Below are 72,089 nucleotides of genomic sequence, written 5' to 3'. Positions count from 1 at the left end.
TTCCGGAGCCTGAGCGGATCCTTAGGATTGTCACCAGGATGTTCAGATAGGATACAATGATGGGAATCAGACAGGAGGCGACAGTGACAGCATCCAAGATGGCAATTATTTTCAAATAGACTGTAGTGTCTGTACAGATCATTTTTATCAATGGCAGTACATCACAGTAAAAGTGGTCAATAGTATTATCTCCACAGAAACTCATCCTGAATGTGTTGGTAGTGTGAGCTATGGCATTCAAAAAACCTCCTATATAGGACCCCACAACCAGCCCAATGCAGAGAGAAGTAGACATTTTAGCTGAATAAACCAGTGGGCTACAAACAGCCACATAGCGGTCATAGGACATTACAGCCAGCAGATAGCACTCAGCATAGGCTGCCACACAGGAGAAGAAAAACTGAGCTGCACAGCCAGGGAGGGAAACACGCTTATCTTCTGAAAGACAGGTGACCAGTATTCTAGGGGAATAGACAGAGGTATACCAGAAATCCATAAAGGACAAATTTCCAATGAAAAAATACATAGGTGTATGCAGCCTGTTATCATTCCAGATTAAAAACACCAGAGTCATATTCCCAGCCATGGTTGACAAGTAGAGCAATAGAAATAGTACAAATAGAACCATCTGCCAACGAGGATCTGTGGAGAAGCCCAGCAAGATGAATTCTGTCAGGCTGGTGTAATTTCTCAGCTCCATGCCTATAGTGGAGAAAGCCTGATCAACACAAAGAGGGGAAAGGGTCACTGAGTGATATTTTCATTTTAAAAAGTCAGTACATTTGGGAAGAGTAGCTCAAGTAGTAGGGTACCAGCTTGGTTACACACGAGGCCCTGAGTTCAAATCATAGTTTTGTCAAAGAAACAACAAAGCAAAAAAAATAATAGCGTAATTAAGTAAACAAGTTACTAGGGCATGGAATTTCTTAATATTTGTACATGTAAGATTTCATTTGTGGTGTTGAAAACAACTTAAGAAGAAGAATGTTATTTTGCATTAAATTTTCTCATTTATTACTCATTATTTTCAGTTATTACAAAGGCTAATTCCTTATCAAATTAAACAGAAAAACATGCTTCAAGGGATTATTATTGTATTACATTCTGATCATATTGTCTAATTAAGGAAAGATACACACAAAAATACTCAAGCTAATGTTTTGTATACAACCCGCACCTTCCCCAATCTAGATTCTATAAATTAATGACTTCTCTTTTAAGCATGCGATATGTGTAGAAATACCAAATTTTTTTATTCAGTAAATTCTTTTTTTATTGTCAAACTGATGTACAGAGAGGTTACAGTTTCATACTTTAGGCATTGGATACATTTCTTGTACTGTTTGTTACCTCCTCCCTCATTCCCCCCTCACTCCTGCTTCTTTCCCTCTCCCCCCATGAGTTGTTCAGTTCATTTACACCAAACAGTTTTGCAAGTATTGCTTTTGTAGTCGTTTGTCTTTTTATCCTGTGTCTCTCGATTTTGGTATTCCCTTTCACTTTCCTAGTTCTAATACTAGTATACAAAGTTTCCAATGTACTCAGATAAGATACAGTGATAGTGGAGGTACAACCACAGGAAGGGGATACAAGAGGACCATCAACAATAGAAGCTACGGTTTTACATGGCATGTTGAAAGTAATTACAACAGTGATATAACAGTCGTGTCCATAACATGGAGTTCATTTCACTTAGAGTCATCTTATGTGTCCATAAGGGCATAGCTATTGGGCTCTTGTGATTCTCTGCTGTGACTTGCCTAAACCTGTGCTAATTATTCCCTATGAGGGAGACCATAGAGTCCACGTTTCTTTGGGTCTGGCTCACTTCACTTAGTATAATTTTTTTCAAGCCCACAAAGGCCTCATATCTAACTTTTTACCTTGTTTGCTCTACCTATGCTAACAGTATTGTCGCCATTGAAAGGTGAACAATTTTCCTAGCATTAAAAAAAAGCCATTTGAGTTGTTTACCAAAAAAAAAAATATGCAGAACTAAAAAAATTACATTCCTCCAAAACAAAACCACAAACAACCAATAGACCCCTCAAAAAGTGGGCTAAAGACTTAAAAAGAGACTTCTCTGATGAGGAAATGAGAATGGCCAGGAGACATATGAAAAAGTGCTCTACATCACTGGCCATAAAAGAAATGCAAATCAAAACAACATTGAGATTCCATCTCACCCCAGTAAGAATATCCTATATCAAGAAAAGTAGCAATAACAAATGTTGGAGGGGATGTGGCCAAAAGGGAACCCTACTTCATTGTTGGTGGGAATGTAAACTGGTTCAGCCACTCTGGAAAGCTGTATGGAGATTCCTCAGAATGCTAAACATAGAGCTCCCCTATGACCCAGCAGCCCCACTTTTGGGCATCTACCCAAAAGACCACAAACAAGAACACACTAAAGCCACCAGCACAACAATGTTCATGGCAGCACAATTTCTCATAGCTAAAATATGGAACTAACCCAGATGCCCCTCAGTAGACGAATGGATCAGGAAAATGTGGTACATATACACAATGGAATTTTATGCCTCTATCAGAAAGAATGACATTGCCCTATTTATAAGGAAATGGAAGAACTTAGAAATACCAATTTGTTTTATTCTTACTATGCTAATATTTGTACGAATTGAAGACAAATTCCATTATTTCTACATGACAGTCAGTACTCTAAGAGTAACAATATTCTCATTGCATTGGAAAAGTTGAATCACCGATTTTGAGCAGAAGGTCAAAGAACAGAGCTAATAAACAGCCTGGCTCTGAGCTGACCCAAATTCTGCTAAGTGAACATATATTCTCTCAATTTAAGCCATTTAAATTAAATTTAAGCCATCGAACTGAATAATTATTTCTCTCATTAAAAAAAATAGATTAAATAATGAGAGAATTGTCCAATTGCCTGAATACATTTTTACCAATTAAAGAATTTTAAATATATTATTTTATGTTTTCTCTTTTCTAATTTCTTCTAAGTTAGTGGGTTAAATATATGAGGTCCCAGCAGCCACACTTTTGGGCATCTACCCAAAAGACTACAAACAAGAACACACTGAAGCCACCAGCACAACAATGCTCATTGAAGCACAATTTGTCATAGTTAAAATAAGAAATCAACCCAGATGCCCATCAGTAGATGAATGGATCAGGAAAATGTGGTACATATACACAATGGAATTTTATGCCTCTATCAGAAAGAATGACATTGCCCCATACGTAAGGAAATGGAAGAACTTGGAAAAAATTATACTAAGTGAAGTGAGCCAGAACCAAAGAAACAAGGACTCTATGGTTTCCCTCATAGGGAATAATTAGCACAGGTTAGGCTAGTCACAGCAGAGGATCACAAGAGCCCAATAGGTATGCCCTTATGAAAACATAAGATGATGCTAAGTGAAATGAACTCTATGTTATGGAAACGAGTGTTATATCACTGCTGTAATTATTTTAACATGCCATGTGAAACCATAGCTTCTTTTGTTGATGATCCTCTTGTATGCCCTGCCTGTGGTTGCCCCCGCGCTATCACTGTATCTCATCTGAGTACCCTGGATACTGTATATACTGGTATTAGAACTAGGGAAATGAAAGGTAATATCAAAATTGAGAGACACAGGATAAAAAGACAAATGAATACAAAAGCAATACTTGCAAAACCATTTTGTGTGAACCAACTGAACAACTCATGGGGGGAGATGGAAATGGGGAGGGGGGGAATGAGGGAGGAGGCAACAAATAGTACAAGAAATGTACCCACTGCCTTATGTATGAAACTGTAACCCCTCTGTACATCACTTTGACAATAAATAAGTAATTATTAGTAAAAAATATGATGCCCATGAATAAAGAATTGTGTGTGTGTGTGTGTGTGTGTGTGTGTGTGTGTGTGTGTGTGTGTGTGCACGCATGCATACAACAGGGATGGAGCAGTCTTTTGGATTTTTTTTTTTTTTTTTTTTTTTTTGGCCAGTGCTGGGCCTTGGACTCAGGGCCTGAGCACTGTCCCTGGCTTCTTCCCGCTCAAGGCTAGCACTCCGCCACCTGAGCCACAGCGCCGCTTCTGGCCGTTTTCTGTATATGTGGTGCTGGGGAATCGAACCTAGGGCCTCGTGTATCCGAGGCAGGCACTCTTGCCACTAGGCTATATCCCCAGCCCCTGGATTTATTTTTTTAAGCAGGATAAATTTGATCTATGCCTTCAACACTTTGTATGTATATATGTATATATATATTTAATTAACTTACTTATTTGAGGATCTGGTTAACTATGACTTTAATCTTGTCTAATTTGAGGCACACATGGCTGATTAAAGCATTTCTTGATACTATACATACTGAGCATGAAAATTATCTCAATATTCATTTAAGATACTGAGATATGATAAGGTCTTCAAAATTCATATCCTGAAATGCAAAAACATTCAAGAAATGTTAAAAGAAGACATTTGAGTCAATGTACTACTATACTACAAAAATGTATAAATTTCCTATAATAAACTTTTTTATTAATCTTTTTTCTTTATTGTCAAAGTGTGGAACAGAGGAATTAAAGATCATATGTTAGGCAGTGAGTACATTTCTTGTTCAACTTGTTACCTCCTCCCTCATTTCCCCCCTCACCCTTTCCTTTTCCTTCTCCCCACAAGAGTTGTGCAGTTGATTTACACCAAATGGTTTTGTAAGTATTGCTTTTGGAATGGTTTGTTTTTTAGTCCTTTGTCTCTCAATTTTGATATTCCCTTTCCCTTCCCCAGTTCTAATACCCGTATAAACAGTATCCAGGTTATTCGAATGAGATATAGTGGTAGCGGTGGTATAATAAATACCTTTGAATAGATCGGGATGATATTCTCGCTGGCTAGTAAAGAAGAGTAGGGATTTCAACAAGGTAGGGTTATTACTAATTTCAAGGTTTTACTCATGTAACTCGGCTATAAACCCAAGAGCTCTACCCCTTGGTATAGTGTCCTGGTTTGATGGCCAGTGAAAATTAGTCATCAGCTCTCAGATAGAGCTTATTATATTTGGAGAAGGGATGACATAACAGAGAAGAAATAATATAATGGAGTATATAATAATAAAAACAACTTGGAGTCCTTAATATTCTTCGGTCAATCATTACTATATAATATACTGCTTACTAAAAAAAATATGTTCTTAGTCTTTCATCTGTGGCTTTCATTATCTTTATAAGTCTCTCTTTTATTTCACTTTGTCGATTCAGGATGATCAGTTTCATTAGGTTAGTCACAAAACTGATCCCCCCCTCCCCAAATTCTACTTATCTCAGAAATTGAATAAGTTCATATCATAGATTTCTGTCAAGCCTTTCTCTAGTACTACCTTTTATTCTGAGTTTACTCAAGCTTGGATAAAATTATCAAGGCAGTAATTTCAGATTTCTAATCATTAATCATTCTAATCATTTCTAATCATTCTATATAGAATGCTATGTTAGAACTATGCTCTCAATAGTAAGAATTTTATTATACCATATTAGTGAAGAATTCTGATCTGGAGTTCAAGCTTCTAGTCTAGCTGGAGAAATAAGTTTCTGCATTTTTAGATAGAATCTTATCTGACCTTTGTCTAGGTTCTCCTTGGACATCTGAATACAGAGCATTTGACGTTTATTTTTATCCAACACAGTGGGTTAGGTATCTTCTCCAAGCTCTTAATATCAAAGAGTCATTTTTCCAGAAATATGAAAAAATCTCAAATTTATTTAAAGCCACAGTATTCTGTACATTGCTGTCAGAAAAATAGATGTACATGCTCCAAATATTGCAAGTCAGAAAGGAATCTATTGCACCCCACCCTGACATGACATGTAAGAATAACAATAGGAAAAGTCTTCTCAATTTACTAAGTTAAGACAAAAGAATGAAATCAACCTGATATTCAGCCAAGAATGAAAGACAAAGGCAGGCTTGGGCAGGTGATGAGAGCCAATGAAAAGCATATGTGTTTGTATCTTCCATGTACCAAATGATTTTTACGAGTCTTCAAAAGCCCATGGGTCAGACATTTCCCATTCCTGGTATTAATGAAGATCAGGCATATCACTGGATGGAACAGAAGGGAATGTTTCTCTCTCTCTCTCTCTCTCTCTCTCTGTGTAACATGTGTATGTCTATATGAGTATCTGTGAGCACATGTCCTTGGGCTTGTGTATGCAAGAATATTCCATTTAACTCAAGGGGGGGAGAGGGGGAGGGAGAGGGGAAAATGAGGGAGGAGTTAACAAATTGTACAAGAAATGGACCCACTGCTTTACATATGAAACTGTAACCTCTCTGTACATCACTTTGACAGTAAATAAGTAATTATTCAGAAAAAAAAAGAATATTCCATTTAGAGCCAGGTCACACATTTACCCCCATGCAATTGCAGAGGAAGCCACAGGGAGACCAGTCTGCTGGGCTGATCAGGGATCTTACCTTTAGTCAGAAAGGCCAGCTCCTCGAAGTGACATCCTTTCCTTTGCTTGCTGACATAAGGCAAACCTTCATTGAATTCACTATATATCTCTCCTCAACAGCCCCTGGATATTTGTCCCATACACTAGGGAAGAAAGAGGTACCACATTTCCCAAAGGCATTAGAGACTTGGGAATTTGAAAATAGTGCATTAATTAGGATATGATGAAATTGTTGCTATTTATTGAAAGTTGACACAGTGGATTTAAGTTACAATATAATCATTCAGAATTTCAAATAAATAACTTAATGAGGCTTCTCAAGTTCTCAGAAAAACAAAAAAATTCAAATCTCAAATGAGTAGGTAAATAATAAATACCACTTAAGAACACAATGAAATAGAGGTAGAAACAACAGTACAATGAACTAATGCAAGAAAGAATTGGTTCTTTGAAAACATAAACAATATTAAAAATCATTAGTAAAGCTAAAGAAATATATGGAAGACACAAATTAATAAAATCAGAGTTGACTAGGGGACTAACATAATAGATACCACTGCTATTCAGAAAATTACTAGAAATATTAAAAAAAACTATACACCAACTTTTTTTTATTTTTATTGTCAAACTGATATACAGAGAGGTTATAGTTTCATACGTTAGGCATTGGATACATTTCTTGCACTGTTTGTTAGCTCCTCCCTCATTCCCCCCTCCTCCCCTCCCCCTTTCTATACTCCAACATTTTCAAATGATTTTCCTACAGTTAGGTAGATGACTATGTTTTTCTACCAGCCTTTTAATGTAATGTGACACATTTTTTGAATTGTATATTTGAATATTATTTACCTTTCAGGAATAAATTTCTCATGAAGTTAATGAATAATCCAGCTGTTTCCAATGGTATTTTTAAAATACTTTGTTGAATATTTTTATATCTATGTTCATCTTTATTATATTTCTTAAAAAATATTTATTTTTATTGTAAAGGTGATATACAGAAGGGTTAAGTTATATAGGGCAGGTAATGAGTACATTTCTTTTTGGACAGTGTCACCTCTTCTCTCATCTTCTCCCAGGTTTTTCCCTCCCCCACAAGTTGTAGAATTCATTTTTAATATATGTCTATTGAGTATCATTGCTGCATTTGTTCACCCTGTGTCCCATCATTTCTGTGCTCCCTATACCCTTCCAAAGCAGATAAACTTGCATATAAGACAAAAGGTACAGGGGCTGGGGATACGGCCTAGTGGCAAGAGTGCTTGCCTCTTATACATGAAGCCCTGGGTTCGATTCCCCAGCACCACATATATAGAACTATAGAATGATTTCCCTGATGAACATAGATGCAAAAATTCTCAACAAAATTCAGGCCAATTGACTTCAACAGGCCATCAAAAAAATCATTTACCACGATCAAACTGGATTCATCCCATGGATGCAAAGTTGGTTCAATATACACAAGTCAATTAATGTAATCCACCACATCAACCGAAGCAAGGTAAAGAACCACATGGTTATATCTCTGGATGCGGAATAGGCATTCGATATAATTCAGCACCCATTTATTCTAAAAGCCCTGGAAAAACTGGGATTCCAAGGAACACTCCTGAATATAAAAAAGGCAGTCTAAGACAAACCAATAGCAAGCATAATTGTAAATGGTGAAAAACTAAAGCCATTCCCTTTAAAATCAGGATCAAGACAGGGATGTCCACTCTCTCCCCTGCTCTTCAACATAGTACTAGAATTCCTAGCCAGAGCAATTAGGCAAGAAGAAAGTATAAAGAGGATTCAAATAGGAAAAGATGAAGTTAAACTTTCTCTCTTCGCAGAAGACATGATCCTATACCTAAAGAACCCCATAGACTCTACTCCCAAGCTACTAGAGCTGATCCAAAACTTTGGAAAAGTTGCAGGATATAAAACAAACCCTCAAAAATCAATGGCATTTCTATATGCTAATGACCTGAACGCCGAGGCTGAAATCAGGAAAGCAACTCCTTTTGCAATAGCCTCAAAAAACATAAAATAACTAGGAATAACATTAACCAAAGAAGTGAAAGACCTCTACGATGAGAACTTTAAAAACATGAAAAATGAAATTCAGGCAGAACTAAGGAAATGGAAAAACCTCCCATGCTCCTGGATTGGGAGGATTAAAATAATCAAACTGGCAATATTGCCAAAGGCTATCTACAAATTCAATGCAATACCGATTAATATCCCAACACCATTTTTTAATGAAATAGATGAAACAATCCAGAAATTCATGTGGAACAATAAAGACCCAGAATAGCCAAAACAATCCTAAGCAGAAAGAACAGTGCTGGAGGAATTACAACCCAAATTCAAGCTGTATTATAAAGCTATAGTAATAAAAACATCTTGGTATTGACACCGGAACAGGCCTGAAGACCAATGGAACAGAATTGAAGATCCAAAAATAAACCCACAGAACTATGCCTACTTAAACTTTGATAAAGGAGCTAAAAAAATAGGATGGAAGAAAGATAGCCTCTTTAACAAATGGTGCTGGCAAAACTGGTTCAACACATGCAACAAACTAAAACTAGATCCTTACATATCACCCTGCTCCAAAATCAATTCCAAATGGATCAAACACCTTGAAATTAAAACAGATACCCTGAAAACACTAAAGGAAGGACTAGGAGAAACACTTGGGCTCCTTGGCACAGGACAGAACTTCCTTAACAAAGACGCAGAAATGCGAGAAATCAAAGAAAGGTTGGACAAATGGGACTGCATCAAACTGTAGAGCTTCTGCAGGGCAAAGGACATATCTCGCAAGAAAAACTGAAAGCCCACAGATTGGGAAAAGATCTTTACCGGCCATACAATGGACAAAGGCTTTATATCTAAAATATATACAGAACTAAAAGAATTACATTCCTCCACAACAAAACCACAAAGAACCAATAGCCCTCTCAACAAGTGGGCTAAAGACTTAAAAAGAGACTTCTCTGATAAAGAAATGAGAATGGCCAAGAGACATGAAAAAGTGCTCTACATTACTGGCCATAAAATAAATGCAAATCAAAACAACACTGAGATTCCATCTCACCCCAGTAAGAATGTCCTTTATCAAGAAGACTAACAATAACAAATGTTGGAGGGGATGTGGCCAAAAGGGAACCCTACTTCATTGTTGGTGGGAATGTAAACTGGTTCAGCCACTCTGGCAAGCGGTATGGAGATTCCTCAGAAGGCTAAACATAGAACTCCCCTATGACCCAGCAGCTCCACTTTTGGGTATCTACCCAAAAGACCACAAATAAGAACACACTAAAATCACCAGCACAACACTGTTCATCGCAGCACAATTTCTCATAGCTATAGAACCAACCTAGATGCCCCTCAGTAGACGAATGGATCAGGAAAATGTGGTACATATACACAATGGAATTTTATGCCTCTCTCAGAAAGAATGACATTGCCCCTTTTGTAAGGAAATGGAAGGACTTGGAAAAAATTGTACTTAGTGAAGTGAGCCAGACTCAAAGAAACATAGACTCTATGGTCTCCCTCATAGGGAATAATTAGCACAGGTGGTACATATACACAATGGAATTTTATGCCTCTCTCAGAAAGAATGACATTGCCCCTTTTGTAAGGAAATGGAAGGACTTGGAAAAAATTGTACTTAGTGAAGTGAGCCAGACTCAAAGAAACATGGACTCTATGGTCTCCCTCATAGGGAATAATTAGCACAGGTTTAGGCTAGTCACAGCAGAGGATCACAACAGCCCAATAGCCCTTATCAACACATAAGATTATGCTGAGTGAAATGAACTCCATGTTATGGATACGAGTGTTATATCACTGTTGTAATTACTTTCAACATGCGATGTGAAAGTGTAGCTTCTATTATTGATGATCCTCTTGTATCCCCTTCCTGTGGTTGTACCTGCAGTATCTCTGTATCTTACTTGAATACACTGGAAATCGTGTATACTGATATTAGAACTAGGAAATAGAAAGGAAATACCAAAATCAAGAGACACAGGGTAAAAAAGATAAATGACTACAAAACAATATCTGTAAAAGTGTTTGGTGTAAATGAACTGCACAACTCATGGGGGGGGGAAGGGAAAGGGCTTGGGGGGGCAAGGGAATGAGGGAGGAGGTAACAAACAGTAGAAGAAATGTATCCAATGCTTAAAGTATGAAATTGTAACCTCTCTGCTGTACATCAGTTTGACAATAAAAATTTAATTAAAAAAAAAAAAGAAAGATGGTCAGAAGAAGCACTGTGGCTCAAGTGGCTGAGTGCTAGCCTTGAGCAAAGAGAAGCCAGGGACAGTGCTCAGGCCCTGAGTCCAAGGCCCAGGACTGGCAAAAAAAAAGACAAAAGGTAGAGAAATAAAAAAGTGACAAAGGAGGAAAAAAAGAATAAAACCATAAAGCAAAAAAAAAAAAAAAAAAAGACTTCTTACTCATTTCCATTTCTTGTGTTTCATTTCCGTAAACATCATTTTGTATGACCAGATGCACATAGCTATTGAGCCTTTGTGATCCTTTCCTAAGAATACTCTCTTTTGCTCTCACTGTGTGAATGTTTAGGCAAAACCAAAGAAACATAGGTTGCATGTTTTCCCTCATTTGTTGTAATTAGAATGTTCCCATCAAGCTGCAAGTAAATACAATGGATGGTAAAAGAAAAAAAAAATTACACTTGCACCTGTGATAAATTAAGAATAAATTAGGATGTGTAATTTTTTTTCAAATTTTTATTATCAAACTGATGTACAGAGAGGTTACTGTTTCATACGTTAGGCATTGGATTCATTTCTTGTACTGTTTGTAACCTTGTCCCTCATACCCCCTCCCCCCTCCCACTTACCCTTTCCCCCCCTGAGGTGTTCAGTTCACTTACACCAAACAGTTTTGCAAGTATTGCTTTTGTAGTTGTTTGTCTTTTTTTTACACTGTGTCTCTCAATTTTAGTATTCCCTTTAAATTTCCTAGTTCCAATACCAGTATACACGGTTTCCAATATACTCAGATAAGCTTACAGAGATAGTGTAGGTACAAACACACGAAGGTGATACAAGAACATCATCAATTATAGAAGCTACAGATACACATGGGACGTTGAAAGTAGTCACAACTGTGATATAACAATTGTCTCCATAACATGGAGTTCATTTCACTTAGCATCATCTTAGGTGTTCATAAGGGTATAGCTATTGGGCTTTGTGATGCTCTGCTATGACTTGCCTAAACCTGTACTAATTATTCCCAATAAGGGAGACCACAGAGTCCATGTTTCTTTGGGTCTGGCTCACTTCACTTAGTATAATTTTTTCCAAGTCCTTCCATTTCCTTACAAATGGGGCAATGCCATTCTTTCTGATAGAGGCATAAAATTCCATTGTGTATATGTACCACATTTTCCTGATCCATTCGTCTGCTGAGGGGCATCTGGGTTGGTTCCAGATTCTCGCTATGACAAATTGCGCTGCAATGAACATTGTTGTGCTGGTGGCATTACTGTGATTTTGTTTGTGGTCTTTTGGATAGATACCCAAAAGTGGGGCTGCTGGGTCATAGGGGAGTTCTATATTTAGCCTTCTGAGGAATCTCCATACTGCTTGCCAGAGTGGCTGAACCAGATTACATTTCTACCAACAATGAAGTAGGGTTCCCTTTTGGCCACACCCCTTCCAACAATTGCTACTGTTAGTTTTCTTGATATATGACATTCTTAATGGGGTGAGATGGAATCTCAATGTTGTTTTGATTTGCATTTCTTTTATGGCCAGTGATGTAGAGCATTTTTTCATATGTCTCCTGGCCAGTCTCATTTCCTCATCAGAGAAGTCTCTTTGTAAGTCTTTAGCCCACTTGATGAGGGGGCTATTGGTTCTTTGCGGTTTTGTTTTGGAAGAGGGTATTTTTTTGAGTTCTGCATCTATTTTAGATATGAGGCCTTTGTCCATTGAATGGCCGGTAAAGATCTTCTCCCAGTCTGTGGGCTTTCTGTTTATCTTGTGAGATATGTCCTTTGCCGTGCAGAAGCTCTGCAGTTTGATGCAGTCCCATTTGTCCAACCTTTCTTTGATTTGTAGCCTTTCTGGGTCTTTGTTAAGGAAGTTCTGTCCTGTGCCAAGGAGCCCCAGTGTTTCTCCTATACCTTGCTTTAGTGTTTTCAGGGTGTCTGTTTTGATTTCGAGGTCTTTAATCCATTTGGAATTGATTTTGGTGCAGGGTGATATATAAGGATCTAGTTTTAGTTTGTTGCATGTGTTGAGCCAGTTTTTCCAGCACCATTTGTTAAAGAGGCTATCTTTCTTCCATACTATTGTTTTAGCTCCTTTATCAAAGATTAAGTAGGCGTAGTTCTGTGGGTTCATTTCTGGGTCTTCAATTCTGTTCCATTGGTCTTCAGGCCTGTTCCTGTGCCAATAAGAAGCTGTTTTTATTACTATAACTTTATAATACAGCTTGAAGTTGGGTATTGTAATTCCTCCCACACTGTTCTTTCTGATTAGGATTGTTTTTGCTATTCTAGGTCTTTTATTGTTCCATATGAATTTCTGGATTGCTTCCTCTATTTCATTAACAAATGGTGTTGGGATATTAATGGGTATTGCATTGAATTTGTAGATAGCCTTAGGCAATATTGCCATTTTGATTATATTAATCCTCCCAATCCAGGAGCGTGGGAGGGTTTTCCATTTTCTTAGTTCTGATTTAATTTCGTTTTTCAATCTTTTAAAGTTCTCATTGTAGAGGTCTTTCACTTCTTTGGTAATTGTTATTCCTAGGTATTTTATATTTTGTAGGCTATTGGAAAAGGAGTTGCTTTCCTGATTTCAGCCTCAGTCTTCGGGTCGTTAGCATAGAGAAAGGCCGTTGATTTTTGAATGTTTATTTTATGTCCTGCAACTTTGCCAAAGTTTTGGATCAGCTCTAGTAGCTTGGGAGTAGAGTCTATGGGATTCTTTAGGTATAGGATTATGTCATCTGCGAAGAGAGAAAGTTTAAATTCATCTTTTCCTATTTGGATCCCCTTTATATTTTCTTCTTGCCTAATTGCTCTGGCTAGGAATTCTAGTACTATGTTGAAGAGCAGGGGAGAGAGTGGACATCCCTGTCTTGTTCCTGATTTTAAAGGGACTGGCTTTAGTTTTTCCCCATTTAGAGTTATGCTTGCTGTTGGTTTGTCATAAACTGCCTTGATTATATGCAGGAATGTTCCCTGGATTCCCAGTTTTTCCAGGGCTTTAAGCATAAATGGGTGCTGGATTTTTTGAACGCTTTTTCCGCATCCAGAGATAAAACCATGTGATTCTTTACCTTGCTCCGGTTGATGTGGTGGATTACATTAATTGACTTGCGTATATTAAACCAACTTTGCATCCCTGGAATGAATCCAGTTTGATCGTGGTGTATGATTTTTTTGATAACCTGTTGAAGTGGATTGGCCAGAATTTTGTTGAGAATTTTTGCATCTATGTTCATCAGGGAAATTGGTCTGTAGTCCTCTTTCTGTGATGAGTCCCTGCCTGGTTTTGGGATGAGGGTTATACTGGCTTTATAAAATGAGTCTGGTAGTGAACGTTCTCTTTCAATTTCATTGAAGAATTTGCGAAATATTGGTGTGAGTTCTGTCTTGAAGACCTTGTAGAATTCTGCAGTGAATCCGTCTGGACCTGGGCTTTTCTTGGATGGGAGATCATTTATTGCCGTTTCTATTTCAAAACTGGATATGGGTCTGTTTAGAAGGTTTAAATCTTCATGTTTGAGTTTGGGGATATGATTTTTTTCTAGGAAATCATCCATTTCTTCCAAGTTCTCGAATTTGTTGGCATAAATGTTTGCAAAATAGTCCCTTATTATTTTCTGAATTTCGGTTACTTCTGTGGTGATGTTACCTGTTTCATCTCTTATATTGTTTATTTGAGTCTACTGCCTTCGTTTCTTGGTCAGGTTTGCCAGGGGTCTGTCTGTCTTGTTGATTTTTTAAAAGAACCAACTCTTTGTTTTGTTGATTCTTTCGATGGTTTTTTTTTTTTGTCTCTAATTGATTTAATTCTGATTTGATTTTAATTATTTACTTCCGTCTATTGACGTGGGGTTTGGCTTGTTGTACTCTCTCAAGGAAATTAAGGTGCTTCTTTAAATTATTGAGTTGCTGTTTCTCCAGTTTGTTGAGGTATGCACGCAGAGATATAAATGTTCCTCTGAGTACTGCCTTTGCTGTGTACCAAAGGAGCTGGTACTTTGTGTCCTCAACTTGGTTGAATTCCAAAAACATTTGAATTTCCGTTTTAATTTCTTCAATGACCCCCTGATGGTTCAGCAGTGTGTTGTTTAGTCTCCATGAATTGTAGTATTTTCTGTGGTGGCTGATTGAGTTGCACTCTAATTTTATTCCATTGTGATCTGAGAGAATGCAGGGAATGGTTTTGATACTTCTGAATTTGTACAGATTTTCTTTGTGCCCTAAGATGTGATGTATTTTGGAGAATGTTCCATGTGCTGCCGAAAAGAATGTGTATTCTGTCCTTGCTGGGTGGAATATTCTGTAGATGTCGGTTAAGTCTAGTTGGTTTATGCAATTATTTAGTTCTGTGGTTTCTTTGTTCAGTTTTTGGAGAGTTGATCGATCCAGAAGTGATAGTGGGGTGTTAAAGTCCCCAACTATCAATGTGTTTGGGTTTATGAGTGTTTTTAGAGTCAGTAGTGTTTGTTTGATGAAGTTGGGTGCTCCTGCATTTGGTGTGTAGATATTTAGAATGGTTATATCTTCCTGTAGGAAAGATCCCTTTACTAGCATGTAGTAACCTTCTTTGCCTTTTCTTACCTTTTTAAATTTGAAGTCAATTTTTTCTGATACTAGGATTGCAACTCCAGCCTGCTTATGGGGGCCATTGGCTTGATAGATTTCATTCCAGCCTTTCACTTTTAGAAGATGTTTACTTTTGCTGGATAGATGTGACTCTTGGAGGCAGCAGAAAGATGGATCTTGATTTTTGATCCAACTTATGAGTCTATGTCATTTGATTGGAGAATTAAGTCCATTAATGTTGATAGTTAGGATTGAGAGATGATCGTTTGTTCTTTTCATTATCACTATCTTGCTTAAAGCTGTGTCTTCCCATTTGTTGATCTCATGTTTACTATGTAGGGTTCATTTCTCTGTCTGTATTGGGATCTTGATTATTTTCCCTGTATAGTACATATTTGAGGATTTTCTGTAAAGCTGTTTTGGTGGAGATATACTGTTTCATTTTTTCCTTACTGTGGAAGACTCTTATTTGACCTTCGGCTATGAATGAGAGTTTGGCTGGGTACAGAATTCTTGGTTGGTAATTCTTTTTATTTAGTGTTTGGTATACTTCATTCCAGGCTCTCTTTGCTTTCATGGTCTCTGCTGAGAAGTCTGGAGTAATTCAAATTGCTTTTCCTTTATATGTGATTGTTTTCTTCTCCCTAACAGCTTTGAGAATTTTTTCCTTGCACTCTACAGAACCTGTTTTGATCACTATATGTCGGTGGGATGTCCTATTCTGGTCTGGTCGGTTTGGGGTTCTAAATGCTTCTTGTATCTGTATAGGCCTTTCCTTCTGGATATTTGGGAAGTTCTCAGCTAATATTTTGTTAAATAGGTTGCCTATCCCATTAACCTCTTTCTCCAAGTTTTCCTCAATACCTATTATCCTTTAATTGTGCTTCCTGATCGTGTCTTGAATCTCCTGTAACGATCTGTTTTGTTGATTGGACTGGATTTGTATTGATTTTTGATCTTTCTCCATAGAATCTAAGGAATCTTCAGCTCCTGAAATTCGCTCCTCTGCTTCAGATAGTCAGGGACTGTAAGCTTGCTACTTGATTTCAAATCTCTTTTCCTTCTGACTGGTCTTTCCAGATGATTTCCATGTCATTTCTTAAGTCTTGTATTGACTTCTTTACTTCATTATCTTCATTACTTTGGTTTTGAGTCTTGTCTCTTAAATCTTTAAGCTGTTTAGCTATCTTTTCATTTGACTCTTGAAGTCCATTTATCTTTCTATTTGTGGATGCCATGAAATTCTCCATTAACTTTTGCTTTGCCTCCTCACGCTCTAGAATAATTGACTGAAGCGATTCAAACTTTTCATTTATCATGTTTATCAGTAGACTTTGTAGAGCCTTTTGGGGGTTCTCTTCTATGTCTTTGATTGACTGCTCTGCTTCCTGCTTGTTTTGAGTGGGGAATAAGACTTCATTGTTTGCCATCTTTCTTGTGTTCCTTCTGCCCATTTGAATTGGGAATGGCAGTCTACCTGCACCTGTGAGCACCGTTTAAGACCCAAAGCAGCCCTTACCAAGCACTGTTGTGTAAATCTTACAAGTTCACAATTATATACAGATACCCTGTATACCTGTCTATAAAATTAGATTTGGTGTTCCTAAAGAATACAATTACAATATAACAACCAATCCTGGGCCCTGTATTCAGTAGTTACTTATTTACTGTTACAACCCTATAAGCAATTCTTGTTTTTATATTAAGTTCTTTTAGGACTGGCTTTCTCTATAAACCCCTTTGATTCACTCAGATTAAGCTGGGATGCCCTCTATCCAATAACCGGGAGTCAATGGAAACTGGAGGTCCAGGCAGTAAGTCAGGAGGGTAAGTTGGAGGTAGTAAAGAGAATAGAGTAAAATGTATTGGGGAGGGGAGGTGGTGATTTTGGTTTAGTTTCAGTGACGTGGAAATGTGGAGAAGAGTAGAATCAGTAGAAAGAACAAGGTTGAAATGATAGATAATGTAGAGTTAGCACAAAAGAGTGGAGGTGTTATTGATAGGAAAGTAATTTTTAAAGAAAGGGAACTCAAAGAGAGAAATAAAGTAAAAATAGTGGAAGACAGATGCACAAAACAGAGAAAAATTATTTCAAAAAGAAAAGAAATATAAAAAGGAAAAAAAAATCTGAAAAGGAACAACCCAAACAAACAGAAAAGAAAAAAACTTGATAAAATAAACAGGTAAAAATAGAAACCATGAGAAAAAAAAAAAAAAAACGACGACATTTACATAGTGAAAAAAAAATTTTTTTTTAAAGTTTAAAAAATGTTGAAAAGAGAAGAAAAAAAAATGGAATCCTCCTTGTTTGGGTGGTCTCTCTTCAGTCTCTGTTTTCCTTGTGATGGTCTGCAGTCTATATTCCTGTTTGGCTGGCTTTGGCTTGATTTCTGTTTCTTCCACTGTCTGCTGCAGGGCCGTGGCCTTTAACAGCAGGGCGGGGCGCCTCTGGCCCGTTTTATCCGGCTGAGAATTGCTTGCATGGGTGAGGCTCCTCCCTCCTGGTCAGGGCGGACTCCTTGGCGGAGGTGGGTATGGAAAGCAGCTCCGTTTGGGGCTGGTAATTGGGCTTCCTCTGTGATGGGACCGTTTAACTGTCTCAGGAACTATTCGTTCCTCACTGGCGTTTCCGTGCCGCCGGGAGCTGCTCGCTGCTTTGACTTTAAATTTAGAAGTTCTGGCGGGCAGGGCGGGGCACCTCTGGCTAAGTCATGGCCCGGGACACGCCTCCCGCCTGGGCAGGGGGCGTTCTCCTGGGCGGAGCTGGCTCTCACTGTTTGGTCCCTCTTGCCCTTTTCAAAGATGGCTACTTTGACCTCGCTTTCCCCAGGCCCGCTTTAGTTCCAATCTGGTCTGACCCTATGCTAGTGGCAAAGATAGCGCTTTGCTCTGGCGGGGGGGGGGGGCGGGGGGAAGGGGGGAGAAGGGCTGCCTTCCAGAAGCTTCTTTGTGGGCGTGAGTGAGAATATCTTTCGTGGGGTACTCACGCTTTCTCTGCGATTTCAGGTCGTCCCTGCTCAGCCTCCATCTGGAGTATTTCTCCCTGGTCTCCGCTGTGTGCTTTAGCTGGGTGGAGTGCGGGTTGCTGTGCCGGGCGATGTGCCGGCACTGGCGTGGCGGTGGGACGCTGCCCAGAGCTCGAATCTGTGTTTTCAGATGAGCAAAGTCGATTTTTCCTTCCTGGCCAGAATCCCTGTACTGTTACAACTTACTCTGGCTGGCTTTCTAGTAGTAAAAGTTTCTATGGGGTGAGAAAAACGCGATGTCAGAGGGAGTTCAGCTAGTGCACTGCAGCTCCTCTGCTGTCTTCCTGGAAGTCCAGGATGTGTAATTTTTAAAAATTGTTCCCTCATATTAGTTGCCTATCAGTGTAATGTTGACCACGTATCAAGCAATTTTGAACTACAGTCTCTTCTATTATTTTTAAGAAAGGATTGAGATGGATTTATATTCAATTTTCTTTAACTGTTCATTCATTTTTCGTATTTTTATGCTTCTTGATTCTGTCTTTATAGATCATTTGTGTATAACATTTACCATCTACATTTCCTAAGGGTCACTAACTATTCTCACTTTTGGCTCTATTTTGGTGAAATATCATTTGATCCTCTGACAGTGTTAGTCTATGAAGTGTGTACTTAATAGAATCCATTGCATCTGTGGTTCTTTTTTTCTTGGAGAATTTAATACAGTTATGTACAATTTGGTTGTTAATATGTAATTTATAATTACTAACAAGTAATTATGTAATATCTGAAAATGAAAATATTAGAAATATACATATAATAACCGAATAGTTAACTATTAAATATAGTAAGCCCATAGTATGAGCATACTAGTGTTCACTGCAGAATGATTCACTATGGCCAAGATATGGAATCAGACCAAGTTTCCTGGATGAACAGAGAAAGAAATTGTGGCATATGTGTGTAAAGAAAAAATATTTCCCTTTAAGAGAGAAAGAAGCTGTCATTGTTTTCAACATATATGGAATTTCTGAACCTTAAGTTAACTGAAATAGACAGCTGCAAATCAAACACAACTTTTGAACCTTACCTACATGTGCAATCTGTGACTGATGGAGGGGCAGAAGTGGATGGTGAAATGAATGGTGGCCACAGAAAGCTCAGAAGAGGGATGGATGAGAGATAGTGAAGAAAGTATATAAAATCTCAGTGGACAGAGGAATAAAAGCTTTGTAATTATGAGCTTTACAACTTGGTGACTACATATGGCAGCAGTGTTCTGTGCGATTCAGGATTGTAAAATCTCCAATATTTTCATCAGAAAAATAAGTATTTGAGGTAGAGCATGCTCATTTTTTTTTGAAATAATGACCCCACTGACTTCATAAATCATATTACTTTTTATCCCATGCATTTTTCCATCTGTAGACCATTAACTTACAATAAAATTTAGTAAAACTAAAAACAAAAAGGAAGCATTGTCAACACTAAGTGAAGAATGTACTTCTAACTTTATTTCTTAAGCGATCTAAAACATGTTGTAAAATATTAGCACCATGTGTTTTATGACATTTCTCATTTTTTTCTCTTCTAATGTTCATAAGTAACTGCATTTTCCATTTTCTAGGGTGTTGGTAATGGGTTTTAAACAGACATGCAGAGATAGAATTAGTGTTCCATGCAGAAAGTAAAATTAACATTCACCAACCTAGTCATACAGTTCATGAGTATATATTGAAACTTATTTGAAGGAAAGAACTTGTTTCTCCTAAAAAAAAGTACATTTCTTACCTAACTTGTTTCCTCCTCCCTCATTTTTTCCCTGTCTCCCCACTCCCCATTTCCCTTCCTCCCCATGAGTTGTACAGTTGGTTAATACCGTAAGGTTTTGTAAGTATCACCGTTGCATTGGTTTTTTTTTTTTAATCCATTGTCTCTCAAATTTGGTGTGCCCTTTCCCTTTCCTAATTCCAATACACGTATGTACAATATCCAGGGTATTAAAATCAGTTACAGGGGGTAAAACCATGTGAAGGGAATACTGAAGAAAAATAAAAAAAGAAGGGCAAAATTTTTCCTTTACTATAAATATTTCCCTCTGTAGTGATGCATTTTTTAGTCCCAGTAAACTAACATGAAAGAAATTATTTTCTTTTAAGTTGATGTGCATCAGTGCACACAGATTTATAATATATACATGCATACAGATACCTTCATAATACACCCATCAGGCACAGTAAAAATATTGTAACATGCAATGTTAGAGATTTTTTTATTAGTAGGAGCTAGATATTGCAACAAAATGGTACATTGACATAACTAACTTCCATTTATTAGAGTATCATTTAAATCCAAATCTTGGAATCACAGATAATTGGTCCTTATTTCCAGTAGGTCACTGTATGTTACTACTAGGAAAGATTGTATTGTGTGTCTTCCCCCACTCCTTCTACCAGTCTGGACCAGTCTGGACAAGTCTTCCATGCTCTGTGTGGAGTTTTTGTATTTTCTATTTGAATAACTCACAGGTTCTTGCATATTCATTCTCTACTGATGGCATTGATAAAAACAAACCCATATTGATATTTATAAACATACCTTCCATCAATGGTTTTACCATGACATATAAGAATATTTTACCATTGCATTTATTCTCCATTTGAATGCTCCAAATGAAATCCATTGTTTTTGCTCTGGGCACACATGAAATTTCATCTCCTAAGTTGTTATATTTGGCTGTGCTTTTTATCCATGCTCAGTATGTCAAAACTTGGATGTAGAAGCCCTTGCCAATTCCCCCTTAAAATAAATAATAATATTTTGAGACATCAGAATAAAAGACACAAACCTTGTTTCTGTGGGATTTCAGCATTTTTTGGTTTTGTTTAAACCAAAGGTATGATATACACAAATTTAACAATAGACTCAATTGGAAAAGTTAAGATCTTTTCACCAGCTCATGGACGGGTTAATGGGCATTTATAAAATATTTCAGCTAAAACTGTTTTTGAAAATTAAGCATTGAAGTAATGAGAAATTTATGAAAGAATGAATTACAAATTTCAAATATGACCTTTATAAAATTTACACTGAAGAATTTACCAAAGATAGAGAAAATAAGTTATATATTCCTTTTTAAAATAAAGGTGGTATTTAGGTACAATTATTTATTGTAACTTGTATACCTATATAGTTTGTAGTGTTATTTACTATTTCCTTTATTGGTCAAGACAGAGTAATTGTTGTCTCTTCAATTGTTCATAGTTTACTGCATTTTTTAAAGTAGAGAAACATAGGCAGGACATAAAGATAGGTGAAGATTTGGTGTATTAATGCTAACATATTAGTGTTGTACACATAAATGTTTGCAAAAATTATTACAGAAATAGAAAGTCAGTTTGTTATTTAATATTGGGAGAATATCAAAACTTTTAATTCAGCATGTTTAGCAGCAGTCTTGAGTGAAAAAGCCAACCAGGAGAAAAATATATGTAGTGAGGCCTTTTGTTACTCTGGGAAGGATCAAAAGAAGATACCTGAAGTAATTTGTGTATTTGTTTCAAATTTAGAATAATATGCAATTTAATTAAATGGATAAAACTCACGGTCAAATTTTCTCTTCAAAATTATCTTAAGTATTTAGGTAATACCTAAGTGATCTTAGGCATTTTAAACACACAAGAGTATGTTGGAAATGTTTAAAGACTATGAATTCCATTATTATGGTACAACTCAGTTGCATCTCTGCCTGCAATGCTTAATAATAAATGGTGTCCCACTTTAGAAAGAAATAATTGCGATTTACTTTAAGAGTTTATTCAGAGCCTCTTTCACATCTTTATTCCTTAGACTGTAGATCGCTGGATTCAACATGGGAAATACCACGGTGTAAAATATAGACACAATTTTATCCCTATCCAAAGAATACCTAGACCGAGGACGAGCATAGATGTAGAGGATGGAGCCATAGTACAAGGTCACAGAGGTCAGGTGGGAGGAGCAGGTGGAGAAGGCCTTGAGGCGGCCCTGCTTAGAGCGCATCCTCGCGATGGTGGCGATGATGAACAGGTAGGAGGCCAGGATGAACACGATGGGGCTAATGACGTTGGACAGCAGGAGGAAGAACAAGACAGCTTGGTAGCTGTCTTTCTTGCCACAAGCCAGCTTCACCAAGGGTGGGATGTCACAGAAAAAGTCATCAATTACATTATCACTACAGAAATGCAAGGAGAATGTGTCTTTGGTGATGATGACAGAGTTAACAAACCCACCAAGGTAGGAGGCTGCTACAAAGAACACACATAGCTTGAGAGGCATGGCCTGAGAATACAGCAGGGGCTTTGAGATGGCCACATAGCGGTCATAAGCCATGGCAGCCAGCAGGTAACACTCCATGTAGCCCAGGGCAGCGGAGAAGAAGAACTGAGCCACACAGCCAGCAAAGGAGATGCTCTTGTCTTCAGAGATGCAGGTGATGAGGATCTCTGGTGTATAGACGGAAGACAGCCCAAGATCCAGAAAGGAGAGATTCCCAATGAAGAAATACATGGGTGTGTGGAGCCTGGGGTCATTGCAGATCAGCACAATGAGGGTGAAATTTCCTGCCATGGTTAATGCATACACGACAAGGAACAGCCCAAACAGGACCCTCTGCTTCACAGGGTCTGTTGTGAAGCCCAACATGATGAACTCTGTCACTGTGGCATTGTACAGCTCCATGATTGTGGTGAATCTCACCTGAGAGGAGCGACATGAGAGTTCATGTAAGGTCACTGTGCTCAATCAATCAGAACAGGTCCAATGAATACATCTTACAAAATGTACTTGTGTGCAGTGTTTGTTTTCTTCTTTTGAAAAATGTAGCTCAATTAAAAAAGAGATTGATTAAAAGTATTTATGATTCTTTTATATTTAATCTGATTATATATTATGTATGCAATTTTATAAATGTATACTTTTTATCACTGTAACTGATTTTGATAGCCAGGTATTGTATCTACTTTTATTGGAACTAGGGAAGGGAAGGGGAACATCAAATGTAGTGACAAAGGGTAAAAAGCAAACCAATGCAACAGCAATACTAATGAGACAATATGTGTAAACCAACTGTACAACTGGACATGGGGGTGTGGTGGGAATTGGGAGGAGGAAAGGTGGAAGAAAATGAGGGAGGAGGTAACCTGTTGGATAAGAAATGTACTCACTGGTTTACATATGAAACGAATTCCTCTGTACATGACTTTGACAATAAAAAGAGAATGTCTATTCAATTCTCCAAGTTTATAGGATTTCTCAGTTTCTGTTTTATAGTGATCTGAAATGATTTATTTCTTTGGCTGACAAAACTTTGTAAGTAAATCCTTGTAAGTGATGAACTGAAGGTAATCCGAGTATATAATTCATGACTTTTCATATACTAAAGTCATTTCAGAGAAGCATGATCTATGAGTATCTATCTATATCACTGTAGAGGTGGACTTAGCTTATTCTTAAGATCATACAGACAAATTTTAAAGCAAGCAGACCCAATATCAAACTTTTCATTTTAGAAGGGAATTTATTACAGTAATAAATTTGAAATTTGTCTTTTGAGACAATTTAACAAAGATACTATATACTTTGAAAAGTATTTCTTTAACTTTCTCCATTACTGATGATAATAAATTTATTGAGAAACTTGTATGTGCCATTCCATGTACTTTGAAAGTATCAGCTTATTGAAATTTAAAAATAAATGAATGTCATAGATATGTGTATTTCCATTTTTACATATGAACTCACTGAGAGATTGAGATAGTTTTGTGTATCTTGTTGGAAGCCACACAATCTGGGAGAGAGCCAGGAAGGAGTGACATGGTCCAGAAAGAAATGTACTGTCTACCTAACTTATGTGAGTATAACCCCTCTGTGCATCACCTTTATAATAATACTACAAACATTTTTTTAAAAAAGCCACCATTAAACTTGAGACAGATATGTTTCAAGCCAAACTCTCACAGCTCAACTGTCCCCCAAGCTACATATCTGTCTAGAACTATTGTTTTCTAGACAATCTGTATGGAAATAAGGAAAAAGAGATAGAACTAAGTTCCTAGGATGACATAGAAAAGTATCTTTTAGTTAGAGAATCAAATATTTGCAAACAAATGGTACTCTTCCTAATCCATTTTTCTCACATAGACCTCATGAAGGTGTGTAGCTCTTTTGTACTTCATTTTGTACACCGAACTGGTTGTTTCTCCATGTGGTAATGTGGTCCTCTACACAAATACACACTTAAGCAATGGTCAGCACATAGGTTTAAGTATTTCTGTAGGTTACTGGGTATCTTCTATTTCCTCTACCTCGCGACATTGATTTCCACACTGTTCTCTCCTCCAAGAGATCAATCTGTCAAACCTGTACAAAGTAATTTGCCAGTATGGACAGGAACTGGAAAGCATAGGAGGTTTAGGTCAGAGTTCTAATCCCCAATCTCTTCTCAAAAGGGCATTGGAGACTATATTCTTCTCTGCACAAAGAAGATAATTCTTTTCAGTCACACCACCCTCACAAATACCAAGTGACAAATCAATTTCTATTTCTGTCTCTTTGTTTCTATCTCTGTCTCTCTCTCCTTCCTTTCTTCTCTCCCTCTCCACCTCACATTTCCCCCTTTCTTTCTCTCAGAATCCAAGTTTGGATCCCAGGTTAGGAGCCCTCATTAGATCCTAATCATGCTGGCATATGGATCCTGACCATCCAGTCTTGAGAACTGCTAGAAAATAACTTTATGTTGCTGAAGACTCGATGACATGTCACTCTACCATAATTATTTACACTTTAAAATATGGAAAACAGAAGTGCAAAGTTTGCAAGCTGACTAGAAGTTGAATGAGGTTTAGAGTCAGACAGATTTGGGTAGAATTCTAACGCTTTTTATTTGGTCACCTTTACAAAGTGACTTGATCCCTTGATAATTTTCTTATCTGGAATATAATGTGCGTTATTGTTTCTTAGATTTAGGATCATTTGTAAAGATTCTAAAGGAGTCTATTATTGGACATTTCACCTCGTGTTTGTGACTAGTGTCATATAATCATAAAGCATTTGGATGTTAGTTTTATGCAAAGGGTACAAAAACTGAAAAATAGACCCTTTGGTCTTTGCTATTTTCATCTGGTATTATTAGGCTTTAATGAATGACTTTAGATTACAGGTTCTTATTTTCATATAGATGTTTTCTGCTGGCCAGTATCAACAAGAGGCAATAGAAACTCACTAGTTATAGTAAGCCATTGTTTGATCTTGTTTTAAAATGTGCATTGTATACTTCTACCTTTACAAAAAACAACTTATAAGAATTTTAAAGGTTTTAGGATTAGTTTTGGTCATAGGCATAGAAATATTTAAATTTTTTTAGTCTCTAGAACTCTTGAAATGCAAGTTTTTTTAATCAATGCTTCTCAAGGGCTTTTCTTCCATTTGTAGAATCAATATGTATTTATTCTTCTCATTCTTTTCACATAAGCTATTATTTGCCACCATAAATAAAAGGGGAATTTATGACTCTTTTTGTTCTCCAGAGTTTTATAAACTAATGTAGAACTAAGGAGGAATTTATAGGAAAAGAAATATTTGTAGTGTCTTTCACATAACAATGCAAACATCTATTGAATCATCACAAGAACAGAACAAAATTTCTTTGGCGTGGAGAGGATTTGTATAATCCTACTTACCAAATTGCAGCAAACACCTCAATTCAGTATCCAAAGATCCAAAGGAGATACTTCTAGCAGCTTTTTTTATAACAATTATTTAATCACCAAGAGTACATTCTCACAGTTGTGAAGCTTAGGGAATTCTAAGCAAGGCAATTAAACCCAACCGGTACATTGATAAGTTGGCTGTATTTCATTTGCTAAAATACAGAACAATTTAATTCAAGGAGTGTTATTCCAATGATTCATTTATCACACTTTCTTTATATTATCTACTGATAATTTTATTATCTACTGATATTTTACTGATTTCAAATAAATATATACATGGATTGGGCATATATTTATTTATTTCCATCTCTCATCTCTGCATCATTTATCTATGTATCCATCTATCTATAATAAGCATCATCTATACCTTCCATTATCTATTGCCATCTGAATTGTGGTAAGTATGTAGCTTTAAACATTTCCATAGTCAAGGAGCTGAATATCTTTAGCTTCCTCCAATTCTTCTACATCAGTTGGCATCATTTCCAAACTGATTCCTAAAACAAAATATCAATTTGTAAGAATTCCATGAAGTTATTTTGCCAGGATGGATAGACATTGAAAAAAAGAAAAGGCTTAGGTCAGAGTTAAAATTCCCCAAGCTCTTTTCCAACAGGGGCATAGTAGGCCACATTCATCATGGATGAACAGGATGGTTAATTCCAGTCACATCACCCCCATGAATCCACATGAAATCTCTTTTCCTTTCCTTCCCTCCTTCCCACCCTTTAGGCCTGGGTTCTTATGAATCAATGAAGAGAGCCAAGTTTGAGTCTTCCTACCACAAACACTTAAGTCTGTCTTCTTTCCCTTCATCAGGCACGCCAAACCCCTAGGTCATCGACACATTTGTTCTTGCCTGTGCTTGGAAGAGAGTTTTATTTTTCTGGAAATCTTTTGAAAAACACAGCATTTAATTTATTATTAATTCCTTATATAAAAATATTGATATGGGGCTGGGAATGTGGCTTAGCAGTAGAGTGCTTGCCTAGCATGCATAAAGAAAGCCCTGGGTTTGATTCCTCAGCACTACCTAAACAGAAAAAGATGGAAGTGGCACTGTGGCTCAAGTGGTAGAGTGCTAACCTTGAGCCAGAGTCAAAGCTCAGGCCCTGGGTTCAAGCCCCAGGACTGGCAACAAAATATACATGTATATTTACTTATTTGAATTTATGTGTTGTTATGTCATATATACAGATCAACAGGTAAACATTTAAAATGCTAGTAAAAACCTTTGTATGATTTTATGACCATTTCCTTCACATAATTCTAAAATGAAGTAGATGCCTTGGTAAGAGTTAATTTAATTTATTGCAATTATAAATGAGAATTAATTATTCCCTTTAAAAATACACTGAACTGCTACATCAACACCTTCCTTATGTGGGTATCCATACACTCATGTTTGTACAAGTCTCCACATCTCTAGAGCTATCAAGTTTCAGACCTGTTACACAACTTTCTTACTCTAGAACTCAGAATCATTTATCCCTTCAGAATTCCTTCTTCCTTTTGGTGAGCATTAGTAGATGGGATTAAACTTATATAAAGAGAAAGCAAATGCTAGAAGTAATTTTGTGCTGTCTTCTTGTCCAGGAAATAAGTGACAGTCTTGTTGGTCTATTCCATGAGTACAAATAACAAGACAAGTGAAACCCACCCACATTCTCTTCCTGAGTTTGAAAACCACTAGATAAACTCATTAAACAGACAGAGAAAATGGGCCAGGAGATATCGTTAAACATAGGTGAGTGTGCAGGAACAAAGAGGCTAAATAAAGGCAGGATGGATTTAGAAGGTCAGATGATTGCCAAAATATGAGAGAAAAACAGGAAATCCAAGTGCCTCTACAATGACAACAAAATATATTAAAAAAACACAAAAGAAATGACAGAACATTTGGAGCATTTATTTTACTTATATAAAATTCATACTTACACTATAGTTACATAAACTATATGTAACTGTTCAATAACTTTATAACGATATGTTAACAGATATAGATAGATAAGCACATTTATATAGATATACTTATATATTTAGTATATATGTAATATTTATTGATACATCTGTATATCTATCAATCTGTTTATCACCTATCTACACAACTCAGAATACAATGAATTTGAAAATTGTGATTGCTTTTTCTCACCATGGATATATAGTCTCCAAAAATGTTTCTTCATCTTGTTCAATAATACCTAACTTGTTAGCACACAACTGTTTAATTGTTCTGTTCCTCTTCAAACTATGAAATCTCCAGAGGGTTTTAGCAACCTAAAGCCCTGGGAATCCAGCAGCTTCTATCAAAGATTCTGGGATAGGCATATTTGAATTCCAGGGATATCCTGCTGTTTCAGAAAATTTGTTAGGTAAGTTACTTTATTTTCTCTTACCAGAAAATTTTATTTATTTCTTGCAATCAGTCTAGCAACTCTTTACATTTACCAAATCAAGGCTGTCCATTTAATCACTCCTTCAGTAAATAATTGTCCTGCATTTGTTTTGGAGCATGACAGATCTAGGATTTGGGGACAAAGTCATACAGGAAATTGGACAAAAATCCCACTTCTTTCTGAGGTAACATCATAGCAAAATTTTATATGTTAGACCCTAGTGGTTCAGTGGTAGAAGTAAATAGAGATTTATATAATTAAAAATCACTGGACCTCTAAATGTTTCTCTAAATGGACTTGCTATTTCTGTACAAGAATCCTAGAGGAATCTAGGAAGTAAAGTAAAATTTAAAGCAGTGGACTAGTTTTGTAGCATAGAGTTCCTATCTTTTACCCTGTGGCTGAATTTTTCATTGCCCAAATGTTGGGGGTCCCACTGGCTATAGTAGAACCAAAATGAAAATATCTTGTGTTTGAGGGACCATCTTATACAAAAGGAAAAGAAAAGTATTCTCCACCCCTACGTCTAGAGTCTTTATGGACCTTTATGCCTTGAAAAAGATCTGTATATTTATTTGTGTATGAAATCCACTGCACTGTACAAAGAAAACCTACATTTTGCAATATTTTCAGATGCCTCAACTTAAATATGAATTTAAAGTTGAAGAAGGATTGTTGTTTGTTCTGTTGGAAAGTGTGTCCATTATCTTTCACCTTGGCTATAGAACCTTAGCACCAGTATAAATGCCAGCCTTCTTATTTAAGTCTCTATTGCCCACATTGAAAATTCTATAAGAATTATCTACTTCACTACATGTATTTCACTAAGCAAACCAACTTTTACCTATTGCCATGCACATTTCTTTTTAACAACTAATCCTGCATTTGCAATGATCATGTGATAATTTCATCAAGAGGCACTTAGTCAGTTTTACATTTGACTTATGAATGTTTGCAATTATCTGCATATCTGTTTGCTGTTGAATTAACTATAAATTCCATCATGAGACTATAAAGGAAAGACTAATATAGTAGTTTTAAAATGAAGATTTTTTTTTTGGTAGTACCTGGGTTTGAACTGAGGGCCTCTCACTCACTCACCTTGTTTTCTTGAATGTTACTGTACATTTTGAGATATGCCTCCCATCTTAACTTTTTGATGATCATTGTGTAAATGAAGCCTCATGGGCTTTTCTGGCTAGGCTAGCCTTCAGCCATGAGCCTCTGTATTTAAGCCTCCTTTGTAGCTAGAAATGTAAGTGTAAGCCCAAAGATGACTTGCTCAAAAGTGAAAAACATTTCACATTTTAATAAAAATTTACAACATTTTAATAAAATCCAGAGCTCTTGTCAAACACCATGGCTATTTGAAATATTCTTTTTAGGGATTTGAATTGTGGCTTATTATAGAGATTTGGAAACATTTTTAGTTCCATTCTTTTTTTTTTTGGCCAGTCCTAGGCCGTGAACTCAGGGCCTGAGCATTGTCCCTGGCTTCTTTTTTGCTCAAGGCTAGCACTCTGCCACTTGAGCCACAGCACCACTTCTGGCCATTTTCTGTATATGTGGTGCTGAGGAATCGAACCCAGGGCCTCATGTATAAGAGGCAAGCACTCTTGCCACTAGGCCATATCCCCAGCCCTTTAGTTCCATTCTTTTAGAACCCAAGGATGGTAGCGACATCACTTTCTTTTATGCATCACTAAAAATAGGTTAATGTCTTGATCTCAATTCAGATTTCACCCTGATTTACATAAGACATATATACCAAGTACCAAAGAAGATGGTACCTTCTATAATTGGGGAATAAGAGGGGGCTATCGACTCCTAAACTACAGAGACAATCTGAGTTCTCAAAATCCTTACAAATGTTCTGGCTGGGAAATGGGAAAAGGAACTTCGTTTGTTTGCTTTGTTTTATTTCTACATCTAAAGTAAGAGAACTTTTGGTTTATTGTTATCCTGTTACCCAGTTTTCTTTCCTTGATAGTTTGGAACATTAAGAAACTATAGGCATGTGTCTTTATTGTTTTGTTTTCATTAGGTTCTTCTTTGTAAAATTCAGGCTCCATTCAATGGGAGGCAACCCTATCAAATTCATCCCTGCATCTCAGTGTCTAAAGAATGTCTGGGAGCTTTGCTTGGTGGCTCAGGCTTTGTATAAGGGCTCACACCTGCAATCCCATCTACTTGGCAGGCAGAGATCACAAGGTTTGAAGCCTGAGTAAAGAGATAGAAAGAACACAGCTTAACTAAATTTGGCACCTATAATTCTTGCTAAGCAGAAGATGTATGTAAAAGATGTAGGCATTCCAAGGATGACCCTGGGAAAAAGCACATGTGACCTTATTCGAAGTAATAATAATGATAATAATAGTAATAGAAATGTACTCACTGCCTTACATATAAAACTGGAACCCCTCTGTACTTCACTTTGATAATAAAGGAAAAATATGAAAAATAATAATAGTAATAATAACAAGAACAACATATACTAAACCAGAAAACAATTTGGAGTGTAGTTCAAGTGGTAAAGCAGGCACACAGCAAATTCAAACAATTCAAACCACAATACCCTAAAATATAAATACATACCAATAAAAGAGCACCTGGAGATTAAAAATTAATTGTATAGTTATATATACATACATATTAAAAAGAGCAGCCACTCCAATGACTTTTTTTCCAACTTATTATGCTAAATATTCTGAACTCAGAAAACTCTCACCACCTGCTCAAGGTAAACAAGATTTCTGATTAATGTTGTTCAAATCTCTGAAGCTTAACATATAGAATAATTTCATGACGGAGAAAATAAAATGCTTCTCCATTTGCAGATCTGACATCTGTAAGCCATGGAGAGAGGCAACCACACAGAGACCGAGTTCATCCTTCTGGGCTTCACAACCGACCTGCCATGTAGCTAGTCCTCTTCGTCCTCTTCCTCGGAGCGTACTCCGCAACCTTGCTGGGAAACACCACCCTCATCGTGCTGATCTGCAATGACTCCCGGCTGCACACACCCATGTATTTCTTCATTGGAAACCTGTCTTTTCTAGACCTCTGCTTATCTACAGTCTACAGTCCAGATATCCTCTTAACCTGCAGAAGACAAGAGCATCTCCTTTGCTGGCTGCACGTTTCAGTTCTATTTCTCTGCAGGCCTGGGCTACACTGAGTTTCCTGTTGGCTGTCATGGCTTATGACCGCTATGTGGCCATTTCCAATCCCTTGCTCTATGCTCAGGTCATGTCAAGGAGACTGTGCATCTGTTTGGGTCTATATTCCACAGGCGGGTTAATCAATGGGATAATCTTAACCAGCAACACATTCACATTGGATTTTTGTGCTGGCAATCTGATCCATGACTTTCTCTGTGATGTCCCACCTCTGGTCAAGCTGGCATGCAGTGTGAAGGACAGTTATCAGTCTGTTCTCTACTTTCTCCTGGCCTCCAATGTCATTACCCCTGCTCTGCTCATCCTAGCCTCCTACCTCTTCATCATCGCCGCCATCTTGAGGATCCGCTCCACCCAGGGCCGCCTCAAGGCCTTTTCCACCTGCTTCTCCCACCTCGTCTCTGTCACCTGTACTATGGTTCCATTCTCTACATCTACTCTCGGCCAAGTTCCAGCTACTCCCTCGAGAGGGACAAGAAATTTTCTATCTTTTCCATTGTGTTGTTCTCCATGTTGAACCCCATGATCTACAGTCTGAGGAACAAAGATGTGAAAGAAGCCCTGAGAAAACTCTTCAGGCTCTCACAGCCCGAAGTCTAGATCCATTACAGACGGCTACTCAAGGGAAGTTTGGAAATGTGGATTAAAAAGCACATTAAACAAACAAAAAATAATCGACATGCAGAAAAGTCACAGCAGGGAACAAGAAACCTGAGAAAACAAGAGCAAATACAAGTGGTTAGTGTCTATAAGGATTCGACTTCTTTCTGAGTATCATGAATTTTGTAAATGTGCTCATTTCAACAATGACAATCATATGTCCCTGAGCTATCAGGTCTTCATGTGTAAACTTTACTAATACTCCTTTACTTGCACTTTTGTAAATGGTATTGAATAAAAGAATAAACCTACTGGGTACTGAAAATGAATTCTAAGGATTTCTTTTTAGTAATTAAAATATTTTTCGGTTGGAACAATACTAGCAATGGGTCTAGAAATGTTCCATTCTTATGAATGTGTACTTAAGGATTTCCCCAAAACATTGCATAGAAGTTCCCTTCAAACACTAAAACCAAACTCTCCACAGATAGGTAATATTGGGATCCCCAGGAAGAATAAATAGCAGGTTTGTCAGTAACCAACATTTGTCAGAGGAATTAAAACACAGAGCATCTGTAGTGAATTGGCAGCAAGATAAAAGATGCGTTACCTAGTTGTGTCCACCAATGAGGGAGTGAGTTTCTGAGTAAGAGTGACATGAAGGCTTAAAGTATTTGATTAGAGACCAGGACTAGGCTCATTAGGTTTTGCAACTTACCTTCACACCAACAATCTAATGTATTTCCTACAAAACTAAGAGGAGTGAGGGTAGGAGTGAATAGAGGAGGGATGGGAGAGAGAGGATGTTGAAAGGGTTAATATTGATCAAGATATATTCATAGGCTGTTAAATGGCAACCTTTCATACAACTACTTAAAGATAATTTTAAAAAGAAAAAAAAACAAGTGTGTTCCAGTATTCTTTCTAAAAATAATCTCATTTCAGTACTGTTTGTCTTTTATGTAAGTTTATCTGATTTGGGGAAGGGAAGGGGGATCACAGAGATGGTGGGACAAATCCAACTGTGTGTGAACCAATCCAACTGTGATAACTCACTAGACACTATGTTGGAAATGAACTTTATAACTTGGGGGAGGAGAGACGGAGGGAAGGAAAGTAGGAGAAAAGAAGAGACAGGATAACACTGATCAAAAAGAATATGCTCATTACCATACTTATGTAACTATAACTCTTCTGTACATCACCTTTACAATAAAATTAAATTAAAAAATAAAAATAATCACACACACACACACACACACACACACACACACAACAACCAGAGTGAAAAAGATATAACAACTCAATGTTTATGGGCAAATGACTCTTTTTGGTAGTTGTGGGGGTACCTGTTCTATGGCTTCAACGCAGGCCTTGGGCACTGTCCTTGAGCTTTTTCCCCTCAGAGTTGACACTCTGTTACTTGAAGCACAGATCCACATTTATGCTGGTTAATTAGAGATAAGCGTCTCAGAGATTTTACTTCCCCGGGCTGGCTTCAAACAGTAATTCTCAGTTTTCAGCTTTCTGAGTCACTAGGATTATAGCCAAGAGCCACTGGTACATAGCTTGAAAACAGTATTAATTAGAATATGGTAAAAAAAAAGAGTAACTATTTTACCAATTCCTAATTTACGTATTATCCCCAAATCCAAGATGAATTATGTCTAATGAGTCTTTGGAGAGTGAGGCACATGTTCCTGCACTGTGTGGTCTGGGTGGAATCTCACGAGACTATTAAGGAAATGCATATATCAAGTTCAACCAGAGCATGACAGAGGGGAACCAGAGATTAGGGAACTGGCCTTTCTCACCAAAGGTAAGCACTCAGATTGAGATTCAGTGAGTCAATTTGGCTTCTCTGTAATTGTATCCTACAAATTAAAAAAGCAGCTAGAGGCTGTTCCGGCCCTTCTCGGATAATCACTGTGTTCAATATGCACAGCTGCTTTGGTGCCCTCACCCCTGTACATGTCCTTCCTCCATCATAAATCGGATTGCATTTGATTATCTGTCTGTCTGTTGTTCATCTATGATTTGAAATTCAATCTGAGAATTATGGTAGACCCTACATATTGTTGCTTAAGTAGCACCAGTGAAATTTGAAAGAGAGAATACGTGATCTAATTTTTACTGTAGTTGCTCAACCTTATGCTTTTTAAGCCTTTTAAGATCTGAAGACTTTACTGCTTGGTACCCATACAAAAATCTCTAGTTTAGATCTCAGATTCCTGATATTCTGAATCCACAGACTAAAGTCCCACAGTCAATATTATAGTCTTCTATTTAAACAAATAATACATAAATCTCTCAATAATTGTTGATTTTATGGATTTATTCTTTACTTTAACAATGCAAACATTATTAACTTGTGTTTCCCCATGATGCTCTGAATCAGACTTTCTGTGGACATGGAGGTGGAAAATCGCACCATCCTGACAGAGTTCATCCTCCTGGGCTTCTCCACAGATCCTCACTGGCAGTGGATTCTGTTTGGAATATTTCTAATTATCTACTTGTTAACCCTGTCCGGGAACATGACCCTGGTTATCCTAATCCGGATTGATTCCCGGCTGCATACCCCCATGTACTTTTTTATCGGAGGTCTCTCCTTCTTGGATTTCTGGTATACATCTGTGTATACTCCTAAAATATTGGTCAATTGTGTCTCAGAAGACAAGCGCATCTCCTTGGCTGGGTGTGGGGCTCAGTTCTTCTTCTCCTGTGTGGCAGCCTACACGGAGTGCTATCTGCTGTCCTCCATGTCATATGATCGCTATGTGGCCATTTGCAATCCATTGCTTTATTCAGCTACCATGTCTGCTTCTGTTTGTATGAGACTTATTTCTGGCTCTTACCTAGGAGGTGTTTTGAATGCCATCGCCCACACTGCCAACACCTTCCGGTTGAGTTTCTGTGGTGAGAATGTCATTGATTACTTTTTCTGTGATGTGCTGCCCCTGATAAAAAAATCTTGTACAGACACTAGAGTCTATGGGAAAATCCTTTCCAGTATGGTGGGCTTCACTGTCCTCTCCTGTCTTCTTGCCATCCTCATTTCTTATTTCAACATCCTGCTGGCTATCCTGAGGATCCGCTCAGCCTCAGGAAGGCGCAAGGCTTTTTCCACTTGTGCTTCCCACTTAGTCTCAGTCACACTCTTCTTTGGATCTTTGCTCTTCATGTATTCCAGGCCTAGTTCTAACTACTCCCTGGAGAGAGACAAAGTGGCTGCCCTCTTCTACACCATCATCAACCCATTGCTCAACCCTCTCATCTACAGCCTGAGAAACAAGGACGTCAAAGAGGCCTTGAGGAAAGCAACAAGAACGGTACAACCACAATCATGAAGGTTACCATGTAGGCTTTGATTATGGTTTGCAAATTGTGTGCATTCATGTGTTTGAAGTAATTTGACAAGGTAAGATGAAGAAAATGCTAGCAAACCTCCATTTCATTGTGGTTCTTATGCTATTGTGACCTAAGCCTTTTACAGCTAGATTATTGCATCTACAATGTGGTACTTTGATTCTTGGTAATAGAGTTTTAAAATTTATCTTTGGGAGATATTAGAAAGAGAACAAATAATTGAGCAGGTTTTCCACAGCTAGTTAGACTCGAGTTTTGTGATGTTTATTACATAAGACCTATGAAATAGGAAGATTGATGGAAATTTGCTAAAAATTTTATATACATGTATGTTTTCAAATTTCTTCATGTGCTATAATTGAACTTATAAAATATCATTTTGTAAATCATGTACCTTTATTATTAGCTTGATAATAGGAAATGTGCTTTAAGAGTTGTTCAAATTAAGAAACAAAGGAACAAAATCATTCTAAATTCATAATAAATGATTTGTTTGTAGGGATTTATAGGGATGAAGTGAAGAGCATGGAAAGTGAATACTCAACTATAATACCTGAGTTTTCACAATATAAATCAAATGGACAAATATATGTTCCAGCATCAAATGGATCACAATGAAATGAATGAACCAGTGGGTAAATATCCCAGTAATTAAGTGTTTTCACCTATCAGAACTGTTTGCCTCTACCAATTTAATAATTGTAAGTTATATATTTTAAAAGTAAAGACGTTGCTGCTCAGAACTTAGAGCTATTGTTTTTAATGAATATAGATATTATGAAGATGAACTCAATTTCATTAGGCACTTACATGTTAAAAATGAGGACAAATGGGCATAACCACTTTAGCCTTTGTATTTGTTCCAAAATTTCTGATATTTCCTTTGACCTGTGTTTATGTCCCCTCTTTGAATTAAAAGATTCCTTATTTCTTTGTTCTCATACAGAACTCTATTAGTGCTTGATAAGGAGTTCTGACTCTAACTCATGTAATATTATATCCCCTCCTAATCACATTTATATATATATAAAACAGAACAAAATATGGGAACAATCTTAATGGAGGGAGCCAACTAAAACATAATTGGGATTCCACAAGTATATCTGCTCCTATAAAAATGAATCCTGATTCTGCTTTTTAAAAATCTTCATGCTATTATCCAGGAGAACTAGTATTCTATACTTTAGATTACATTTCTATCATTAAAGCAAACTAATATAAATGTACAAAAATCCTTCTTGGCTAATTTATTTCCATATCAAAAATATCAAAATGGTGAGACGAAGGATAAAGGGTGAATTAGTACAACAGCAATATTAACAGGACAATATGTTGGAAATTAACTGTACAACTCGGGGTGAGGGGGTGGGGGAAGGAAGGTGGGATAAAAATGAGGGACCTGGTAACATGTCTGACAAGAAATGTATTCACTACCTTATGTATGCCACTATAATCCCTCTGTATGTATATCACCTTGACAATAAAATTAAATTATAAAAACACCCATATACCTATAATCATAATGTTGTGTGGTTTTATTCTAATTTTTTTTGGAAAGCATTTCTTGGGTCCAGTGCTGTTCTGGGCCCTGAGAAATTTTTGTTCTTTTTTTTTTTTGGCCAGTCCTGGGCCGTGAACTCAGGGCCTGAGCACTGTCCCTGGCTTCTTTTTTGCTCAAGGCTAGCACCCTGCCACTTGAGCCACAGCACCCCTTCTGGACATTTTCTGTATATGTGGTGCTGAGGAATCGAACCCAGGGCCTCATGTATACGAGGCAAGCACTTTTGCCACTAGGCCATATTCCCAGCCCATTTTTGTACATTTGTATTAGTTTGCTTTAATGATAGAACTGTTTTTCAGTAAACATCTCATTATACCTTAACTAGGGGATATTGTGTTAAATGAAATCAGATCACATAAGACAAGTCCTCTGTTTTCTCTTACATGTAAATGAAAATGCAGTGTAAAATGTAGAAATATGATTCCTTGTAGCTGAGGGAGGTGAGAGAGAAGATAGTGGAAGGTTGGGCCTTGGGTGTCAGGGCATTGCTAAACAGAAGTAATGAGCTACAATGTCCTGCAACACAAATGGGTGATGACAGTTCATGATATCATATTAAATGCCTTGGGAATTTCTAAAAGAGAGACCGTGAATGTAAGGAGAGAAGAATGTTAACCAGTCTGATTTTATTGATGTGTTTTCTATATGTGTATTAAGATAACACATTGTTTCTCATAAATCAACATAAATATTAACTGTTGGTCACCGTCTTCAATATGTTTAAAGAGATAGGCATGAAAACTACTTCATTTTGATCCATGCATCTTTCTTCTGTAACTGTGCCCAAAAAATATGTGTGATAACATAATAATTGGCTCAAATAGCTGAACACCTGAAAAACGCATTAGAAAGATCCATAAAAGACAGACATCCTTGACAAAGCACATAGATCTGTGGGGTCAAATGAGGAAACTCCAGGTTCCTTGCTAAGGTTAATGAGTGGAGCATGGGAAATTCCACATAGAATTAGTTCCCTTTGGGAGTATGCTGAGAAGTTCATCAAGATTCATTCAGGCAAGATGCTGGGATTTCTCACATGAGATGCACAGTAACTGTTTATGAAAGCAGTGGAAAGACACTCAATGAAAGCAGGTGAATGAAATTGAGGTGACCATATGACCTCCATATGAAATCATCCATGCAGTCTCTTCCCTTCCTGGCAGAACAAGGTAGCCATGTCCTGACACAGCATTGAAAGAGGAGAGGGACCTGGGCTCATTCAGTGCACTGTGAAAGGCAGAGCTTCCCAAGGCTGTGTGTTATAATGAACTCCAGGTTATCCGAAGTGGAGAATTATCATCACTAACGGAATAGACAAACATGCATATATTAAAACTCTGACAATCAGACCAGCACTTCGATTGTTAAAAATCAATAAATAAGCAATGACATGGCCTCTTTAGCTTATAGAAAGCAAATTAGTGGTTGAGCAATGTAATTCCAAGGAAGATATACTAACCAAATACAATCTTGTTGATAAAGGTATCTTAAAATAATCCTCAGAAAAGCATTATCTTCTGTAGCTTCCAGGTAATTTCTTCTATGAGTATGAAATTCCTCCAATTAATTAATGTTTATTTTATTTACATGACTGGACACAGTAATCATAGACATTGAAATGTTGTATGTGAATAAAAAGTGGATGGGAACTGTAACCTCTCTGTACGTCAGTTTGACAATAAAAATAAAAAAAAGTGGATGGATAAAGGGCTTTTTATCATTGCCTTCAATATGTTCATTCCTATTTTGCTTTGCTTTTATTAACAATTGTATAATTATTTACTACTGAAAGCAAAAAATGTTTTTATGATTTATAGCTCAAGAAGATAGTACAGTCTTCATTTAGCAGGGAAATTTTCTCCAGTTGGAAAATTTCACCATCATGGCATAGAAACAATGAGCTATTTCTAGTCACCATGCAAATTTGGAATTGCCAGAATCCACCATCAATATCCATATGTGTATGTCTGCATCTATATTAATGCATATAACTATTTGTATGATGTTTTTCTTTTTCAGAATCATAGAGATCAACACAAACACTAAACTTCATTTTTAGCAGAACGCTTAAAACAAGAGTTGTATTGCAGAAGTAAATCTTAAAATCATATTGGGTTTTGCCTATTTTTTTAAACTCAATTTTATTGTCAAGGTGATGTGCAGAGGTGTTACAGTTACATATATAAGGTAGTATGTACATTTCTTGTCATTCTTGTTACTGCCTCCTCATTTTTTTTTTTTTTTTGGCCAGTCCTGGGCCTTGGACTCAGGGCCTGAGCACTGTCCCTGGCTTCTTCCCACTCAAGGCTACCACTCTGCCACTTGAGCCACAGCGCCGCTTCTGGCCATTTTCTGTATATGTGGTGCTGGGGAATCGAACCTAGGGCCTCGTGTATCTGAGGCAGGCCCTCTTGCCACTAGGCTATATCCCCAGCCCTGCTTCCCTCATTTTTATCTCACCTTTTCTCCCCTTATTCACCTCCACCGATTTGTACAATTAATTTCCAACATATTGTCTTGTGACTCTCACTGTTGCATTGGTTTGACCTTTGTCCTTTCTTTCACTATTTTGATGTTCCCCTTCCCTTCCCTGATTCAGATAAATATATATGCAATACCCAGTGCAGCCTGGGTATTGCCTCTCTTTTTTAGTATTGAGATTTGAAATCATAAACTCATTCTTGCTCAGCTGGCATTTGACCACTTGAGACATTTCTGTAGTCTGGAATTTTGCAGATTCTTTGAGGACAAGTATTTTATGTCTGATCTGGCTTCAAACTGATATTCAGGTCTTGACCTCCTGAGTAAGACAAGCATGAACAACTGAAGCCATAAAAACGTATTTTAATATACCTGCTAACAGTATATTCTGTATATGTGTAAATTCAATGGTCATCATATACCCAATAAATTATAGAAAGACCAGGTCTCAATAAAATTGATTTAAAAATATCAGTTCACCAAAATTATATGTTTAAAGAGATATTTGGAAACCATATTGTCCAAAAACCTTAAACCTTATCATGTAAGGAAGCAAATTTCCTTAAGAGTTTGTGGTACCATTTTGAATTAATATGGAAGATTCTTCTGAATGATTCATCATATATTTCAGGTGGAAAATTACCTATTTTACATAAAAGAGCTTAATTATTATGCACTTAACATATTCTGAAAAGTATTCTAAAGAATCAGTGTCATATGTTTAAGTATATTTTATTTTTAACATTTTCCTAAGTTCATTATCAGCTATAGTTAATTTTTTAACTAGCAACATGGTGATACTATTTATAGGTGATGGTAGAGTCAAGCTCAATAGTTATGTACATATGCTCACATAAGATGACACATAATGAACTCGAAGGTATGGAAAAAAGTGGTTATCATTGCTCTTGTTATTTTTAACATACTATGTGAAATCATTTCTTTTTTCTTTGATTTACCTTCCCTATGGTTTAGCCCCTGTTGTCACTGTATTTGATTTTGCTTTTGATTTGATTGTAATACATACATATATATATATATATATATATATATATTTGTCTAAATTAGGAAAGGGAAGGGAAACATTACAATTGTGAAACAAAGGGTAAAAGGCGAACCAATGCAACAGCAATACATAAAAGGCAATACACTGTAAACTAACTGTACAACTGGGGGAGGGAGGTTGGGGAGGAGGGAAGATAGGAGAAAAATGAGGGAGGAGGTAACAAGTTTCACAGGAAATATAGTCACTACCTTATGTATGTAAATGTACCCTACTGCACATCACATTGACAATATTTTTTTTTTAAAAATGAAACTAGTTTACATTAAGGTTATCCACTTTTAGCTGTCAGCATGTTGATTTTGTTTCATTTTTTCAATTTTCATTCTTGACTAAAAACACCATTAAAAGTAAACCATATTTATGCATTGCTAACAAATAAAGGTAGAATTTGGTTTGATATTGAAAATTTCATCAAAATTAAATACACCATATGACACCTTTTACTTTCTAAATATATATTCTGTCTCTAAAATATTCTCTGCAGCTTACATGTTATTTTTATATTCCTTTGCTATAATATTACTTTGATGTAATAATGATTTTCATTATAATTGTGCATATTTTGTAAGCAAACCACAATTTGGACACAGAAGTAGCAGAATTTTTATTGACCATTATTTAAGTAATCAATAATATCATATCTACAAAATTCTTACCACTTCTCATTAAGGAAAAACTTACCTAAATACCATATAGATTAAAAAGATTGTGCCAGTTGGGAACAATTGGTGCCAAGAAAATTTTGGTTGCCTTTAAAGATCACAGTGAAAATGTCTTAGAATGAAAAAATTGCATTTAAAATGATTAAGATAACACTAAAGGAAAATGATAATTATCATAGCTTTTAATCAATAAATTATTAAAATGAACTCAACATGTTTATTAGTAATGGAAGTAACTATCCAGTTTTCATTGTACACATAGCAACAAAACTTTTGCTAATGATAGTGAAAACTTCTTAAAGTCAAAGGGGACTTGTCTAAGAGCTTTGCTTTCAATCTAGACAAACATGAATTTCAAAAATCAAATCCTTATATTGTATATTCAGTAATAGTACCTTAAGTATTTGAATATTTTCTTAAGGTTTATTGAACTATCATATATTGAAGGTAAACACTGAAACAGATATTATATTTTGACAAAACCAAATAGCACTTCTGCTTCAAATTTAGTAACCTGATAAATGATCATGTATCTCTCCAATGGAGATCGACTTATTTGAAGAGCTTATTCAAAGCCTCTTTCACATCCTTATTCCTCAGGCTGTAGATCATGGGATTCAACATGGGGAACACCACAGTGTAAAATGTGGAAACGATTTTGTCTGTATCCAAGGAATAGCTAGACTGAGGGCGCAGGTAGATGTAGAGAATGGAGCCATAGTACAAGGTGACAGAGATGAGGTGGGAGGAGCAGGTGGAGAAGGCCTTGAGGCGGCCCTGCGTGGAGCGGATCCTCAAGATGGTGGCGATGATGAACAGGTAGGAGGCCAGGATGAGCACAATGGGGGTCATGACATTGGAGGTTAGGAGGAAATACATCAGAGCCTGGTAGCCCTCCATCCCACCACAAGCCAGCTTTACCAGGGGAATCAAGTCACAGAAAAAATCGTCAATGACGTTGTCACTGCAGAAGTCAAAGGTGAAGGTTTTCTTGGTGATGACGGAAGAGTTAATGAAGCCACCCAGATAGGAGGCTGCTACCAAGAATGCACACAGTTTAATGGACATGGCCTGGGCATAAAGCAGTGGCTTTGAGATGGCCATATAGCGGTCATAAGCCATGGCAGCCAGCAGGTAACACTCAGTGTAGCCCAGGGCAGCAGAAAAGAAGAACTGAGCCACACAGCCTGCAAAGGAGATGCTCTTGTCTTCAGAGATGCAGGTGACCAGGATCTTTGGGGTGTAGACTGTGGACAGCCAGAGATCCAGAAAAGACAGATTCCCAATGAAGAAATACATGGGTGTGTGGAGCCTGGAGTCATTGCAGATCAGGAAGATGAGGGTGCAATTTCCTACCACAGACAAGGCGTAGACAACTAGGAAGAGCCCAAACAGTACCTTTTGCATCACGGGATCTCTTGTGAATCCCAAAAGGATAAATTCTGTTACTGTGTGATTTCTCTTCTCCATTGCTATAGGGACTCTCCCTTTGGAAGAGAGAGAAGGAGAATTCTGCGTGAATCATTGTGGTGATAAAAACAATAAACGTGCTATCATATTAAAATACATTCCACTTAATTACAGATCTGTAGGATGCAAGATTGAACTTATTTGAATTTTTATACTATAGCCACAATATTTTGAGTAAAGCACTGGTCATTTTCTAATGTATCATTTATGTCACTTAAAATTTTTTTGAATTTTTAAAAATTTCATGTATGGAGCCATATGGAACAACCTGAAATTCAAATCAAATACTTTATTATTATTATACCAGTGACACCCAGAAGGATTACCATACCATTAGTATCTGTCATTATAAAGGTGATGTATAGAGGGGTTACCATTACATATATCATGTAAAGAGTACATTTGTTTCTGGACAATGTCTCCCTTTCTTTTACTTTCTTCCAGATTTCCCCTTGGATTGCTGTCCACAGAGTTTATAGTGCGTTTTCAACATAGTGTCTATTGAGTACCACTGCTGCATTTGTCCTGTCATTTGCCCTGCCACTTACTTTAAATTTTTGCTCTTCTCTAGAAATTCTGTATCTATTCTTCAATTGCTGACAAGTGTAGCACAGTTTCATACATATATGTTGGATTGTGCTATTGTGAGAGATTTATGCTGATTCCTTACTTCACATTAAACACTAATACAAAACAAGAACATGTTTTTAGCACAGTCCATAAACATTTGAAGAGTAGACTGTGGGAAAAGTTGAGAACTCCTGGATTCATTCTGAATATTAATACATTATATGTCTAGTATGCTATTCTTGTCACGACATCATGAGAGTAATTTTAGATTCTGAAAAACTCACTTCGAGTCAAGCATGGTACTGACTATTCCACATGGAACATTTCATTTAATCTTTTCACATCTATATCCTCTAAGTTGATTAGTGGCAATGATTGTGTGGACGACCAATCTGAAGTGGAACACATAGTAAACAATCATACAGCTATGCCGTAGTAAGGTCTCTCTCTGGATAGATGAAACTACCGTTTCATAAACAGAAAAAAGAAATTCCAAGCTGTGCCCAAATCAGTTACTGGCAGATCCCATCTGCAGCCAAGCCTACTGAGTCTACAAACTCTGCAGTGTTCTTACCCAGGCCCACAGTGTTCATTTGCAACACTTACCAGCACAAGCAAAGGAGAACCTCATCCATGGCAAGGAGACAAGCGATTTATTCCTGCTCAGGCTCCCTAGTGAATGTGAAGTCTCGAGCACCTCAGGGGTTCCTAGATGTGAAAGTTCTAAAGAAAGCAATTAACCAAGAGAAAAAGGTGAAAATTATTCATCTGTTATTTGCAAAAGGGGGAAACTGAATGATAGGTAAATGCGCATTGTGAAAATAGTCTTTCAACACCTCTTCTTTGCTGGGTTTGAATACAGAGTGAAATGTAATTACTAAAATTTCAGAAAATAAATAATTAAATTAAAACTTCGAAATGCATGTTGCAGGTTAAATTGCAATCAAGCCCAAAACATCTGTGAGAAGTAATCAGTCCCAACAGAAGATAGAAATAGTCAAATTAAGATCTGTGCTGAAATCAACTTCAACTTTGAATTAATTTTCCCACACTTTCTTTTACTGGTCAGTAGTTGACATTTCCATACTACAAGTTATAGTGACAGAAACCACATAGCATTAGCATAAAAAATGATGCACATGGGCTGGGGATATGGCCTAGTGGCAAAGAGTGCCTGCCTCATATACATGAGGCCCTGGGTTCGATTCCCCAGCACCACATATACAGAAAATGGCCAGAAGTGGCGCTGTGGCTCAAGTGGCAGAGTGCTAGCCTTGAGCAAAAAGAAGCCAGGGACAGTGCTCAGGCCCAGAGTCCAAGCCCCAGGACTGGCCAAAAAAAAAAAAAAAAAAAAAATGATGCACACAATAGAGGAGCAGGAAAGGCAGAAGTAAAGCCACCCACTTACAGTTAACAGATTTGGGGCAAATGTATTGTAATCATACATCAGGAAAATAATGATATTTCACCAAATGGTCTTGGAATACTAGATACACAGAAATGAAATTCGATGAAATCTCTCTCCATACAAAATAAACGTTAGCCAAATTAAAAATTAAAGGGAGAAAAGTATGCAACTACTAGAAGAAAACTTATTGGGCATGCATTACAATAGTGGTCTTACAAATGCTAGACTATGAAAGAAAGGCAGCAGCATTACAAATAGGAAAATGAGATTATTCAAAATATGAAGAACAAAGCTGGCTGCTGTTGGCTCATGCCTATAATCCTAACTACTCATGAGGCCGAGAGCTGAGGACGGTGGTTTGAAATCAGCCAGGGCAGGAAAGTCTGTGCCACTCTTATCTCCAACAAACTACTCAGATAAAAAAGTGAAATGGCACGTGGCATGAGTGGTAGAGTGCTAGCCTTGAGCAAAAAGAAGGTCAGGGACAATGCCTATATCCTGAGTTCAATCCACATGACTTGTGAGTGCGCGTGTGCTCGCGAGCACACACACACACACACACACACATACACACACAAAACCTAAGAACAAATTGGAAGTAACCTGTTTGAATGAAATCCATCTGATTAAGTATTCAAATAAAAACTTTGTGTGGAACTCAGAAACCTCAATAACAAGAAGACAAGTACCTATTTAATGGACACTAAGGATCTGGATAGACTTTTCTCAGTAAAAGATATGCAGATAATTCAAAGGTATAGAAAAAATAATGCTAAATGGGACTAATTACTAGGATAATGCAAGTCAAAATTAAAATTAATCCAATTAGAATATGACTAAAGTATTTTCATTCCTATACATGAGTGAAAATATAATAAAGAGACACACTAAAATTATTTTATAAGGAGGATTAAGGTTGTAATAAAGAGCAAAGAAAGATTGAGTATGTACAAAGTACATTAAATATGGATAAGTGAATGTCATAGTGAAAACTCCTTTTAGCCAACACTATATGGTAGTAAAAAGAATGACCATAGTTAAAAGTTGAGTTGTTTATAAATTCTTGTTATCATTCTCCTGTCACATGAATTGCTTTTAATTGTTTCTATTATTCTTTGGGTTATCTTTCTCATTTTATTAACTTTTTTCATTTCTTAATTGTTTGCCTTTTTGCTGTGAAAAATTTTTATATTGATGGATTCACTTCTGTCCAATTTAAATCTTAATCTAATCAATTGGCATCCTATTCAGAAAGTAACTATCTATATTTTATATTGAAGTATATTCTTTCATTTTTCATAATTTCAGGTTTTAGGTCTTATATTAAGATCTTTGACCAATTTGGGGTTAGGTTTTTTTTTTTGTAGGTTGTGGGGCTTAAATCCAAGGCTTAGGTGCTATTCCTGAGCTCTTTTGTGCAAAGGTAGCTCTACCATTTTGAGCCACAGTGCCATTTCTGGTTTACTGATGGTTAATTGGTGATAAGAGTCTCACGGGCTTCCCTGTGAAGGCTGGTTTTAAACCATGATCCTCAGATTTCAGCCACTTGATTAGCTGGATTACAGACAGGCATGAGCCACTGGCACTTGGCTTGTGCTAGGTTTTATTTAAATTATTATTAATAGGAAGATAAACAGGAATGTAGTTTCAATCTTTTGTATGTAGATATAGTTTGCCAAGCAACAAGTTGTTAAAGAAACTGAGATATTTTTCATTTTATAAAACCTAGCATATATTTAGTTTACTGAGTAATGTTTTTCAGGTAGCATTTCCAAACATACTTGTAATACATTTAATATATTTTATTCTATAACCAAAGAACACTAGAAGAAATCATTTTTAATTTGCTATCCATAAATTAAAGGTGAATGTTTGAAGAAGTAGATTTACTTAAACAAATTTAAGCATAAAAATGTTTAAAGTTATAAATGAATAAGTGTTTGGGGGGCTGTATGCAAATGTACACCAATTTATTAACCAAAATATGGAAAAAAGAAAGAAATGCAGTATTTGCAATTCAAATAGTGTCATTTCTTAGAAAGCAACAATGGAGCTTGAACACAGTGTTTCATACTCTCACTTTACTATTTCATTCGTGGTGGGTACTTTATCATTTCATTCACATCTCTAGTTCTGGCTCTTTGTTGGTGAATTGGAAATAAGAGTTTCAAAATTTTGGGGCTGGGGATATGGCCTAATGGCAAGAGTGCCTGCCTCGTATACATGAGGCCCTGGGTTCGATTCCCCAGCACCACATATACAGAAAAAAACGGCCACAAGTGGCGCTGTGGCTCAAGTGGCAGGGTGCTAGCCTTGAGCAAAAGGAAGCCAGGGACAGTGCTCAGGCCCTGAGTCCAAGCCCCAGGACTGGCAAAAAAAAAAAAAAAAAAAAAATTTGTCTGCCTAGGCTGACCTCAAACTGTGATCCTTATCTCTCATCCTCCCAAATAGCTAGGATTATAGGTGTGAGCCATCAGCAACCAGCTATTGATGCCATGTGTTTAATTTTCCTACATTTATTTGTGAAGTGTTGTGAATATATAAATGTTTTCCTACATTTATTATCAGCTGCTTGTTTGGGTGACATTAAATAACATCAGGGTAACATTATTTAAACATGAATCTGGAGTCAAGATAAGTATTTTATTCAAAAAATGCATTTATTCTTATTCTTAAGTTAGCCAAGTTTATATATCTGTGGAAATGATGATTATTATTTTGGAAAAGCCAACTGGGTTGTTTTTCCTAAGAGGATTGGAATTAGTCCCTGGACACTAATTGGAACATGTGTTCTCTGGATAACATGTCAGTGCTGCAAATATGGATCTGTTTTTAAAAAGTACATTCTTTAGCTAGGTGCTCAGGGTTCATGTATATAATCCTAGTTACTCAAAAGTCTGGGATCCTAGGGATCGGAAAAATCCATGAGGCTCTAGCTCCAAAATCACCAACAGAAAACAGGGCTGGAAGGAGCAGCCAGCGGGCCAGCTGGGCAAGCAGGCTGAGTAACTAGTGACCACAACGTCTAAAAAAAGATTTCTCCTCCCACCAAAGGGATATAGTTATCATACTAGTTGTAATTTCTTGCACTTTGGAATTATTTATTATTCTTTATTATCTGTGAGTAGTTGTGCAAAGGAGTTGCCACTCAACAAAGCATTTTATGAATGAATACAATGTGTCAATGTCACCCATTTGAACATTCATACCCCTACCACCCAGCCATCCCCATTACTTTTCTTAATTTTGTAGTATATGAATTGAAATTTTGACTGTGTTTCCCCCTTTCTTCTCTTCATGTGTTTATTCCCTTCCCTTTTAGCCTACTCCCCCCTTTAAAATCCTGGTGCTTATTATGTTGACCTTTGATTTAGCCTTTCTAAGGAATTACACTCAGTTCTCTCCTGAATCTGCCTTATTTCAGTTAATATATTTGTGTACACTGGCATACCTCCTAAGTATTTACTCATGTATTTATAAACGAATTCTAACTTCCACATATGAAAGAAGATATGTAACCTCTGTCACTGTGGCCTGACTTACTTCATTTAACATAATTTTTTTCCAGGTCCCTCCATTACATTGCAAATGATGCAATGTCGTTCTTTCTAATGGATGAGTAAAACCTCAAGTTTTCTTGATCCATTTGTCTGTAGAGGGACATCGTTTCAGGTTTTGAAGCTAGTCTTGCCTTCAAGAGTGATGTTATTTTTTGCTCCACTTAATTGGCATGAAGGAACTGATGTTCTTCTCTGTTGCATGCCAACTGGTACTGTTAACATTGCTTTTTAAAAAAAGCAGTTTATATTAATTATATTATTATCAGCTAGAAGCAGAAAGTATCATTAAAACAGAGACTGAGTTGGCATAACTTTCTAAGCACAACATCTTCAAATTATGCTAGTGATTCCTATTTCCAAAGGGCTACTATTTGCCTCCTCAAATACAGATTATATTCTTTGAACTCTGTGCTAGATCAGCGGGTGTAAATACTAGTACATAATGAGATCTCCCAGCATCGAGCAAACCTCTTATGTTTTAACATTATCTTACATAATGTAAAAAAATTCATATTATTTTTGCTTAACCCATAGTGTTCTCTTTTCATACTTTCTCTCTTGCTATTCAACTGAATCAAGGGTAAGTGGAACATATGGCACTGACTCTTTATTTTATCACTATGCATTGTCTGTATGAAATCTTCTCTGCTGGCTAAGATGTGCACCTATGCTTATGTTTTCAAGTTATTTTACTGTTCTGTTATTGTTTTTAAATAATGGTAGTGCTTGCTGGTTAGCAAAACATCAATCGGATACAGAGGCACAGGGATGTTGATCTCTGTAAAAAGTAAATGGAGCTTAGGTAGTCGTACACTGAATCAGAAACATCATTTCTCTGGATTCTCAACTGAATTTTTACTTTCTTTTAAAATGTATCTTTAAGTAGTTGTACAAGAGTGGCCAGCAAAGCAGCTTATGAATACAATGCATCTTGATTAATGTCACCCTTTCATCATTCTCCCCAATCCCTCCCAAGCACACACTTTCCCTCAGTGTTCTTAAAATTTTTTTAATATGTAGAGGAGAGCATGAACACAGTCCCTCACTACTACAAATTATGCAGTGGAATTTCCCGCATTTGGGTAAATCGCAGTGGCCAGCAAATCTGTCGTGCAATGCATTAGCCTTGCTCTGGGTAAACCACCTTCATGAGCATGCTATCTCCCCTCCCAGGTAATGTAGAATATACATTGTATTTTATGACAGCATTTTATCTCCCTTCCTGTCTTAATTCGTCTACTCTCCTCCTCTTGAAACCCACCACTTTTAGAATTCACATTTGCTGGTGTTTATTTTGTTAAACCGTGAGTTAAACTTCCTAAGGAATTCGCCATTTGTGTTCTTCCCTGGACCTACCATATTTTAATTTTAATATACATACATACACTTGAATAACACACCAAAGTCTTTCCTGATATATTTATAAGTTAATTCTAGGTTCCATAAATGGGAGAAAAATATACATCCTTTATCTCTCTGGGCCTTATTTACTTCATTTAAAGTGATTCCCCCCCAGTCCCTGATCTTTTCATTTCTTTGCAAACCAAATGCTTTTCTTTAATAGGGAACTGGTATTAGCACCTATAATTTAAAAGAAGCATACCTCTTGGGAACAATTTGTGTCCATGTTACTTTGGGGTGCTTCTAACTCTTAGTGCTAATATTTTGGAGTGAAAAATCCAATATAAATGCTTAAAATACTGTGTTAAGGAAAAGTGATGACTAAGACAGAGTAACATATCATTGTAAACTATTAAAATTCATGCAACATGTTTAATAGTACGAGGGGTAAATGACTGCTAGATACTATTTTGAATGTTTCTATCAGTCCATCAAAGCTTTTGCTAAAAAATGCATTCTTCCCTTATTAAAGTTAGAGGAGAGTTCTTTGGCTCAAGTGTTTTTAATTTAATCTAGACTAACATGAAATTTGAAATAGTGAATTCTTATATCTTCAATCAATTGCCTTGTTTTTTTGTAATCCTAGATATCCGGAACTATCATGTATGAAAGAGCAAACATTTAAACTTACATTATATTTTGATAAAGCCCAATAATATGTCTGCTTTAAATAAGGGTAAACTGAAAAATTGCCCACTCTTTCCCTGAAAAGGAGATCCACTTATTTGAAGAGCTTATTCAAAGCCTCTTTCACATCCTTATTCCTCAGGCTGTAGATCATGGGATTCAACATGGGGAACACCACAGTGTAAAATGTGGAAACGATTTTGTCCGTATCCAAGGAATAGCTAGACTGAGGGCGCAGGTAGATGTAGAGAATGGAGCCATAGTACAAGGTGACAGAGATGAGGTGGGAGGAGCAGGTGGAGAAGGCCTTGAGGCGGCCCTGCGTGGAGCGGATCCTCAAGATGGTGGCGATGATGAACAGGTAGGAGGCCAGGATGAACACAATGGGGGTCATGACATTGGAGGTCAGGAGGAAATACATCAGAGCCTGGTAGCCCTCCATCCCACCACAAGCCAGCTTTACCAGGGGAATCAAGTCACAGAAAAAATCGTCAATGACGTTGTCACTGCAGAAATCAAAGGTGAAGGTTTTCTTGGTGATGACGGAAGAGTTAATGAAGCCACCCAGATAGGAGGCTGCTACCAAGAATGCACACAGTTTAATGGACACGGCCTGGGCATAAAGCAGTGGCTTTGAGATGGCCATATAGCGGTCATAAGCCATGGCAGCCAGCAGGTAACACTCACTGTAGTCCAGTCCAGCAGAGAAGAAGAACTGAGCCACACAGCCTGCAAAGGAGATGCTCTTGTCTTCAGAGATGCAGGTGACCAGGATCTTTGGGGTGTAGACCGTGGACAGCCAGAGATCCAGAAAAGACAGATTCCCAATGAAGAAATACATGGGTGTGTGGAGCCTGGAGTCATTGCAGATCAGGAAGATGAGGGTGCAATTTCCTACCACAGTCAGTGTGTACATGCCAAGGAAGAGCCCAAACAGTACCTTTTGCATCACAGGGTCTCTTGTGAATCCCAAAAGGATAAATTCTGTTACTGTGTGATTCCTCTTCTCCATTGATGTAGGGACTCTCATTTTAAAGGACATAAGATGAAAACTCAGACTCAATTATTGTACTGAAAAGAAAACAAAGATACTAACTATATAATAATAAACCCTAGTAATATTAAGTCTGTAGGATGTAAGACTCTCCTCAATGGTTTAGAAAGAATTTTCATTTTGTAAGCAGAAGTGGATTAATGAATATGATTTCGGTCTGTATAGCCATTTCCACAGACCATTCTCCAATCAACGCAATACAGCCTACTGTCCTGACATTATTCTTATCCTTTATGATGTTATCACTCCATTCACTCATTCCCAATTCTCTAGTATTACAGACACCTCAGAAACCTAAACTGCTCCTTTTTCAGCAAAATGTGCCTCTCCATCTTTTTAGGGTGGCTGTGCAAAGAGATTTTGCTTGCTCTTCTAAACCTCTCGGATAAAATCACATGGTAGTTTAATGTGCACTTTAAGTTTTTTTAATCAATTTATAATGAGGAAATATTTCCATTTTATATGTCACAAAACAGAGTATTTCAGAATCCAAGAGAAGTCAATTCTTTGAGCAAACATTTGGATTCCATCTGAATGTCCATATCTTATCATTCCAACATGATTTGCTACTCATTATGTAATACCAGAATTTGAAATATATAAAAATAACCCTTGATAATCTCATACAATTTTCTCTGAACCAAGCACTGTGCTTAGCCTTTCAGATGTAACATTTCATTTAATCCTCTCCACAGGTTCATCCTGTAGTTGAAATATGAGTGGCAATAAGCACACAGATAAGCAAACCGAGTTTCAAGAAGCAATAAGCACAGAGATAACCAAACCTAGTTTCAAGAAGTAGTTTTTAAAAAATGACACTATTCAGCAGTATCTGCACACTTGATATTTAACCAGGAAGCCAGCTGCTTTTATTTTGAGATCAGTTTGCTGCTTCGAAGTGGACTCCAAAGGCCCCTCATACTTAAAATTGGATGTCTTAAAACCAATGGGATAAACAATGAGAGAATCAGATGTCATGAGTGAGTATAACACATACCTGGGTCAGTAAGAGCTTCTAAGCACTGCCTACAGCCTTTTATGGCTGGTCTTGTGTTCCTTTCACTTGAAGCCAAGCCTGACTAGGAGTCCAGGAACACTCCAATGTCCCCACCCAAGACAGGAGCACTTAACATTCAACTGTTGCCCTTACACACAATGGAGACCACACTGTGGTGCCAGGTGACTTATTCCTGTGCCAACTCCCCTGTGTATTAGATTCCTCAAGCACCTCTGAGCTTCATAGTTTTGAAAGTTTTGAAAAGCCAATTAACCGAGACAACACTTTTGACATTCATTTACTTGTAACTTGTGAGAGGAGAAAATGATGTAAAGATGATGAGGGCAATGAATATGTGTTGTGAGTCTACTCTTCAAAAAAATCTGTAAGACGGGACAATTTTAAATAATAAAAATTTCAGAGACTAAATATTAAAACAACCTTATTACAGTATATTCTACAACTCACATTATAACCAAGAAAATATATAGAGAGCAACTAATTGTTGTACATAAATTAAATTTTGAGATGGCTTTTGCATTCAAAATGATTTGGGTTTTAAATTCATTATTATTTGGTATTCCCTGTAGTAACGACATATCAAGTGAAGAGGATTCATTCGCCCATGACTGTGCTGCTTGTAAAGGCAGACTTTCCCTTTTCTGAGTTTCCATATGGAGAGATTTTGCAAAAGACATTTCTATTGTCACTTCTCAGCTCACTGTTTGATTTTGAAGCCAGCAGGAAGCTGAATTATGAACTACTGTGACAGTTTTGGCCACTGTAACCATTTTAATCAGTGGAACATCCTAGTTAAAATTAAGCGGCCAACTTTCTCCATTATGAATCAGAATAAATGATGAACTGACCATGCATTTTGTCTATACGATCATTTTCTAAGTTCCTGCCATTTTGATAAGTATTTTAAAAGTGTCTTTTCAGTGAATCCAAATGAATACCTTTAAATAAGAACAGTTATTATTTCTAATTTATGTATCAGTTGTCCAAAGATATATGCATATTTTAGCTCACAGAGGTGAAAGCTATAGAAACATGATATAAAATCAGTTCCTCATTGTTCGGCATCTGTCCTTCACCTGCATATATGCCTGAGGATAAGACTTAAGATGAAATCAAGATTCATGCTTTTAAGAAGGGTGTGGTTTCTTGGGAGAAGCCAAGAAAACTACAAACTATTGGTTGATTGCCATTGATTTTGTTTAAATGATCACACTCGTGGTCTAAGGCAGAACAGCACAAAGACCATGCTGACAGCCATGTGACTAGTGTAGTCTATATAGTAAAAATTTTGATACTGGACTAGTAAACCTGCATCTATCCTTGATGTAAAAATAGTCACCATGTGGAACAAATACATTTATTAGGGAGCAGAATCAGGACATGACTTGAACAGAGGTTGGAAGTGTTAAGAAGTTGGCATATCTTCCCAGACGGCAGATTGCATTTGTGAGAACCCTGGGCATGAGTGTGCATACAATCACACAGGAAGATCAATGCCATAATTGCAGCATTGCGAGCATTTGCATTAATTATGTTATTAAAAAATTCATGCTTTAGTATTATTTGACACCCTTGGGGATCTGCTAATCCTAAAGTTTGTCTCTCCATGGACTAGCACATTCTTAGATGTAAACCTCAATATTCTTGTCAACAGAGAAGATCTTTAATTTTTAAATCACCTGTCACTCTGCTTGGTCTAACTTTCACACTATGCCATTGTTTTCTTCTGAACAGAGACCAAGCACACAGCCAACAGTATTTGGAAAGCATTCAAACTATTTCATCAAAACTGCTCCTATTTATGTAATCTTCTCAGTTCAATCCTTTACACAAAAGCTTCCTATCCCTATCAGAGGTATTTTTCCAAACCTGATGTTTACCTATGTGCTATTATATGGCATATCCTTCTCTGGGGATCTGTAGCTAACGAAGTCTTTAAAAAAAACAACAAACAACCAACCTTTTTTTTTTTTTGCCCATCACCAACATATACCTTATTATACAATGAACGCCATATACATTTAAATCAGGAATAAGTTTTATTGTTGAGCAATATTGAAAGCTTTCATACTTCCAGCAGTCTGCTAAATTATGAGTGAGGTGAGGAAGACATTTTATTCTTCCTGAGGCAGAGCATCAAAGGCAGCCTCTAGTATAAATTCATAAGCACTACCTCCATGTACTGGAAGGTCATCTGCCTTTTTAAACCTCACAGCTCTCAAAAGAACCCTGGACTTTAGATCCTGGGGGCATTAACATGCTTATTGAACTCACTATTCCATATGTTTTATCAAGTCACCCAATTGGGACTTAAAACGAAAAAGGATGCACTGTTTAGAAGATTTCTAATGCTGATATATAATATGGATATGTTATGGTCATATATGTACATATACATACTTATATAATATATCGTATGTATTTTTTTCATAAGAAAAAGTTTCAGTCTTCTATCTGTGGATACAATTCTTTCAACAACACTTGTTGAAGAGGATACTATGTCTTTTGTGCTTTCTTTTTTTTTTTTAAAGCATATATCATGTAAAAGAAAAGGATTTCCTGTTTACAACGTCCTTGTTCCCACTCTCTTTTATTACATTTTGACTCTCCTCCATTTCTCTTCCCATTCTATACCTTAAGGTCTCCTTTTATTTCCATCTTTTTTGTCCTATTTTTCATGTGTTCCACCTATGGAAAAAATAACACATGATGACTATCACTGTGAGAATGGCTTAATTCCCATTACATTTCCATTACTATGGTGATATCCAGTTCCATTCATCACTCCTTGGCTTGTCTCAGAAAACTCAAGCATGGCCATATTCTACGTTGTTCTTTATCCATTCATCTAATCATTAGCATCTAACCATTAAGCAATGATCAATTTTGCCACAATATTGTGGGTGTGCCAGTATCTGTATAGTGAACTGACTGACTTTGATTCTCATAGTTACCTACCCAAGAGAGTTTCATGACTGGATCCTTCAGAAATTCCATTTATCTATTCTTGCTCAAAGCCTGAGCTATTAGACATCTTTTTAGAAGTTCATTGCCTATGCCTATAAAGATGGATTATTATCACTAAATCATCCTTTAGTGTATTTAAATTTTCTTGTTTGGCAGTAGGATCAATGATGATTTTGAATTTCTTTTTCTGTAGACAGTGAGAGATATCTAGTTTCTGTCTTCTACTTAGGGATTTCAGTTTACCCACGCAAGCCTTTAAAGACATTGCATTTTCCCAATATATGTGTATTTTGAGTATTGTTGTCAAAATAGCTCTTTTTGCTTATTACTGGATATTATATTCTTTTCTCTTTGGCTATGTCATGCTTTCGTTCAAATGCCATGCTGCTTTTGAAACTATAGCTCTGTGTTAAGAGTTTGAAGTGAGATATTGTTATACCTAGAGCGTTATTTGCTTTCGGTTTTCTTTTTTTGCTAAAGATTTTCTTTGCTACTTACAGTCTTTTATGTTTGCATATGTATTTTAGGATGCCTTCCCTATTTTTGTGAGGAATGTTTGAAATTTTGACAGATATTTCATTGAATTTGAAAATAGCTTTTATTTGTCATCTGCGTTTTTGTTGTAAAGGTGATGTACAGAGGGGTTACAGTTACATAAGTAAGGTAATGAGTACATTTCTGGTCCAACAGTGTTGCTCCCTCCCTCCTTTTTATCCACTTTCCTTCCTCCTCATCTCCCCTCCCACCCAAGTTGTAAGGTTCATTTCCAACATAGTGTCTTATGAGTATTGCTGTTGCATTGGTTCTTCCTTCGTACTTTGTCTCACCATTTTGTGATTCCTCTTCTCTTCCACAAATCAGATAAATGTATATACAAGAGACAAAAGACGGAGTGCCAAAATTAAAAACAGTAGCAACAGGGACAAACCAAAGGGGAAAAATGGAAGAAATAACTTCATATATTACAGGCTGAAGTTATGTTTGGGATATTTTTTGCAATGAGGTTTGGATATGTTTGACTCATGGGTTCAAGCCATTCTCCTGCCTCAGTCTACTTAGTAGCTAAGACTCTAACTGCTCACCATAGTGCAGGTTAACTTTCTGATGGGTACTTTTAAACTTCTAGTATGTGAAGTGCATGGCCGCTGTCTAGTCTAGGCTTCCCTTGACTTCCAGGGATGTCTTTGAAGAAGTCACCATGCAGCACTCCTGTGGAGCCCTTCTGGCTTACCACTACAAACAACTTTCCCACATCCTTCCTGCTTGCCCTGACCAATAGATCTCTTCTATTTCTGGGGGTCCCCACTAGTTTTAGGGGACTCTAAGTCATTGCTGGTGGCGGCTAAACTAAACCCTCCTCAGTGAAGACAACAAAGCTCTGAGGACTTTAGCCTTTAGTGAGTGGCCAACAGGATTAAAAATGGAACTACACAGCAGCCCTTCATGGTAAGGAGTACCAGTGCAGCTGGATAAACGTAACAGAAAAACCTGGAAGCCTCAAAAAAACTTTGGAAACCAGATTAGAAAGTCTATAAAATATCAGAATACAACCAAATTTATGCATGTGAAATGAAATGATCTAGCATTTCATGGACTAGAAAACTAAAGACTAGAGTCATGTACAATGTAACACAAGTTACAAGTCAAAGACAAAGTCATGGTCCTTGTTGACCAATTCAAGACTCCAATTCCTTAAATGTTATTACCTAATGATTTTAGACTCCATTGTTCTTCTCCCCTTTCTTTTATTTCTGTTTTTTTTTTTTTTTTTGGCATACAACTGAACTCAGAGCTTCCTGCTTGAAAGCATTCTACCAATCAAGTTCTGAATGCCAGTATTAGTTTTTCTCTTCTTTTGTTTTCTTTCTGTTTTTGTTTTTTTGTCTCTAGTGGGATTTGAATTCAATGTCTGGTGCTTGCAAGTCAGGTCCTCTACTATGAAGCCAAGGTCTCTAGCTTCTAGATCAATTGTTCTACACAAGTAGTTGTCCAATTAGAAAGACATAAGGCCCAGGCATTTTCTTTTCTTTTTTTTTTTTTTCTTTTGCCAATCCTGGGACTTGAACTGAAGGCCTGTCCTGGCTTCTTTTTGCTCAAGGCTAGCACTCTACCTTTTGAGCCACAGCGCCACTTCCGGCATTTTCTGTTTATATGGTGCCCAGGGCTTCATGCATGCTAGACAAGCACTCTATCACTAAGCCACATTCACAGCCCCCAGGCATTAGTTTTTCTGAGGAGCCCTACAGGATTCCCATGTCAAGTTTGAGACTCAATGCTTTAAGAGAAAAAAACATTTTTTAGTTCCATTCGCTATGTATTTTATTTTTAAAGTCTTTCATAAAGGCAAAATCAAATCTGATATAAAGAGATATTTAAATTACTTATTTTCATCATGTAATTATAACAAGGATTTTTCTTTTTTTGGCAATGTCCCTATTAGTATCAATAGTAACGTTGCCTATACTTTCATCATCTTGGTACTGTATGTATGCATATGCCCCTGTGTGAATTTACATAGAAAATGCCATTTGAGGTGTAAAATCTGTTTATGAGCAAAAGAACTTGTGCCGTTTGTATAGCTGGGCCGGGATTACTCCCCTACCCTTACCCTGCAGATGATGTAATTTCATTCTTCCAGATGAATGAATAAATTAATTTTACATACATATTTATATCTATGTATCATATACATTTTTGTAATCCATTGAAGGGATCTGGTCTGTTTCCATAGCTTGGTGCTTCATTGAATATGACAGTGCAGGTAGAAAGAATACATATTCTAGACTTGCTGTGCCAAGAGCTGAAAGTATACCAGTGTCATAGTTCACTCTAAATACTTGTGGACAATGCTTATGGTCACTGTGGCCTATATTTGAAATACTGCAGGTTTGATTATGTGTTTCCTCATTTTCATATGTGTGAAGCAGCATAGAAGAAAAGCATATAAATTATGGTGAAAATACTCAAAACTTTTAGGAAAGGTGGCAGAAATCAATAAACACATAAACCAAGAATTCCTCTGAACAAATGATTAAATTATAATTACTGGTTTGGGACACTGTCCCTCAGGAATTAAAATTTCATCCTAAGGCTCTGATATGAAAAAAATAAAACTCAGATGACTAAAAAAGATGTCATGGTATAAGTATTCACCTTATCTTCAATATATGAAGGGACAAATTGGATAATAGAAATATCTCATGTGTAGTTTTCATGGCAAGCAATTTATATCTGTGGAACTGAGTTTATTTGTATTTGGTATCCTTTGTTTTACCTTTTATTTGATTTGGTCTACATGTGCATGCGGAGAGGACAGGTATGAAATAGCTAATTTCCATGCACTGTGTATAAATTTCAGGTATGTCTTATCTACATACTTATTTTTTCATCAAAATCAATCATTATTATCAGCAGCATTGATTAAACTGGATGTAATGGATTACTCAGATTTATGGTCAAAGTAAGACTATTAATTACTCTGACTTTGAGAGGTATGTATACCCTCTCTTATTGTCCAAGTATTCATGGTTATATGTGAAATTGTATATGTTCCTGTGAAGGTGAAATTACTTTCTGAAAAATACATTGAAGTAGAGTACCATGGAGTTAGCAATTTATATCAGGTTTTTGGTGGTTTTTTCCCCTCATTTGGGTAACACTTTATTGGAGGAAAATGTAGTTTGTTTCTCCCCTTGAACATCAGAGGCTGTTATTGTTAAATATCTTATCATGATGTTTAGCTGATTTCTAGTTTAGTTCTCTTAGGCATGGCCTTCCAGGATCCCTGAATCTCTTATTCTCCTCTTCTTCCTACACACTATCAAAAGCAAATGCCAACTTTTTTATTCCAGATCATCTGTGAAAGTAATTCATGCTGAGTGGTAAATTGTCATGTACAGTGTAACTTTTTAAGCACTGTGATGTTTTACTGTTAACAAGATATAATTTATATCTTGTGGTATAAGTCAAGATATAAATATAGAAAGTTATAAATTTTACCAAGTGGTCATTTCTTTTCAAGCATGCTTTATATAAATCAGTGATAGACTGATTTTACATAAATCAGTGATAGACTGAGTATTGGACTGTACAGTAAACTTAAATAATATTCTTAATTGCAATAATATTGTTTAATGAAACTGTTATTTTTCTGGTATTTTGATGCTTAATAGTTTCAAATTTTATTTTAACAGCAGGTTTTATTTTTAATAAAAATAAATGGCATAAGTGACATAACTGTGGGGCAATAGGTTTAATCAAGGTTAGCACTGTCTAAATAAATGCCTTTAAAATGTCAGGAATTGCTACATAAAATGAGCTTATCTAGCAGTTCTTCCACTGTTAGAGCACAAATAACTTCATAGCAAATTGAATAAAGAGAAGTTTATTTAATACTGTTAACTATTGTTTATAAAGTACTTCTTATGTGTCAGATAATATGCTAAAATTATAAGCTAAATGTATCTTCAGATATAGTCTCCAAGAAAATACATGAACTAAACACTAATCCAGCTTGCATTTAACATAGGACAAACATAATCTTAGAGAGTTTACAAATTTGCTCAAGTGTTCTAGTACGAAAATGATAAAGTCAGTTCATACTCCTGCTTTTCTTGTCGAGAATTTACAATTTTAGCCTCTGGGCTAAAGTGCTTTGCAACATTATCCTCAGAAAATAAATCATTGCTAGCTCCCCCTCCCCCATATTACAGCTATTCAGCAAGTCAACTGTCAAACATAAATGATAAGCCATGTAATTATATATTTGTTAAAATAATACATTCAGGTAAAGTGGATTAGATCAAAAAGTTTAAAAAGTTATGATTTCTTGAAGCTTTGAAAGAACATCTGATTTTTCTATTTTAATATAAGCACTTAGGCTTCTTCCTATGATACTCAGAATGGAAAAATCAGTCAATTATGCATGTGGTAGCTAGCATGTGCATAATACCAATGAACCTTATTAAAAGATTAAAGTAGTAATGCATTATGCTTTCTTAGCATGAAGCCACATGAATTACTTTTTTTTTCTTTTTAAACAAAGTCAGATGACTTTTGAGCATTAGCAGTCTTGTTAAAAAAAAGACTACGAGAGTAAGTTAATTTGCATATTTATATACTTTACTCTAAAATAAGGGATACCATGAGAATAAATTTACTTATGTTAACTCAAGACAAATGTAGGAAATAGGAAGGGTTCATTTTAGTTTTAATAGCCTTTCATAGTGATTCTTTTATGCTATGGGTTGGAAAACATAATCAAGGATGACACAATTCCAAATAGAGCCTAGAGTATGTACAAAGGGTGGAAAGTGAGTAGAGAAGACTGATTACTTTTTTATTGGTGAATGAAATGAAGGTGTATTTTAAGAGAATGTTTATGTAAAAGAACCATATGAAATTACATAAAATTTATTTTAAAGAATTTATATAAAAGAATTATGTCCCAGGCAGATACATTGGAACAATGTGTTTAGCAACAGTAGTCTTTGCCTTGCTGAGATCAATGGAGAGTATACATTAAACCAGTAATTGATTCTGCACAGGTGCAAAACATCTAGCTCTATTAAACTCCATGATTAATTTTGTTTCCCATATTGAAGGTGTTGAATTTGTTTCTTAAAGTGTCATGACAAACTCTCCCTTATGAAAGAGATGAAACTCTGTGTGTTCTCATGGGGACATAATAGACTTGTCTCCTGAACAGCTTTAAAGTTGAACATTGATCTAGATAGCATTTGGTGGTTTCTTCAATAAAGTCATTAAAGATGCCCTTTGGAACAGCTTGGATTTAGAGGGATTGAGGGGCCATTTTATTCCTTGATGTTTGAAAATGCCATCTTTCAAAGTTGACCTAAAACTTTTAGATTTGCCCAATTTTCCCTAAAAATACCTGCCTGTACCATCAGGACCAATATTTTGATGAGTTCTTTCTTATTACCATATCTATAAGGTGATACAAATATAGATATACTACTATGTACACCTGCGTGGTAAGTACTTGCACAACAATGCAGCAATCACTCAAGCTCAAATTATTTAGTATATTAAGGAAAATTGATTTGTCATTATTTTGAGGGAATTGCCAATCATTTCTGTGACTTAACAGGAATTGTCAAAGAAACATGGACTCTATGGTTTCCCACATAGGGAATAATCAGCATAGGTTTAGGCTAGTCACAGCAGAGGATCGCAAGAGCCCAATAGCTATGCCCTTATGAATGCATAAGATGATGCTAAGTGAAATGAGCTCCATGTTATGGAAACAAGAGTTATATCACTGTTGTAATTACTTTCAACATGCCATGTGAAACCATAGCTTCTTTTGTTAATGATCCTCTTGTATCCCCTTCCTGTGGTTGTTCCCGCACTACCACTATATCTCATCTGAGTACCCTGGATACTGTATATACTGGTATTAGAACTAGGGAAGTGAAAGGGAATATCAAAATTGAGAGACAAAGGATAAAAGACAAACAACTCCAAAAGCAATACTTATAAAACCATTTGGTGTAAACCAGCTGAACAACTCTTTGGGGGGAGATGGAAAGGGGGAAGGAGGGGGGGATGAAGGAGGAGGTAACAAATAGTACAAGAAAAGTACCCACGGTCTTACTTATGAAACTGTAATCCCTCTTTGCATCACTTTGACAATAAATAAGTAATTATTTAAAACAAAAGAATTTTCTAATCAAGACTAGTTGGTGTCAAGACTATATAATGGTGATAGATATCATTGATTGCCTGCTTAGGATCTATGCCTACTTCTGTGGTAGTTACTTTGAATGCACTATCTCATTCAGTGCATATGTTTAATTGACTCTGAGGTAGAGGCTACTTATTTTATTTTCTAGAATTGTCTTTGAGTAGTTATATAGGGTCAATCATTCCTTAGCAATCATTCCTGCATCCTCTCCTGCCCATTCCCATAGCCTGTTTGCTTTGGGTGAAGACACAATGATGACTTAAGTTCTTTCTCTTTCTTTTAGGTCCACCCTTCTTTTATCTGTGGACTTCACATGTTTGATTACTTAGTTCACCTCTTTTTGTAATTATTTGATCTGAAACTCTAATTAAATAAAACAATTAAAAAGCTTTCTGAATTTAATAAATTCAAGTGATATCTAACATGATGTGATCTTTGCCTGACCTGCAAAAACTTGTTTCTTGAGGGTCAATTTGAACAAGGTGTCTCATATCCTTCATTGTAACTTTCTACAAACTAAACTGCAAGCTTTATAAAATTGTCAAGAATTTTTTCATGTTTATTTGTATATAACCAGTGTCTGACATATGCTAAAATATAAAAAAATCACTTAGAAGAAAAGGAGGAGTAGCTAAGAAAAAGAAAAAAAAAAAGAATGACCGAATGAATGGATGAATGACTGACAGCTACTTAAAATATTGGGACAGTGTTTACCTCTAGGTTTCTTCTTCACTGCATACTTTCTAGGTTATACAGCTCTTCTCAGTGTTGGAAAGAAGTTAACCAAACCTTCTAACATTAGGAGTGGCTAAACGTATATAGGTATAGGAGGAGACAATGGAATGTATTATAAATAGACCTAGTATGTGTGTATTATCAGTAAATAGATCTAGTAACGTGTACCTAATATGCTTTTTCTTAATGTTACATTTTTAAAAATAATCATCACTGGAGAAGTGAATTTCAGATAAATATAGGATCACTGTGTATGATTAGCACCACTGATAACTGAAAATATTTCTTCACTATTTAGACAGACCCTGTGTAATATTCTTTTTTTTTTTTTTTTTTTTTTTTTGCCAGTCCTGGGGCTTGGACTCAGGGCCTGAGCACTGTCCCTGGCTTCTTCTTGCTCAAGGCTAGCACTCTGCTACTTGAGCCACAGCGCCACTTCTGGCCATTTTCTGTATATGTGGTGCTGGGGAATCGAACCCAGGGCCTCATGTATACAAGGCAAGCACTCTTGCCACTAGGCCATATCCCCAGCCCCCTGTGCAATATTCTTTGTATACACTCTTTCATTTAATTCTTTAAACCCTCAGCAAATTGGTTCTGAGCTCTTCTCATTTTATCTCTTCTTTATTTCCTTTTTTTGTGTGGTACTAGGGATTGAGCTCAGTGCCTTGTACTTAATAGGTAAGTGCTTTATATTTTGAGCCAAGATCTAGTCCTTTTCTCATGTTACAAATAATGGAAACATTCCAAACATTATGGGAGTGGGGACACTGAATGAATCGTAAGTGTGACTCCGGCCTACTTTTTTGGTGTTGAGTCTGTGTTCTGTGTTTCTAAGCCATGGGAGTGCATCAGCGTGATAAAGAAACAGGGGGGCTGGTGTCCCAGCTTTCCTGATCATTTATAGTAGAGCAGTACACGAAACAATGGCCTTCTTATTGTTCCTTGAGTGATATATGTTAGGTGCAAAACAACAACAAAAATGATCTGCTATTTCTTAAGTACTTCTGGTTCAATCAAGACATTGGAGAATGATCAGAGTTTGGAATAGTTAGAAGCAGACAAAACAAAGTTCTCTCTCTTTCTTTTTTAGAAAGGCCAAGAAAATCTACTGTATTCTACTGATAGTTATGTTTGATGATCTCATCCCATTAGAATATGCCCTCCAAAAGAAAATACTTCCCATTTACACGAAAGGTCAGCTAAAGGAGACAATCTCAGCATTTGGTTTTCCAACCTACTACTTTTATACATCTTGAGTTTCCTCAACAGAAACATACAGGGCATTTAATGTTTTTGTCTTCAGGTCATGTGTGGAAACATGGACAAAATAAAAACAAATTTCACGGTGACTGAATTTATATTCCTGGGGCTTTCCTCTGACCCAAAGACACGGATGATTCTTTTTGTCATATTCTTATTCTTCTATGTGTTATCAGTGGTCGGGAATATCATCATCATCACTATTATCCAGTTAGAGCCTCGTCTCCAAACACCTATGTACTTCTTCCTCACAAATTTGTCCTTTCTGGATGTTTGCTACACATCTACCAATGTCCCCCAGATGCTGTCCAATATGGTGGGGAAAAAGCAGACCATCCCGTTCTCCAGCTGTGCCACCCAGATGTACTTCTCGCTTTCCTTTGGGATGATTGAATGTGTGCTCCTGGGTGTCATGGCATATGACAGATATGTAGCCATTTGCCATCCTCTTCATTACACTGTCATTATGGACCAAAACACCTGCATCCAGCTGGCAGCCATTTCTTGGTCCAGCAGCTTCCTGAGTTCCATGGTGATCAATGTCCTCACCCTGAGTTTGCCTTACTGTGGGCCCAATGTCCTGAATCACTTTTTCTGTGAGGTGCCTTCTGTCCTGAGGCTGGCTTGCACGGACACCTCCCTCACAGAGCTGGTTGTTTTTATCTTCAGTATCATCATTGTCTTTATCCCTTTCCTTCTCATTGTCATTTCCTATGTTCGGATCCTTCAGTCTGTTCTCAGGATGCAGTCAGCCTCTGGGAGGTACAAGGCACTATCTACCTGTGCCTCCCATTTGACGGTAGTGGCCTTGTTCTATGGGACCGCCATCTTCATGTACATGAGACCCCAGTCGAAGTCTTCTAGGGCAGGGGGCAAGGTCATCGCGGTGTTCTACACGGTGGTCACACCCATGCTCAATCCCTTAATCTACAGCCTGAGGAACCAGGACGTGAAAGGAGCTTTGAAGAGAGTTCTTGCAAAACAGAGGACATAGAAACTACCACTGGGACATAAAGCTCAATGGCTCTTACCCTCTGGTATAAAGAGAGTAAAGAAATCTTGCAGCGAAAATGGTGCTGTGGCTCCAAGTGGTAGAACAGTAACCTTGAGTGGAAAAAAATGCTCAGGGACAGGACACAGGCCCTGAGTTCAAACCCCACAACAGAGAGGAACAAAAAAGAAAGCTTTGACAGACAGCATCAGTTCTGCCCTTCATGAAAGACACAAAATCAACAGAAAAAAAAGTTTCCTCCAGAATATAACAAGTCTGAATGTGTCTAAATAATTGTTATAGCTGGATGAATACTACTTGGTTTCTCACCATAAAAAATTGTTTCTGTAAAATCTTTAAAATTGATTATTTATGATATAAGTAAAATGTTATGGTACTTCTTTCTTAACTCGATCTAGGAATATATGCCATTTTAATGCAGAGGAATCTCAACATAAAATGCCAGTATAAAACTTCAGAGTAAACCATTTTGCATTTAACATATGGGGTTAGTTTTGTACTTTCCAAGGAAACAGTATTTGGTATGTTCATTTCATGGAGATCTCTTTCCTTCTAACTGTGCTTTGTGTAGTCTATTGAAATACCACTTCATTTAAATTGTGCTGAACTTGATCCTTTCTCCAAATCCTAGAACAGCTCTATTTCTTCATGGTTGCTGAGTGACTCTATGGTTCCTCTGGTGTGTGTTCTTTTTTACCACTGATGAAGAAATACTGTGTTTTTAATTACTAGTTTGTCTGTTACTGGTGATCTTAGACTGAGTGTGTAGACTGAAGAATAGCAAATTTTGGAGAAGATCTTGTCAAATGTTAGATTGAACTCGACTATTCATTGATAACCTTCTACCAAGACCCTAACATTCCAGTAAACAAAATAGAAATGCTTCCTGACCTCATAGATACATATTATACGCTCATATGCATTCATAAATATTTAGAATGGGAAAATTCTGCTTCTAGGCAGAAATGAACTGACTGAAAAGTAGCAAGGATTTATTTTTCATGATATCATTAAGTATTCTTAAGAGTAACAAAGCACAAGTTATATTTTAACATTGTTTACTCATATATGAAGGTCAATATAAACATATATATGTTTATGTATGCAGTATATATCTGACATACACGAACCTAACAAGTTTGTGAAAAGGAGTGTTTCAGGCATTTTGAAGCTTTTTGGCAAGTAGTATTTTCAAAGGCTGTTATGCTTTGGATTAAAAGACTAGCCAAATGTAACTTAATGTTGTTGTAATTAAGTTTAATAGGGCCTATGATCGACATATTACTAAATTATTGAATTATTTTTTGAATTTAATTTTATTGTCTTCTGATGTACAGAATGTTTTCAGTTACATACATAAGATAGTGAGTACATTTCTTGTCATACTTGTTACCCCCTCCCTCATTTTCTACCACCTTCCATCTCCCCAACCCATCCCCCCAAGTTGCACAGTTAAGTTCCAACATATTGTCTTATGAGTATTGCTATTACATTGGTTTGCCCTTTATCTTTTGTGTCACCATTTTGATGTTCCCCTTCTCTTCCCTAATTCAGAGAAATGTAGATACAATACCCAGGGTACTGAAATAAAATACAGTAACAACAGGGGGTAAACCATAGGAAAGAAAAAAGAAAAAAGTTTCACATAGTAAATTTAAAATGACAACAACAATAAAACAGCTCTTGTTTCCATATCTGGGAGTTCATTTCACTTAGCATCACCTTATATGACCATATATATGACCATATATGACCATATGACATAGCTATTGAACTACTGTGATCATTTGCTAGAACTATCCTAGACATTTACTAATTATTACCAATGTGGGAAACCATGGAATTTATGTTTCTTTGGGACTGGCTCACTTCACTTAATATGATTTCCAAGTCTTCTCTCCTTACAAATGGGGCAATGTCATTCTTTCTGATGGAAGCATAGAATTCCATTGTGTATCTATAACTCAGAATTAAGCACAAGAGGAAAGAATGTGTGTTTCAGAGACACAAAAAACCTAAAATGAAATCTTTTGTTCCATTTAAGTATAAAGATAATATAAAATCAGTAATTTAAGACAGGCACTTCAGCCTAAATTGTTCCCTTAGGAGAAGTCTGTATGTGCCAGTAGATTAAGAAAAAAATTAAAGCAAGACAAGTTCCTTTAAGAGAGATAAATGATCTGTGCCATTAAACCTAATTAGTCTACTTGGTTCTACCAGCTTAATGGCTGAATGGACCTCGCAAAAGTTGGTATGCCATTGGCTACATGCCAGAGTTTGAGGGAGTAGAGAAGGATGTTTTCTAGAATCCACAAGCAACCTACTTTCTGCTCTTCTGAGGCAAAGTTTCTCATCACCCATTGGTACCATGTCACTGAGCTACCCTCCAGCTTTTACAGCAAATCCTCCAGCTGGGCATCCAGCACACATGCCCTGTGGATGTGTCATGCTGTTTTTAACCACTTTGCATTTACTGACTGGGTTTGTTCCTTCAAATATACATTTTCTGTCTTTTTATGTTTTGTGCTCCACGTATCTACAGTAGCTCAGGCACTCTCCCCTTCTTCACCTTTTCTTCATCTCCCAAAAGGACATGCTGTTTTTCTTTTTTATGTGAGCCACTTCAGAACTTTTGTGATTCCCTTTTAACACTTATGGTTATTTTTCATCAGTACAAGATATTTGAACTCAGTGTATCTTGCCATAAATGTAAACTCTAAGAAGTCAGGTATACAGCTCATATTGTCTATTTTTAAATTTTAAACACAGGATTTGTTAAATTCTCACCCGAAGTCATATAGTGCAAGAATAAAGGAAGTAGAACTGAATTTTAGCTTTATTTCACTATGAAATCTCTGCCACTTGTTCTTTGTTCCAGTCTTGGAGCTTGAACTCAGGGCCTCAGTACTATCTTTGAGCATTTCTTCTCATAGCCAGTGCTCTACTAGCTGATCCACAGCTCCACTTTTTGAGACCACTACTTTTATCTACTTCTGCTTCCATTGTTTTTCATTCACATCACGAGTTCAGTGAAATCAAGTCTTTTCTAACTTAAGAAATATGAGTATTATGATTTACAGACTACTACAGAGTATATGATTGACATGTTCATCTTAGTTATGTTGTCATTATTTTTAAACGTTTTATGGATGAAAGAGGCAGTCCTTTTCAAACATAAATCTTTATTGACCCCTTTGTTTGAAAATCAGGAGGATAGTTAATATACGAATAATCAATAGTTCCCATTTCATTAAGGAAGAAACTAAAGTATGGAAACACAAAGAGAATTATTTGAAACAGGTATGACAGTATAATTAGAAATAAAACTGGCCATTGAACTTTGTGTCAGCTCTTCTATGGTCATTATACAGTATGATTAGATATGGAAAATATTTACTTACATAGAAGATAGAAGTACACAGAAAACAAAATGGTTAGCAAAACAATGGTATAATTTTTAGGTATCCATAAGTACAAATTTGTATCCATAAGTACAAATTTATTTGTATCCATTCATAAATGCAAGAAAAAAATAACAAAAAATCATGATTATGATGGATTTTTTTATCTGACTATACCTTATAGAAACTGTGACATCCCCTTTAAAATGATGAAAGTTCAAGATCATTAGTCCTATTCAATAGATGAAGAAATTGAGTGGGTCTGAGAGAGATCAAGTAACTCATCTATGATTACCAAGCTAGGAAATAGGAGACTCTTTATGACGGGCTTGTTATAAATAATCCAAAATTTGAATGCTTACCTTTCAGTATATAGGAAGTGCTGCTCTTGGATCCATAGTTTGTGCTAGCATTTATCTTTGATAAATAGTTTGACCCATCTTATGTCATCTAATGGGCATAATGTCTACCTCTCATGATTTTTTGACTTGATGATCTATCAAGTGCTTTGTTGAATGACTATCACAACCAATTTACAAAAGGCAGTGTGTGTTTTTTTTTAACAAGAATGTTGTTACAATTTCTGAAATAAGATGGAAAGATTGTTCTGATTCTGAGGCAAGTTGCTCTTTCAGTGATAATATATAATTAATGGGACAAGATCATATTTATTATTTTACTTATTTTATATTCATTACAATTATTTAATTATATGTAATAGTATATAGTTATATATTACATATAATAATATATAATTATGTAATACATACAGTTATATATCCATATGCACTGTATACTTGATTATAAAATGAAATCGAAAATAAGTCCCTGAACAGTTTCTGGACTACAAACTACATTTGTCCATTACCCAAAGGTCATTACTTATTACTTGCCATAGTGTAGCACCAAAGAAATGATGTGGAAATTCATATGATTGAGCAGTCTGAAAGCAACCAACTGCTACTCATTTATAGTGACACTGGTGTCACCAGTAGCATGAGACTCGGGTGGAAAAAGAATCACAGGGAAATTATAGAGTTTTTTTTTTTTTGTCCTAGAATATTCTTTTTTTTTTTTTTGCCAGTCCTGGGGCTTGAACTCAGAGCCTGAGCCAAAGTGCCACGTCTTGCCTTTTCTATATATGTGCTGCTGAGGAATCGAACCCAGGGCTTCATGTATACGAGGCAAGCATTCTACCACTAGGCCACATTACCAGCCCTCCTCAAATATTCTTTAATTCATTTCAGGATAAATATGGCTTCTCTACAGGTCATAGTAATGATTTTGCTTCCCTGATTATTAACTATCACCATAAGAGGAAGGGTTGAGATAGAAAGATTATTGATTTCAATTAAGGATATGATAAGTGTCAAATTTATTGTTAAAAATGGTAGGTTTCTCCAGATCACAAGTTTTCTCCTCTACCTACTGCTTTCTTTTTTCCAGTCCTGGAACTTGAAATCAGGTCCTAGGCACTGTTTCTGAGTTTTTTTACCCAAGGCTAGGACTCTACCACGTGAGCCATAGCTCTATTTCTGGGTTTTGGGGGCTAATTGGAGCTAAGTTTCTCATGGACTTTCTTGCTCAAGATGGCAATGAACCACAATCTTCAGATCTCAGCCTTCAAAATAACATGGGCCAAAGGTACTTGACCTTTTGACATCTTGCTTTTAATTGAAGGTTTGTTTTTATCTTGAGAGACTACTTGAAAGATCAGCCATTGACCCATTAGGGCTAATGAGAATATAATGGATAAGGTCTGGGTTTCTGGTGAAAACAAATGGTGAGCTATGAGAACAGCTAGGTCTTCATAATGTTGGAGAAGGAAAAATATTCTAGATGCTCATAGGCAAACTAACCTTGCAGATATTTGATTTGTAGAGATTGTTTGCTGCATAGTTTTTTTTTTTTATGGTCCTTGGGTTTGTCAGAGTGATGAGGAAGATCAGTGTGTAAAATTGCTCACTTCTTGATAATAGCAGAGAAAAGTTTAAAGGTATCTTGTAAAACCAAATACTTAAGGGAAAATTGAAGGAAGGAAAGAAAAAAAAGTCCTCTAACTCATGTAACTAGTTACCAGCATAGTTTAGGAGTGTAACTTTTATTCTCAGACTTTGAACACTTTTTGATTTTGTTATTAATTGCAGTAGATGCAAGACATATCTTTTGTATATTTTTTGTAGAACTGGGTACAAAATCAGCACATGTAAGGTTTTTTTTGGTAATGTTTTAACATGAATAGGTAGATATGAGACTGAGTTAATTCACTCTTCACAGCAACCCCATTTCCCATAATTGCAACTATAGATATTCTTTCTTTTCAGAATATAAACATTTCCACATTTGTACCACGTATTTGTCATGACTCTGAGGGAAAAAAATAACCAAATGATTTAAGGTGCTTAGCCCTAAATTTCTTCCTTCATAATATTCTACCTCAATTTCAAATGACTGTGTGACTCAAATTTTAATTTAAAAACTAATACTTCTTGCTCAACATGTCTGATACAGTATTAAATTAACTATATTTCTTTCAAGTTGTAGATATGATAAATTATACAGGTCTCTAGGCATTCACACAGTGAGTCTAAAGGAGGATATTCTTAAGCGAGGAACACAAAGCCCTAATACCTATATGCATCTGATCATATGAAAAAATATTTCTTGACATGAACTCAAGGAAATGGGAAGAAGAAATTTTTTGTTGTTCTTGCTATTTTTGTTTTCCTTTTGCCTTTGTTCATTTATCTGTCTTTGGAAGGGTATAAGGCGTACAAAAACAGAAGGGCAAATGTTGAACAAAAATGCAGCAGTGGTACTCACTACAAACCATGTTGAAAATGAAGTATATAGCTTGTGGGTGGGTATGAGAAGGAAAAACTGGGAAGGAGTGCAAGAAGTGCTGACATGGTTAAAAAAGTAATGCACTTTCTTCATTTGATCTATGTAACTGTTATCCCTCTGTGAATCACCTTGATAATAAAAATAGAAAATGCAGGAAAAAAGTTGCCAAGAAAATCTTGAGAATTTCAGATTGACTCAACGAGGAGAGGAAAAGTTAGGTAGTGTTTATTGAAAAGCTGTTTGAGTTTTCCATCTCTCTGCTATTATTATTTACCTCTGGTAAAACAGCAACAACAGAATCTCCTGTTTTGTTTTTAGTGAGATTTTCTAATGAGTTTTTTGAAAGCAGCTTTCACATCTTTGTTCCGCAAACTGTAGATCAAGGGGTTCAGCATGGGGATGATGACAGTGTAGAACACAGAGGCCCACTTGTCTTGGTCCAGAGAGTAGCTGGATGTTGGCCTCAGGTACATGAACATGACAGTGCCATAGAAGAGAGTGACACCTGTCAGGTGAGACCCGCAGGTGGAGAAAGCCTTAAGGCGACCTTCAGTGGAGCGCATCCTGATGATTGCCATGAGGATGAAGGTATAAGAGATGAGGATGATGAGGATGGTGCTGAATTCTATGAAGCCACAAAGACTGAACAGTAATATCTCACTGATGTAGGTATCTGAGCATGAGAGGGCCAAGAGTGGTGGAATTTCACAGAAGAAATGGTTGATGATATTGGAATTGCAGTAATCAAGGCTGAACGTGAGGGAAGTGTGGGCT

General features: G+C 36.6%; 7 protein-coding genes, 1 non-coding gene and 1 pseudogene across 8 annotated transcripts in view; 3 read left to right on the top strand and 6 right to left on the bottom strand.

Annotated features, from left to right (window-relative positions):
- Nucleotides 1-715, bottom strand: part of LOC125362253 (olfactory receptor 9G4-like) — a 951-nt gene extending 236 nt beyond the window's left edge. Inside the window, exon 1 of the mRNA XM_048361011.1 lies at nt 1-715. This exon is cut by the window's left edge and continues 236 nt beyond it. Within this exon, the coding sequence (XP_048216968.1) occupies nt 1-700 (700 nt within the window). The 5' untranslated portion in view covers nt 701-715.
- A 21,300-nt stretch (nt 716-22,015) lies between these two features.
- On the bottom strand, nt 22,016-22,939 carry LOC125361992 (olfactory receptor 1013-like). The gene has a single exon (XM_048360640.1). The coding sequence runs from the start codon at nt 22,931-22,933 to the stop codon at nt 22,016-22,018; it is 918 nt and encodes a 305-aa protein (XP_048216597.1). The 5' UTR covers nt 22,934-22,939.
- Nucleotides 22,940-31,216: 8,277 nt separating this feature from the next.
- On the top strand, nt 31,217-32,140 carry LOC125362075 (annotated as a pseudogene).
- A 2,408-nt stretch (nt 32,141-34,548) lies between these two features.
- On the top strand, nt 34,549-35,490 carry LOC125362177 (olfactory receptor 9G4-like). The gene has a single exon (XM_048360879.1). The coding sequence runs from the start codon at nt 34,552-34,554 to the stop codon at nt 35,488-35,490; it is 939 nt and encodes a 312-aa protein (XP_048216836.1). The 5' UTR covers nt 34,549-34,551.
- Nucleotides 35,491-41,831: 6,341 nt separating this feature from the next.
- On the bottom strand, nt 41,832-42,749 carry LOC125361967 (olfactory receptor 1013-like). Its single transcript, XM_048360616.1, has one exon. The coding sequence runs from the start codon at nt 42,747-42,749 to the stop codon at nt 41,832-41,834; it is 918 nt and encodes a 305-aa protein (XP_048216573.1).
- Nucleotides 42,750-49,304: 6,555 nt separating this feature from the next.
- LOC125362782 lies at nt 49,305-49,468 on the bottom strand. The gene has a single exon (XR_007213095.1). It is a non-coding gene; the product is annotated as a U1 spliceosomal RNA (small nuclear RNA).
- A 941-nt stretch (nt 49,469-50,409) lies between these two features.
- Nucleotides 50,410-51,327, bottom strand: LOC125361998 (olfactory receptor 1013-like). Its single transcript, XM_048360648.1, has one exon. It carries the CDS (start codon nt 51,325-51,327, stop codon nt 50,410-50,412), a length of 918 nt encoding a protein of 305 aa, XP_048216605.1.
- A 12,789-nt stretch (nt 51,328-64,116) lies between these two features.
- Nucleotides 64,117-65,052, top strand: LOC125361182 (olfactory receptor 2G3-like). The gene has a single exon (XM_048359409.1). It carries the CDS (start codon nt 64,117-64,119, stop codon nt 65,050-65,052), a length of 936 nt encoding a protein of 311 aa, XP_048215366.1.
- A 6,577-nt stretch (nt 65,053-71,629) lies between these two features.
- The window catches only part of LOC125362565 (olfactory receptor 1019), a 930-nt gene continuing 470 nt past the window's right edge, over nt 71,630-72,089 (bottom strand). Inside the window, exon 1 of the mRNA XM_048361384.1 lies at nt 71,630-72,089. This exon is cut by the window's right edge and continues 470 nt beyond it. Coding sequence (XP_048217341.1) covers nt 71,630-72,089 — 460 coding nt within the window.

The sequence above is a fragment of the Perognathus longimembris genome, chromosome 13 (genome assembly GCF_023159225.1).
Source record: "Perognathus longimembris pacificus isolate PPM17 chromosome 13, ASM2315922v1, whole genome shotgun sequence".
Taxonomy (NCBI): domain Eukaryota; kingdom Metazoa; phylum Chordata; class Mammalia; order Rodentia; family Heteromyidae; genus Perognathus; species Perognathus longimembris.
Note: the sequence above shows the minus strand (reverse complement) of the source record. Positions and strands in the feature narration are given on the sequence as shown.

Coding starts and splice junctions, on each gene's coding strand:
- LOC125361992 (XM_048360640.1), bottom strand. CDS start 22,933: ATGGAGCTGTACAATGCCACAGTGACAGAGTTCATCATGTTGGGCTTC.
- LOC125362177 (XM_048360879.1), top strand. CDS start 34,552: ATGGAGGTGGAAAATCGCACCATCCTGACAGAGTTCATCCTCCTGGGC.
- LOC125361967 (XM_048360616.1), bottom strand. CDS start 42,749: ATGGAGAAGAGAAATCACACAGTAACAGAATTTATCCTTTTGGGATTC.
- LOC125361998 (XM_048360648.1), bottom strand. CDS start 51,327: ATGGAGAAGAGGAATCACACAGTAACAGAATTTATCCTTTTGGGATTC.
- LOC125361182 (XM_048359409.1), top strand. CDS start 64,117: ATGGACAAAATAAAAACAAATTTCACGGTGACTGAATTTATATTCCTG.